The 72,089-nt window shown below is 46.5% G+C and overlaps 2 long non-coding RNA genes across 3 annotated transcripts; both read left to right on the forward strand.

The window, feature by feature from the left end:
- Positions 1–11,200: 11,200 nt before the first annotated feature.
- LOC141021007 (uncharacterized) lies at positions 11,201–27,244 on the forward strand. 2 transcript variants are annotated; one of them, XR_012181005.1, is made up of 3 exons: positions 11,201–11,536; positions 12,624–12,712; positions 26,929–27,244. It is a non-coding gene; the product is annotated as an uncharacterized lncRNA (long non-coding RNA). The 2 variants fall into 2 exon arrangements; XR_012181004.1 differs by lacking the exon at positions 26,929–27,244 and adding an exon at positions 25,923–26,175 and having other exon boundaries at positions 11,202–11,536.
- Positions 27,245–32,576: 5,332 nt separating this feature from the next.
- On the forward strand, positions 32,577–35,549 carry LOC141021008 (uncharacterized). The gene is made up of 2 exons (XR_012181006.1): positions 32,577–32,910; positions 35,297–35,549. It is a non-coding gene; the product is annotated as an uncharacterized lncRNA (long non-coding RNA).
- Positions 35,550–72,089: the final 36,540 nt, after the last annotated feature.

Here is a 72,089-nt window from a genome sequence, read left to right on the forward strand (position 1 = left end):
CAGCGTATATATCCTTCAAGGCATTGGTTCACTCTTTCCGTTTGACCATCCGTCTGGGGATGGTAAGATGAGCTGAGTCGCAGTTGAGTCTTGGACAGTTTGAAAAGCTCCTGCCAGATCGCGCTGGTAAAGATACGGTCACGGTCTGATATGATAGCCAAGGGAAGCCCATGCAACTGGAAGATCTCCTTCATGAACACCGTCACCACTGTGAGGGCAGTGAATGGGTGTTTCAAGGGTAAAAAATGGGCATATTTGGAGAATTTGTCCACAATCACCAAGATAACGTCATACCCTCCAGACTTTGGCAGGCCTTCTATGAAATCCAAGGAGATGACTGCCCAAGGTCGTTTAGGAATGGGTAAGGGTTGTAACAGCCCCGCTGGAGACACCCGCTCCGTTTTTGCTTGTTGGCAAGTGACACATGTCCTGACAAACTGCTTCACCATGTCCTTCAACCCTTTCCACGCAAACAACCTCTTCACACTATTGTACGTAGCATGGAATCCCGAGTGTCCTCCGACCGCGCTGTCGTGCAAGGCTCGTATGATGGAAGTTTGTATATCAGCATCATCACCAATCCATATACGCTTCTGATAGCGCAACACTCCTTACAGAGAGAAATCCTTGTCGGCATCTGGGTCCAATGCTAGGCGCGCTAGACGCTGCTGTATCTCTGCATCCTCTCTATAGCTGGCCAGAACTACCTCCAACCATGCTGGTTTGCACACAGCCACTGCCAAAATCTCCAGGCTGTCCTCGTGTTCACGCCTGGACAGCGCGTCTGCAGCCTTGTCGTGATGCCGGCCTTGTACTGGATTTGAAACTGGAGTCCAACAAGTTTAGTAAATGCTCGTTGTTGAATTGGGGTATTCAACCTCTGGTCCGTCAAGTTCAATAAGTGATACGTCTCCAACGTATCTATAATTTTTTATTGCTCCATGCTATATTATCTTCTGTTTTGGACATTATTGGGCTTTATTATTCACTTTTATATTATTTTTGGGACTAACCTATTAACTGGAGGCCCAGCCCAGAATTGTTGATTTTTGCCTATTTCAGAGTTTCGCAGAAAAAGAATATCAAATGGAGTCCAAACGGAATGAAACCTTCGGGAACGTGATTTTCGGAACGAACATGATCCAGAGGACTTGGACCCTACGTCAAGAAATCAAGCAGGAAGCCACGAGGTAGGGGGCGCGCCTACCCCCCTAGGCACGCCCTCCACCCTCGTGGGCCCCACGTTGCTCCACCGACGTACTCCTTCCTCCTATATATACCTACGTACCCCCAAATGATCAGATACGGAGCCAAAAACCTAATTCCACCGCCGCAACCTTCTGTACCCACGAGATCCCATCTTGGGGCCTGTTCCGGAGCTCCGCCGGAAGGGGCATCGATCACGGAGGGCTTCTACATCAACACCATAGCCTCTCCGATGAAGTGTGAGTAGTTTACCTCAGACCTTCGGGTCCATAGTTATTAGCTAGATGGCTTCTTCTCTCTTTTTGGATCTCAATACAATGTTCTCCCCCTCTCTTGTGGAGATCTATTCAATGTAATCTTCTTTTGCGGTGTGTTTGTTGAGACCGATGAATTGTGGGTTTATGATCAAGTTTATCTATGAACAATATTTGAATCTTCTGAATTCTTTTATGTATGATTGGTTATCTTTGCAAGTCTCTTCGAATTATCAGTTTGGTTTGGCCTACTAGATTGATCTTTCTTGCAATGGGAGAAGTGCTTAGCTTTGGGTTCAATCTTGTGGTGTCCTTTCCCAGTGACAGTAGGGGCAGCAAGGCACGTATAGTATTGTTGCCATCGAGGATAACAAGATGGGTTTTTTATCATATTGCATGAATTTATCCCTCTACATCATGTCATCTTGCTTAAAGCATTACTCTATTCTTATGAACTTAATACTCTAGATGCATGCTGGATAGCGGTCGATGTGTGGAGTAATAGTAGTAGATGCAGGCAGGAGTCGGTCTAGTTGTCTCGGACGTGATGCCTATATACATGATCATACCTAGATATTCTCATAACTATGCTCAATTCTGTCAATTGCTCAACAGTAATTTGTTCACCCACCGTAAAATACTTATGCTCTTGAGAGAAGCCACTAGTGAAACCTATGGCCCCCGGGTCTATTTTCCATCATATTAATCTCCCAACACTTAGCTATTTCTTTTGCCGTTTTTATTTTGCTTTCTTTACTTTGCATCTTTATCACAAAAATACCAAAAATATTATCCTATCATATCTATTAGATCTCACTCTCATAAGTGACCGTGTAGGGATTGACAACCCCTTATCGCGTTGGTTGCGAGGATTTATTTGTTTGTGTAGGTGCGAGGGACTTGTGTGTAGCCTCCTACTGGATTGATACCTTGGTTCTCAAAAACTGAGGGAAATAGTTACGCTACTTTGCTGCATCACCCTTTCCTCTTCAAGGGAAAACCAACGCAGTGCTCAAGAGGTAGCAAGAAGGATTTCTGGCGCCGTTGCCGGGGAGGTCTACACAAAAGTCAACATACCAAGTACCCATCGCAAACCCTTATCTCTCGCATTACATTATTTGCCATTTGCCTCTCGTTTTCCTCTCCCCCACTTCACCCTTGCCATTTTATTTGCCCTCTCTTTTCCGTTCGTCTTTTCGTTTGCCTTGATGTCTTACTTGGCTCGTTTGTACGTTTGGTTGAAATAGTTGAGTATTTATTCCTAAACAGAGAAGCTAATATCTATGGATCCTCATCCGCTTGCCAATATTTTTAAGAGATCCAATTATGTTGAACCAATTCCTAGTGATTTGGATGCACTAGATTATCTTTATAAGGTTTTGCTTGAAATCCGTGAATCTGAAAATTGTGATGAAGTGCTTTATGAAGTGATTCACGATAGATCTTTGAATAAAAAGCATGATTGCAATGATTTCATTGATGTAAATTATGCTAATAATATGCAAAACCCTAAGCTTGGGGATGCTACTTTTGCTATGCCCACTACCTGTTGCAATAACCATGATTGGGGAGATTCTTCTTATGATCTTGAAAATTTATTTAAGCCCCATGATGAATATAAGATTGATAATAGTGTTTGCAATAATATTGAAAGTGGGTTTGGAAGAGTGTCAACTTTAGATCCCACATATTTGGATAATATTCAATCTTATGAAATTTTTGATAAAAGTGGGCTTGGAGAAATCATGACTTTAGTTAATGATAATCCCACTATTTTGGAAGAGTGTCAACTTCGCATGCATGTGGATCATGTTGAGAATATGTTATGTGATAGCTATATTGTTGAAATTTCTTATCACCCTACATGTAATTATTATGAGAGAGGAAAATATGGTTATAGAAATTTTCATGTTACTAAATTACCTCTCGTTATGTTGAGATTGCTATTGTTCCTTTCCGCTTCCTTGCATATGCTAGTTTTTGCTTGCTATGATATTTTGTTTTTCTATAAGATGCCTATGCATAGGAAGTATGTTAGACTTAGATGTGTTTGTCACGTGTTTTATGATGCTCTCTTTGTGCTTCAATTCTTGTCTTTCATGTGAGCATCATTAAAATTATCAATGCCTAGCTAAAAGGCTTTAAAGAAAAGCGCTTGTTGGAAGACAACCCAATATTTTTCCTTGCTGTTATTCAATAAATATTTGTTCTAGCCTCTGGTTAGATGTGTTTTTATGTTTTAATTAGTGTTTGTGCCAAGTTAAACCTATAGGATCTTATTGGATGATAGTTATTTGATCTTGCAGGAAATTCCAGAAACTTTCTGTTCACGAAAATAATTGTTAAAAATCACCAGAACATGATAAAATATTGATTCCAATTGCTGCTAATCAATAAACAAATTTTCTAGGTCTTCCTATTTTGGCTGATTTTTTTGAGTTCCAGAAGTTTGCATTAGTTACAGATTACTACAGACTGTTCTGTTTTTGACAGATTCTGTTTTTCGTGTGTTGTTTGCTTATTTTGATGAATCTATGGCTAGTAAAAGAGTTTATAAACCATAGAGAAGTTGGAATACAGTATTTTTAACACCAATATAAATAAAGAATGAGTTCATTACAGTACCTTGAAGTGGTCTTTTGTTTTCTTTCGCGAACGGAGCTCACGAGATTTTCTGTATTTTGTGTTGTGAAGTTTTCAAGTTTTGGGTGAAAGATTTGATGGATTATGGAACAAGGAGTGGCAAGAGCCTAAGCTTGGGGATGCCCATGTCACCCCCAAGATAATCTAAGGACACCAAAAAACCAAAGCTTGGGGATGCCCCGGAAGGCATCCCCTCTTTCATCTACTTCCATCGGTAACTTTACTTGGAGCTATATTTTTATTCACCACATGATATGTGTTTTGCTTGGAGCGTCTTGTATGATTTGAGTCTTTGCTTTTTAGTTTACCACAATCCTCCTTGCTGTACACACCTTTTGAGAGAGACACACATGATTCGGAAATTATTAGAATACTCTATGTGCTTCACTTATATCTTTTGAGTTATATAGTTTTTGCTCTAGTACTTCACTTATATCTTTTAGAGCACGGTGGTGGATTTGTTTTATAGAAACTATTGATCTCTCATGCTTCACTTAGATTATTTTGAGAGTCTTAAATAGCATGGTAATTTGGTTAAATAATCCTAATATTCTAGGTATTCAAGATTAGTAAAAACTTTCTTATGAGTGTGTTGAATACTAAGAGAAGTTTGATGCTTGATGATTGTTTTGAGATATGGAGGTAGTGATATCAAAGTTGTGCTAGTTGAGTAGTTGTGAATTTGAGAAATACTTCTGTTGAAGTTTGCAAGTCCCGTAGCATGCACGTATGGTAAACGTTATGTAACAAATTTGAAACATGAGGTGTTCTTTGATTGTCCTCCTTATGAGTGGCGGTCGGGGACGAGCGATGGTCTTTTCCTACCAATCTATCCCCCTAGGAGCATGCGCATAGTGCTTAGTTTTTGATGACTTGTAGATTTTTGCAATAAGTATGTGAGTTCTTTATGACTAATGTTGAGTCCATGGATTATATGCACTCTCACCTTTCCACCATTGCTAGCCTCTTCGATACCGGGCATTGCCCTTTCTCACATTGAGAGATGGTGCAAACTTCGCCGGTGCATCCAAACCCCGTGATATGATACGCTCTTTCACACATAAACCTCCTTATATCTTCCTCAAAACAGCCACCATACCTACCTATTATGGCATTTCCATAGCCATTCCGAGATATATTGCCATGCAACTTTCCACCATTCCGTTTATCATGACACGTTCATTATTGTCATATTGCTTTGCATGATCATGTAGTTGACATAGTATTTGTGGCAAAGCCACCATTCATAATTCTTTCATACATGTCTCTCTTGGTTCATTGCATACCCCGATACACCGCCGGAGGCATTCACATAGAGTCATACTTTGTTCTAGTATCGAGTTGTAATCATTGAGTTGTAAATAGATAGAAGTGTGATGATCATCATTTTCTAGAGCATTGTCCCAAGTGAGGAATAAAAAAAAGAGAAAGGCCATAAAAAAAGAGAAGCCCAAAAAAATGAGAGAAAAAGAGAGAAGGGACAATGTTACTATCCTTTTACCACACTTGTGCTTCAAAGTAGCACCATGATCTTCATGATAGAGAGTCTCTTGTTTTGTCACTTTCATATACTAGTGGGAATTTTTCATTATAGAACTTGGCTTGTATATTCCAACAATGGGCCTCCTCAAGTGCCCTAGGTCTTCGTGAGCAAGCAAGTTGGATGCACACCCACTTAGTTTCTTTTGTTGAGCTTTCATATATTTATAGCTCTAGTGCATCCGTTGCATGGCAATCCCTACTCCTTGCATTAACATCAATCGATGGGCATCTCCATAGCTCATTGATTAGCCTCGTTGATGTGAGACTTTCTCCTTTTTTGTCTTCTCCACATAACCCCCATCATCATATTCTATTCCACCCATAGTGCTATGTCCATGGCTCACGCTCATGTATTGCGTGAAGGTTGAAAAAGTTTGAGATTACTAAAATATGAAACAATTGCTTGGCTTTTCATCGGGGTTGTGCATGATGAGAGCATTCTTGTGTGATGAAAATGGAGCATGACTAAACTATATGATTTTGTAGGGATGAACTTTCTTTGGCCATGTTATTTTGAGAGGACATAATTGCTTAGTTAGTATGCTTGAAGTATTATTATTTTTATGTCAATATGAACTTTTGTCTTGAATCTTTCGGATCTGAATATTCATACCACAATTAAGAAGAATTACATTGAAATTATGCCAAGTAGCATTTCCGCATCAAAAATTCTGTTTTTATCATTTACCTACTCGAGGACGAGCAGGAATTAAGCTTGGGGATGCTTGATACGTCTCCAATGTATCTATAATTTTTGATTGCTCCATGCTATATTATCTTCTGTTTTGGACATTATTGGGCTTTATTATTCACTTTTATATTATTTTTGGGACTAACCTATTAACCGGAGGCCCAACCCAGAATTGTTGTTTTTTGCCTATTTCAGAGTTTCGCAGAAAAAGAATATCAAACGGAGTCCAAACGGAATGAAACCTTCGGGAACGTGATTTTCGGAACGAACATGATCCAGAGGACTTGGACCCTACGTCAAGAAATCAAGTAGGAAGCCACGAGGTAGGGGGGCGCGCCTACCCCCTGGGCGCGCCCTCCACCCTCATGGGCCCCACGTTGCTCCACCGACGTACTCCTTCCTCCTATATATACCTACGTACCCCCAAACGATCAGATACGGAGCCAAAAACCTAATTCCACCGCCGCAACCTTCTGTACCCACGAGATCCCATCTTGGGGCCTGTTCCGGAGCTCCGCCGGAAGGGGCATCGATCACGGAGGGCTTCTACATCAACACCATAGCCTCTCCGATGAAGTGTGAGTAGTTTACCTCAGACCTTTGGGTCCATAGTTATTAGCTAGATGGCTTCTTCTCTCTTTTTGGATCTCAATACAATGTCCTCCCCTCTCTTGTGGAGATCTATTCGATGTAATCTTCTTTTGCGGTGTGTTTGTTGAGACCGATGAATTGTGGGTTTATGATCAAGTTTATCTATGAACAATATTTGAATCTTCTGAATTCTTTTATGTATGATTGGTTATCTTTGCAAGTCTCTTCGAATTATCAGTTTGGTTTGGCCTACCAGATTGATCTTTCTTGCAATGGGAGAAGTGCTTAGCTTTGGGTTCAATCTTGCGGTGTCCTTTCCCAGTGATAGTAGGGGCAGCAAGGCACGTATAGTATTGTTGCCATCGAGGATAACAAGATGGTTTTTTTTATCATATTGCATGAATTATCCCTCTACATCATGTCATCTTGCTTAAAGCGTTACTCTGTTCTTATGAACTTAATACTCTAGATGCATGCTGGATAGCGGTTGATGTGTGGAGTAATAGTAGTAGATGCAGGCAGGAGTCGGTCTAGTTGTCTCGGACGTGATGCCTATATACATGATCATACCTAGATATTCTCATAACTATGCTCAATTCTGTCAATTGCTCAACAGTAATTTGTTCACCCACCGTAAAATAGTTACGCTCTTGAGAGAAGCCACTAGTGAAACCTATGGCCCCCGGGTCTATTTTCCATCATATTAATCTTTCAACACTTAGCTATTTCTTTTGCCGTTTTTATTTTGCTTTCTTTACTTTGCGTATTTATCACAAAAATACCAAAAATATTATGCTATCATATCTATCAGATCTCACTCTCGTAAGTGACCGTGTAGGGATTGACAACCCCTTATCGCGTTGGTTGCGAGGATTTATTTGTTTGTGTAGGTGCGAGGGACTTGTGTGTAGCCTCCTACTGGATTGATACCTTGGTTCTCAAAAACTGAGGGAAATACTTACGCTACTTTATTGCATCACCCTTTCCTCTTCAAGGGAAAACCAACGCAGTGCTCAAGAGGTAGCAATAAGCTCTTCTGGTCAGTGCAGATCAGGAACGGTGCATGCTGTAAGTAGGGCCTCCAATGGTCGACTGCAAGAAGTAGAGAAAGGCACTCCTTTTCGTACGCAGATAGTCCCAAGTTCTTGGAGCACAGTGCCTTGCTGAGATATGCCAGTGGGTGATGGTCTTGCATGAGCACGGCGCCCACTCCCGTGGCACTAGCATCTGTCTCAACGACAAACACTTTGTTGAAGTCAGGTAGCGCAAGAACCGGCGCTTCTATCAGGGCCTTTTCGAGCGAGGAGAAGGCTGCCTCCATGGTCGGGGTCCAGATAAACGGAGCATTTTTCTTCAGCAGATTAGCGAGTGGCCTACTGATAATGCCAAAGTTCCAGACGAACTTCCTGTAGTATCCTGCTAAGCCCAAGAACCCCCTCAAGTGACGCACTGTTCTTGGTGTAGGCTAGTCCCGAACAGCTGCCACTTTTGTTTGATCCGTGGCTACTCCTTCTTCACTGATATGATGGCCAAGGTAGTCAATTTGCGGCTGGGCAAATGTGCATTTAGAGAGATTCACCTTGAGCCCATTGTCATTCAACAGCTGTAGCACTCGCCTCAATTGGTCGCAGTGCGCACGGAGAGTTGCAGAATGGACCAAAATGTCATCCATGAACACCAGTACTCTGTCGCACAAGACAGGTGACAGGACCGTGTTCATACCTCCTTGAAAGGTGGTCGTCCCCCCAGTGACACCGTATGGCAGCACTCTGAACTGATAATGCCCCTGATGGGTTTTGAACGCTGTTTTCATCTCATCCTCTTCCTTAAGACAGATTTGATGGTACCCAGCATGGAGGTCAAGCTTAGAGAACCAGCATGATCCTGCCAACTCGTCCAACAATTCATCAATGACCGGGAGGGGATAAGTGGTCTTCATAGTCACCGCGTTGAGGTGTCGGTAATCCATGCACAGACGCCCACGTTTGATATTTCTTCTTCACAAGCAGAATTGGTGAAGAAAACGGGCTCTGGCTCTCCACAATCAATCCCGCCTTCAGCATTTTCTTTACTTGAGCTTCGATTTCCATTTTTGGCTCTAGGGTGTACCGGTAAGGGCGTATGTTGACTGGCTTGACTCTTGGAAGCAATGGAATCGAGTGATCCCATGCTCGATGTGGCGGCAACTTCGTTGGTTCCTCAAACACCGCCTGAAACTGGTCCAACACTTGTTGTATCTCCTCTGGTATGTCGCTGACAGTGACTCCGGATGGCGATATCTTCAGGGCCACAATATGTGTGACTGCATTCGATGCTTCCAGCGAGCACAGTTGGTCTAGCGAGATGTGTTGTAGAGAATGTAACTGGCTCTGCACACCCACCAGTGAGATCTGACTCTCCTTGTGCTTGAACTGTAGTATCTTCTCTGTCCAATCAACCCACATTAAGCCACACTGTTGTAACCAATCCATCCCGACAACCATATCATAGCATCCTAGTGGCAGAACTCGCAGACCAGTCTCGAATTTGTGCCCTTGAGTTTTCCACCCACATTTTGGAACGAACCCTGTGCACTGCAAGGCGCCCCCATCAGCGATCTTGACTGTAATGGGAGTCGGAGGTGTGACCTTGTGTGGAATTCTGGCTGCAACCGCTTCGCTGATGAAGCTGTGGGAGCTCCCAGAGTCCACCAGAATAACCACCGCCTGGTCGCCAATGCTACCGATGAGCCTGACAGTATGGGGTGTTGTCTGTCCCGTAGTCGCTACCTTAGAGATGGACATGAGAACTTCATCATCCGAATCATGCTCTAGGGCTGCCGGCTCCATTGGATTTGCTTGTAGCAAGTCCAATAGCTCCTCTACCACATGAAGTTGCACGGTCGGGCCACATTGGTGGCCTTGCCCCCATCTCTCGCCACATTTGAAGCATATTCCGCGAGCTTGGCGGTAATTGCGCAAGGCCGCCACTCGATCGTCGCCTCGGCCTTGATCTCGATCACGCAGCTCTGGCGCTCATGCCACGTCCAGGCCGCGATGGTCCTCCGCCGCCGCCGGTGGCCCCGACAGCATTTGACGCACTTGAGGTGCAGCCATCGCCAGGAGAGGGCGCGGTGGGGCACCCCACTGCTCTTGCCGATGATAATCCCGACGGGGAAGTGCCTCCAACAGCTCCTCCTGCATAGATGCCAAGGAAAACGCAAAGTACAAGTCGTGGGGTTGATGTAACATAACGCCTGCTCTAATTTCAGGTTTCAGCCCTTCCAAGAATTGGGTAGTGAAATAAACTGGATCAAATCCTGAATTGTGTGCCAGAATGTTGTGCATGAGCTCTTCAAAGCGATGCATGTAATCTAACACAGAACCATTCTGACGAAGCATGTTGAACTACCTAATATGAGCCAGATATTGCTCTCTCCCAAATTTGGTGCAGAGAGCCTCACACAATTCCCCCCAAGTAAACACCCTACTCTGAGCTTCATGTAGTTACAGCCATCGAGCTGCATTACCATTGAAATGCAAAGTGGCCACCCTAACCCACAACTCTGGTTGAACACCGTACACGTCAAAGTATTTTTCGCACTTAGTTTTCCAAAACTACGGATTATCACCATCAAATTGGGGGAAATCAAGTTTGGGCAGGGACCAATTGATGTGCAAGTTCCGGTGTTGTCACAGCCCTAGAATTTGATTGCAGATAGTTGCATAAGCATTCATGTCGTCATGTCTAAATTTTATTTGAACTTGAAATGGGGGATGTTCAAACCCTAGCATAAAAAGGAATCCACTAGGTTCAACTAAAATATTTCCAGTGAGTCCAAATGGCCTTAAAAAATGTTCATCATTTTGGTAAAATGCTGGAAACAGTAACCAGAGGTGATGCACATTTTTTCATGACATTTTGGATTTCTGAATCAATTCACAAAGTATTTGAATTGGGGCTAATAATTCATATAAAATATTTATTGGCTCCAATAATTCTGAAACTTTGTGAGTGGCTTTGAATACTTTTTAAAAGGCCACATAATAATTTTCAGAAGTTTATGAAATGATCTAGTTTTTGAATCAAATCAAAACAAACTACAAAAAATAGAAAAAAACAGAACAGAATAGGAAAAAAAAGGAGAGCTTACCTAGCCCAAACCTACCTGGCGGCCTAGTTGGCTGGCCCAGCCCAGCAGCCTTCCCTCCCTGTCGTCTTCCTCACGCCAGTGGGCAGCGCGCGTGGCCGACGCACGCCGGCACGCGCCAGGCCACCTCCTGCTTGCCGCCTCGCCCCGGACCGACTAGAAACGCCACGCGTACCCTGAATCCCCTTGGCCTCCCCCTCGCTCACTCATCCCCTCCTCGTCTCTCTCTCCTGCAAACGCCCGAGCGCAGTCGTCACCACCGCCGCCGTTTAGCATGGCCATCGAGCTCCCCAGGAGTCATTTCCGTGCCCCCGTGCTCCGCCCCACCCCCAAGCACCTCTCCACCGACCAACGCAAGGTCGGACGACCCGAGGACGACGCCGCGACCTTTCTTCCCCGTCCATGGCCGCCGGATGCTGCCGTCCGATTCGCCGTCTCCGCCGCCTCCCCGAGCCCACTGAGCTGCTCGACGACCTCCCTGTGAGCTCCTGCCCCGTTTCCCCCTCTCCCCACGGTCGCCTGCTTCCCCTAACCATGCTAACCGCCGCAACCGTGAGCTCACCGCCGCCGCGATCGTCACTGCCACAACTAGCAACCTCGCCTGACCCAAACGAGCACGTAGTTGTGCTTAGCATGCTCACAGGAGGCCATAGCACCGCTTGCCTCGCTCTTCCGTACACCGTAGCCTCGACCCCGAGCTCCCCCGAGCTCCGGCAGCCGCACAGCTCAACGCCGGCAGGGATTCCGGCCACCTCGCAGCCTTCCGCGGGCTCCCCTGGATGCGCGCGAGGATGGGCTTTCCTTTGGTGCCTTCAGCGCATCCAGCCGACGCCCGTAGCTCCGTCCCGAGCAACGCCGGCGAGCCACCGCCGCGGGATTTCGTCACCGGCGGCTATACGTTGTTCGCTGACTTGGCGTCATTAGGTTAGGTTAATCACGTGGTTTACACACACCTGTGTCGCTGACAGACCAGCCCCACCCCCCTAATTAACCACAGGATAAACCCCTGTTAAGTTTTAACCTAACCACAGTGGACCCCACACGTCAGTTGACCCGCTGACGTCACCGTTGACTGGCCCCACCCGTCCGTGAAACAAACTGGCACTAGGTCACTGACCAGTGGGCCCCACTGATCAGGTTTGACCCTGGCCGCCTAGTTGACTTGCTAACATCGTGCTGATTTAGTTCTGACGTCATAAATGTTTTTTGGATATTTAATAAATCAGAAATGATTTATGAATGTCAGAAAATACCTAAAACTTCTAAAAGTCATAGTAATTAAACCGTAACTCCAAATGAAATAAATTATGTATGGAAAATGATCAGAAAAATATGAAGAATCTGTTTATGCCATGATCATGCATGTTTGAACAAGTTAACCTCACTGAATAGGACAAATGATGGTTAGGGCAATTTATGAAATAACATTTGGAGTTGGAATTTGATCTTGTTTGAGTTCCACTTCAATTAACTTGGCTAGATATGGCATTAGGTGAATTCGGTACCTTAACATGACATGCCATTCATGTGAATGTGCATTGCATTGATTGTGTTCCTTCTTTGCCAGTCGGTGGTTGTTCCCCCTCAATAGACGCATGTTCCGACGATGAGTTCGATGACACCGATGAAGAGCTATACTATCTTCAGAAATGCCAGGCAAGCAAAACCCCCTTGTTCATTCCGATATAATCCCACTCTCTCGCTCCTGCTCTCTTTTACTGCATTAGGACAACAACGATTCAACTGTTATATGTTGCGATAGTTGAACCCCTTTCCTCTGCATGACCTGTCATTGCCACAGTAAATAGATGAAACCCACTAGCATGAGTAGGAGTTGTTTGAGCCCTGATGTGCCTACTCATTCATGCTTGTTTGTCATGCCTGCTACTGCTTAGAGTTGAGTCAGGTCTGATTCACCAGGGATGAATTGGAAAGTTGTGAACATGTCCTACTGTTGAGAGCTAAGTGTGTGAACATGAGTTGGTAAAGGTAGCGGTGAGAGGCCATGTAGGAATACATGGTGGGTTGTCTCATTGAAACCGTCCTCAGGAACTGAGTTCTGTGTTTGTGATCCATGAACAGTTACTACCACACATTGGGTTCCGGTAACTCGACCCCTCTCGGCTTATTAACCAACTTGATCTCTGTCGAGGAGTTGCAACTAGTTTCTGGTGTTTGTAGGTAGTGTTAGTAGTCTACCAAGTGGCACCCGGTACGGGTGGGCTTGGGACAGACTAGGCACAGTAGCACGGTGTACCAAGTGGCACCCGGATGGTGGGTGTAACGCCCACGATGCGGCTATATCTCCCACGTGTCGAGGCACGACTTAGAGGCATAACCGCATAGTGGTTTTGTCGCAAGAAGGGTCATCTTCACACAATCCCATGTAATGAACAAGAATGGGATAAAGAGTTGGCTTACAATCGCCACTTCACACAATACATAAATATATCTCATACATCATCCAAAATACAATCATATAGACCGACTACGGTCAAAAACCAGATGAAAATAAGACAACCCCAAATGCTAGATCCCCGATCGTCCCAACTGGGCTTCACTACTGATCATCAGGAAAAGACACATAGTAACGACCACGTTCCTCGTCGAACTCCCACTTGAGATCGACGCCATCATCGGCACTGGCATCGTCGGCACCTGCAACTGTTTTGGTAGAATCTGTGAGTCACGAGGACTCAGCAATCTCACACCCGCGAGATCAAAAATATTTAAGCTTATAGGAAAAAAAAGGTGTAGTGAGGTGGAGCTGCAGCGGCAAAAGCATATATGGTGGCTAACTTGCGCAAACGAGAGCGAGAAGAGAAGCAACGGAACGGACGTCATCTAGCAATGACCAAGAAGTGATCCTGAACTCCTACTTACGTCATACATAACTCAGACCGTGTTCACTTCCCGGACTCCGCCGAGAAGAGACCATCATGGCTACTCACGCAGTTGATGTATTTTAACTGGGTCAAGTGTCAAGTTATCTACAACCGGACATTAACAAATTCCCATCTGCCTCATAACTGCGGGCACGGCTTTCGAAAGATAATACCCTGCAGGGGTGTCCCAACTTAGCCCATCATAAGCTCTCACGGTCAACGAAGGATAAACCTTCTCCCGGAAAGACCCGATCAATCTCGGAATCCCGGTTTACAAGACATCTCGACAATGGTAAAACACGACTAGCAAAGCCGCCCGAATGTGCCGACAAATCCCGATAGGAGCTGCACATATCTCGTTCTCAGGGCACACCGGATTGTCCAAGCTTCTGATAGGCCAGACCAGAGTTGCCCCTGGTGGCCACCGGCGACTGACAGTTTGGACCAATACTCAGAGGAGCACTGGCCCGGGGGTTCAAAATAAAGATGACCCTCGGGCTCTAGAAAACCCGGGGGAAAAAGGTATAGGTCGCAAATGGTAAAACCAAGGTTGGGCCTTGCTGGAGGAGTTTTATTCAAGGCGAACTGTCAAGGGGTCCCATAAATCACCCGACCGCGTAAGGAACGCAAACTCAAGGAACATAATCCCGGTATATCAGTAACTAGGGCGGCAAGAGTGGAACAAAACACCAGGCATAAGGCCGAGCCTTCCACCCTTTACCAAATATATATAGATGCATTAATTAAATAAGAGATATTGTGATATCCCAACATATCCATGTTCCAACATGGAACCAACTTCAACTTCACCTGCAACTAGCAACGCTATACGAGGGGCTGAGCAAAAGCGGTAACTTAGCCAAACAACGGTTTGCTAGGAAAGGATGGTTAGGGGCTGGCATGGCAAAATGGGAGACATGATATAGCAAGTGATAGGTAGCGAGCATGGCAATAGAGCGAACAACTAGCATAGCAAAGATAGAAGTGATTTCGAGGGGTGGTCATCTTGCCTGCAAGGTTCTCAGAGTTGTCGAAAGCTTGATCCTCGTAAGCGTACTCAACAGGTTCCTCGTTCACGAACTCGTCTCCCGGCTCTACCCATAACAAGAACACAAGCAAACGGAACCACAATCAACAACGAGAAATGCACAAGCAACATGATGCAAAACATGTATGATATGCAAGATATGGTATACGATGCATATGCGTGCTCCGGAGGGGAAATGATGAACATGGCAGTAACTTGGCAAACCAAGCATGCCACTGGAAAGATGAGATGATCTCGGTTGAAATCGATATAAAGATCACCGGAAACGGATGCACGGTTTGCAAATGGCAAGCAAAACAAGAATGACACGAATCTGTGATTAACAGCATGATAACACATAAAATGCAACAAGCAACAATGCTACAGCACTCCAACATAGCAACAAAGCATATGACAGTAATCTATAGGAGATTCTTGACAAAAGATGAACACTGAGCCACGGCTAGATCACAACATATCAAGCTCAAACAAGCATGGCAAAAGTGCAAAAGATAACAGGATCACAGACTTAGTGAAAAACTGGACATGGCAGAAAACAACATCAGGTAGCAATGTTCAGAGCACGAAATCAACATGCTACAGGAACTTAACATAGCAAAACAAGGCATGGAAGTATTCTACTAAATGCATATGACAAAAGTTCCTTACTGACCATAAGCCAAAAAGGATCAGAAGATATGATGGAAAGAATGTAAACATAGCAAGTTCCGTTATCAGGTTCCAGACTTAGCAGAAAACAGAGCATGGTAGAAATAATAATATGTAGGCCTCTTTGTGAGCTTGATGCACTCACTACAGAGCAATGCATGACAAACCAAGCATACCTACAGCAAGATGGCATGTTTATGAAGCTAACCATGGCAAGAAAAATTGCATAGCATGTATGGATCAACTACAATAAGCTTGGCAAAATTGCATATCATGTTAAGAATCTGCCAGAAATATTTTATAGCAAAAGTAGAGCAAGATTGAGTTATGCTACGGCACCCCATAATTGCAAACAATTGCAGGAATGGATCAATTACAACTATATCTACAAAACATCCTTACTGAACATCTCCAAAATATGCATGGATCTCTCTGTAGCATCAAGTTTACATGGCAACAAAATAACAATAGACGAGGACTTAGAGAAATCACTGTCCCCCTGAAATCAGAAACATTACGGAGCCTAATTTGCATGCTTGTGCTAGTCACCACAGAGATCACAAAAATACATGGCATACACCCTTGGAAAGATGGCATGGCATACTTCAAAACACATGTAGAGCTCATGTCCATAAGATGCACAGATTTAAAGATACAAAAATGACAAATCTCCAAGTTCTGCTAAGAACCAGAGAATAACAGCAACTAGCCCTCTTCCAACGAAGATTTGGGCATCCAGATGACCTCTAATGAACATGGTGCAATTGAACAAAATGAAGAGCATCACGAGACGAATAATTTGACATATTACACACGCGAATCAGAGCTACATGCAAGGAGTTATGGCATCACGAACAAGTGCACATGCTGTAAAATATCAGGGACTTAGGAAATTTGAGGGGGTACGAGAAAGTCAACGGGGCTACCGAGATCTGGATCGGGATCGTGGTGCTCGGGCCGGCCGGAGCTCCGGTGGCGCTGCTCGCCGGCGGAGAGGAAGGAGAGGAAGCGAGGTGGCGGCGCCGGCGGAGGAGAGGGAGGCCGGCCGGGCTCGGGCTCCGGCGGAGGGGGCGCGGCCCGAGGTGGCGGAGGACGGCGGGCGGCGGGCGGCCGTGGCGGCGCCGGCGACCGGGCGCGGCGGCGGCGCGGGCCAGGTGCGGCGGCGCGCACGGGAGGCGGGCGGCGGCGGGCGCGCGGGCCGCGCGGGCCAGCTACGGGCCGGGCGGGCCGCGGCGGCGGAGGAGAGCGACGGCGACACGTGGCGGCGGCGGTGCAGGAATTTTGTCCGGCGCCGGGCGGACGTGTCCGGCGCGCGGACGGACGAAGCTAGGGTTTGAACTGAGATTGGTATTTCGGGATGCCCACATATAAATAGGTAGAGGGAGCTAGGAGGCTCCAAATGAGGTGCGGTTTTCGCCCACACGATCGTGATCGAACGACCTAGAGCATGGAAGAGAGTTTGGTGGGTTTTGGGCTGGTTTTAGAGGGGGGGTTTGCTGGACACTCAAATGGACTTTGCGGATGCCCGGTTAACCGTTGAAGTACCAAACGACCTCCAAATGGAACGAAACTTGACCGGTGGTCTCCGGGTGGTATAATAAGGCCACTTGACAAGCCTCGGTCCATTCCGAGAAAGTTTGACACCCGCACACGAAAGAAAACAAGAGGGGTGCACCGGAGGAGATAGGAGCGCCGGATTGCAAAACGGGCAACGGGGAAAATGCTCGGATGCATGAGACGAACACGTATGCAAATGCAATGCACATGATGACATGATATGAAAATGCATGACATGACAAAATACAAAACGAAAGACAAAACCCGACAACGGAGGGAAAATCATAACACATAGCCGGAAATGGCAAGAGTCGGAGTTACAAATATGGCAAGTTACATCCGGGGTGTTACAACACTCCACCACTACGAGAGGATCTCGTCCCGAGATCTAGGACTGAAAGAACTCCGGATATTCGGAACGGAGATGGTCCTCGCGTTCCCAGGTGGCTTCCCGGTCGGAATGGTGCGACCACTTCACTTTCAGGAATTTGATAGACTTGTTGCGAGTCTTGCGCTCAGTTTCTTCAAGTATAGCCACGGGGTGCTCATGATAAGATAAATCTTCTTGGAGGTCAATCTCTTCGAAGTTGATGGTGCGCTCAGGCGTCTTGAAGCACTTGCGGAGCTGTGACACGTGGAACACATCGTGCACGTTCACGAAGTTGGAAGGAAGCTCAAGTTGATAGGCGAGGTCGCCTCTTTTGCCAATGATCTTGAAAGGACCCACGTATCTAGGGGCAAGCTTCCCTTTGATACCGAAGCGACGAGTGCCTTTCATTGGAGAGACGCGGAGGTAGACATGGTCTCCGATCTCGAAAGCCAAATCACGGTGCTTACTATCATAGTAACTCTTCTGGCGCGATTGCGCGGCTTTGAGATTATCACGGATGACTTTACACATTTTTTCAGCTTCAGTGATTAAGTCATTGCCAAGAAGTTGGCGTTCACCAGTCTCTGACCAATTGAGAGGAGGACGACACTTTCTGCCATAGAGAATCTCGAATGGGGCCTTGCCCGAACTCGCTTGGAAGCTGTTGTTGTAGGAGAATTCAGCATATGAAAGACAATCTTCCCATTTCATGCCAAAGGAAATGACACAAGCCCTGAGCATATCTTCAAGAATTTGATTGACTCGCTTGACTTGGCCACTAGATTGAGGATGGAAAGCTGTGCTGAAGCGAATGTTTGTGCCCATGGCCTTCTGGAAGGAGTCCCAGAACTTAGAGTTGAAGATGCTTCCACGATCAGAAGAAATCAATTGTGGAATGCCGTGCAAAGAGACAATTCTGGAGGTGTATAGCTCTGCCAGCTGAGCTGCTGTGATGGATTCTTTGATTGGAAGGAAATGAGCCACTTTAGAGAGCTTGTCAATGACAACGAAGATAGCATCATTTCCGCGCTTGGACTTTGGAAAACCAGTCACGAAGTCCATTTCGATATGATCAAACTTCCATTCTAGGATAGCAAGAGGTTGAAGGAGACCAGCTGGTCGTTGGTGTTCTGCTTTCACTCTTCGGCAGACATCACATTCATTCACGAATTGAGCGATCTCTCGCTTCATTCGAGTCCACCAATACGACTGCTTGAGGTCATGATACATCTTCGAACTTCCAGGATGAATTGACAGGAGATAATTGTGCGCTTCGTTCATTATGACTTTCCGTAGATCACCTTTAGGAACCACAATCCGGTCCTCGAAGAACAAAGTGTCTCTGTCATCAATGCGATAGCACTTGTATTTGGAAAGACCCTTGTCGATACCACGTTTCACCTTCTTCACCATGGCATCAAGGATTTGTGCCTCACAAATTTGATCTTCCAAAGTAGGAGATACTATGAGGTTGGCAAGAAAGCCTTGAGGAACAATTTGGAGATTCAGCTTGCGGAAAACTTCACAAAGATCCGGTTGGAATGGCTTGAGAATTAAGCTGTTGCAATAAGCCTTCCTGCTTAAAGCATCTGCAATGACATTGGCCTTGCCTGGAGTATATTCAATACTCGGATTGTACTCTTGAATCATTTCAACCCATCGAGTCTGCCTGAGGTTGAGGTTGGGCTGAGTGAAGATATACTTGAGACTCTTGTGATCGGTGAAAATGTCCACTTGTATTCCCAACAAGAGATGTCTCCATGTTATTAATGCATGGACAACTGCCGCCAACTCAAGATCGTGAGTGGGGTAGTTCTTCTCGTTGGGCTTCAACTGCCGAGAGGTATAAGCCACAACTTTCTTCTCTTGCATTAACACAGCACCGAGACCTTGGAGAGAAGCATCACAGAAAACTTCATACGGCTTGGATTCATCAGGATGAGTCAAGACAGGAGCTGTGACTAGTTTCTCTTTGAGAGTCTTGAAAGCGACGTCACACTCAGGAGACCAGACATACTTCACATGCTTCTGGAGGAGGTTGGAAAGAGGCTTTGCAATCTTAGAGAAATTCTCAACGAATCTTCGGCAATAGCTTGCAAGACCAAGAAAACTGCGGAGCTGCTTGACATTCTGAGGCGGTTCCCAATTCACAATTGCGGGCACCTTCTCGGGGTTAACAGCGATGCCCTTGGCAGAGATAATGTGACCAAGGAAAAGAACTTCATCAAGCCAAAACTCACATTTTGAGAACTTCGCATAGAATTGATACTCTCTGAGCTTGTCGAGCACCAATCGCAAATGTTTGGCATGATCCTGCTTATTCTTGGAGAAGACCAAGATATCATCAAGATACACCAGAACGAATTCATTGGTATAGGGGTTGAAGATGAAATTCATCATCCGAGAGAACACCGGAGGAGCATTGACAAGGCCGAAAGACACGACAGTATATTCATAAGAACCAAAGCTTGTTCTGAATGTTGTCTTGGGAATATCTTCTTCACGAATGCGAATCTGATGATAACCCATACGAAGGTCAAGCTTCGAGAATACTTTAGCCCCTTTGAGTTGCTCAAATAGCTCATTGATGTTGGGAAGTGGATACTTGTTCTTGATTGTCTTCTTGTTCAATGGACGGTAGTCGACACAAAGTCGGTCCGTGCCATCCTTCTTCTTGACAAAAAGAACACCACAACCCCATGGAGAAGAACTCGGTCTGATCAAACCCAGACGCTCTTGTTCATCGAGCTGTTTCTTCAATTCCTTCAGCTCGTTGGGTCCAAGCTTGTATGGACGCTTGCAAACGGGTTCAGTGCCAGGCTCTAGTTCGATAACGAACTCAATTGGCCGATGAGGAGGCATACCCGGAAGCTCTTCTGGAAAGACATCTTGATACTCACAAACGACTGGAATTTGAGAGATGGCATTCAATTCGCCCTTCTCATTGAGAGAGAAAAACCGAATGGTTTCATCACGAGCGGCATAAATAATCACATCCTCAGACGAGTGTGTCAATTGAATTTCCCTGGCTGCACAATCAAGTTGAGCTTTGTGCTTAGAAAGCCAGTCCATCCCGAGAATAAGATCAATATCCGAGTCACCAAGAACAATTGGAGAAGACTGAAATTTATAGTCGCCCATCTTGATGGAAACATTCGGAACCATGGAGCTTGCATTCATGCATTTGCCCGGAGAGACAACTGCTAATGGTCTAGGCAATCCTTGGAAATGCAATTCATGCTTGGATGCAAATGGTCTTGATATGAAAGAAAGCGATGCACCAGTATCAAAAAGAACTTTTGTGGGAATATCATTAACAGGAAGATTACCCATTATCACATCAGTAGATTCCTCCGCTTGAGCTGCATTCATCATGTTCACCTTTGCAAACTTTGGATTATGCTTGACCACTGCATTGCTGGAAGATCTGACAGGAGGAGGAGGAAGACGCCTTTGGTTGAAGCACTTGTTAACATAGTGACCTTTCTGCTGACATTTTTTGCAAGTCACCTCTGAGAGTGGACGGTGATAAGGAGCATTGGACTTTGGAGCTTGATTCTGAGACTTGTTCTGATAGCCAGAGTTGGAAGAGTTGGAACAACCATGGCCACCTTTGTTCTTCTGCTGATAAGGCTGACGAAACGGAGGAGGAGGAGGCAACCAGAACTTCTGTTGCTTAGCTGTCACAAGTGAGGAAGAAGAAGACTGAACTGCGTCTCTGACTCTCTTCTTAGAAGCCTCACACTTGAGCTGAGCAGCCTCTTGCTTCAGTGCCATATTATAGAATTGATCAAACTGAGTAGGCTCAACAAGAACGAGGGCTAACTGCAGATCCTCTTTAAGGCCACCTCTGAAGTGATAGATCATGCTCTTCTCATCAGGAACGTCTTGTTTAGCGAAGCGAGCAAGTTTCTGAAACTGAATGTTGTATTGATACACAGACATGTTGCCTTGCTTGAGATTGCGGAACTCCTCACGCTTGCTCTCAACAACACTTTGTGGAATGTGGTGCGCTTTGAAGTCCCGACAGAAGTCAGTCCAAGTGATCACACGACCTCCTCTGGAATCTTTGTATTGTTGAAACCAATCAGCAGCTTGGTCCTTGAGCTGGAAAGAAGCGAACTTGACATAGTCCTCAGGCCTGACATTGCTACATTCAAAATGCTTGTTGATGTCCACGAGCCAATCATCGGCATCCGTGGCCTCGGCACAGTAGCTGAAAGACTTGGGCTGATTTGCGAGAAACTGGTTGAGTGTAGCGAAGTGAAACTGATTGTTGCCTTGACCTTGATTGCCTTGATTGTCTTGCCCTTGAGTACGTTCTTGCAAGAGTTGCAGAATCATCTGAGCATTGGCGTTGGTGGCTGCCATGATAGCTTGCCATGCCTCCGGAGGTGGAGGTGGTGGCGGAGGGTTCGCTTGACTCCCTTCATTGTGATCCGGATTCTGACGAGTTGGCGGAGCCATCCTGAAGAGGGTGACATCCGTTAGCATCTTGATAGACAAATAGATAAGTAGAATCAACGGATAGAAATTGCAACATATAGTCTTCACAATAAACATTCGAACGAAGATGAACGAATGAATTCCGTAGTAAAACATCACACTTCCATAAGTTGAGAAGCCACTTAGAAAAAGATATGGAATGAACATATGAATTCGAAGCAACTCGAATACCACAATACAAAATAAAACAAAGTATTGGCTTGCAGAATAAGCCGGAACAAACATATGATAGAGGTTTCGTCCGAAGTTTTTGTGGTGGGGCCCACACGGGCTCAATCGTACAGCACCATCATGTACAAGGCTGTGCACATGACATACGAAGCGTCCCCGAGTCGGCAAAGCCATGGACTCTTTAAGACACTACGAGACCACTGTAAAATCAACCGTATACAGGCGGACCACTAGACGTCGAACCCCAATCTCATATCATGCGTCTGTCGGAAAGATATCCTAAGGCTACTTGAATTCCCACTTATAAACTCCCGAAACTTTCTGGTTATGCAATCTGGTGTAGGGGATACAGGGGACACAAAATATATCACCCAAACTAGCAATCCCTAGATCCAGCTGTATCCATCCGTCAACACATAACCAAGAAACCTTCGGAAATCGTTTACCTCAACCTTCGAAAAACATCCGTTATACAAGTTATGGCAATACTCCCGAACTCCCGCCCCAGTACTGGGTGGCGTCGAGGTGATCTCACCAACAACTGCATAAAAGAGATTTCGATGTCGGCGAAACTCAGGTATTCCGGAACTGCAACGATAAAATTGTGACGACAACACCTCGGAGCTCAACTCCCCGGGACACTGCCACAACCCCTAAATGTCAGGAGGCACCAAGAACAATGTTCTCGTCACAAAACCATCGGAACGATTCCAAGATACCCGCGTGATCCTAAAATTTTTTTAGTGAAATTTGAGGAGAGAATAGTCAAAACTTCTACGTCAGGAGACCTCACCAGAGCGACGAAGGGACTGAGGAGTAAAAAGAATCCTACTCTCCGATATATATAATCCTAAGACTCAAAACATTTTTTGTTCTAGACTCAACAACGCCAGCGATTCGATCAAGCAGGGGGCTCCTAAGTCGGGGATGGCTCTGACCCTAGCTTCGTCCCTTCGCGCTCGGACCCCACCGCGCCAGTAGCCGCCGCTGCCGTGGCCTTCTGCATCCGCCTCCAGCAGCTCTCCCTGCGACCTCCTCTTCATCACCGTCTCGTGCCAGGGCCCTTCCACCTCACGACCATGTTGTCCGACTGCCGGCTCGTTGCTGCTGTTTCGTCGCCCGCCTCCCTTCGTTGACCACCAAGACCGGAGGCCCTTTTGTGTTGCTTCGTTTTGGATGCGCCAAGATCCTCTCCGAACATGTACGACTACACCTGCTGATGCGTCAAGTACCTTGGAACGTCTACGACTACGCGGACTCGCCAAGTACCACGACGACCGTGTACCACTACCGTCGCCGTGTACCACTACTTCCACTACGACCGTTTCGAGAACGTCTACTTCCTCTACACCGCACCGGAACGCCGAGTTCCTCGCCGTGACCCCGAACATCTACGGAAACTTGTGCGACTATGAACGTGAACGACTACCGTCGACCCTAAGTTACTCGGATTCGTCAAGTACCTCTCCGGAAACGAACGTGTGCCACTACTTCCACTACCGTCGCCGAAGACCCGTGTAACGGAACCGTCAAGTTCAACTACCTTCGTGTACCACTACTTCCCTCGACGATTTTGAACCGCTCCGAAAATGCACGCTTCGAAGGTATAACCGCCGAGAACGACGCCCGTGAACGAATGTGTGTGTGTGTGGTATGAGATGCCCGTGTTTGCACCATGTCCAAATTGGTCCTTGCACGTTCCTCGTTTCCTTGCCACCGTCATGTGGGAACCCGGTAACCGGGATCACCCCACCATCTTTTGCATGTTCCGCACATCCACATCTTCGTTTGCACCGGTCACTCAACGAGTTATCGGAACCGGGACGTTGCCATGGCATCGTTTCCGTTTTCATCGCCGTGGCACCCAATTCTTTCTGCCATGGTGATCAAATGCTCCTAATCATCTTCATGTCAACATTTTCATAAAATTGCATATAACTTACATCTGTCATTCGCATCATGATAACAACATTTAAAATGTCTAAAATTGATGTTCGCATTAAAATTGCTAAATGGCATGAGGATTTTCCGGAATTATTGTTTGTTGTTCCGGCCTCATTTAAATTGCCTAAATAGGTAGTTTCCATATGCTTCACCTCTTGCCATGGTTAATAACATTTAATATTGTTGGGTACATAAATGAGAGAGAACTAAATAATTAAATGTGGTGTTTCGTCAATATGCAACTCGTTGCATATTGAGCTCCACTTAATTTGTAGTGTTGTTTGTTGCACTTTGCCATGCCATGCTCATTAAACCGGACATGCATCATACTTGATTGTGCATCATGCCATGTTTCTGTGATGGTTGTTTACTATGTCGTTTGTTTCTTTCCGGGTTGCTTCTCTCGTTAGCTTCGGTTTCGTTCCGGAGTTGTGAGGACTTGTTCGTCTACATCCGTTTGTCTTCTTCATGGACCCGCTCGTCTTCCTTGCGGGATCTCAGGCAAGATGACCATACCCTCAAAATCACTTCTATCTTTGCTTGCTAGTTGTTCGCTCTATTGCTATGCTGCGCTACCTACCACTTGCTCTTCAAGCCTCCCAAATTGCCATGAACATCTAACCTTTGTCACCTTCCTAGCAAACCGTTGTTTGGCTATGTTACCGCTTTTGCTCAGCCCCTCTTATAGCGTTGTTAGTTGCAGGTGAAGTTGAAGATTGCTCCATGTTGGATTATGTTTATGTTGGGATATCACAATATCTCTTATATTTTTAATGCATCTATATATTTGGTAAAGGGTGGAAGGCTCGGCCTTATGCCTGGTGTTTTGTTCCACTCTTGCCGCCCTAGTTTCCGTCATACCGGTGTTATGTTCCTTGATTTTGCGTTCCTTACGCGGTTGGGTGATTTATGGGACCCCCTTGACAGTTCGCTTTGAATAAAACTCCTCCAGCAAGGCCCAACCTTGGTTTTACCATTTGCCTACCTAAGCCTTTTTCCCTTGGGTTCTGCAGACTCAAGGGTCATCTTTATTTTAAACCCCCGGGCCAGTGCTCCTCTGAGTGTTGGTCCAACCTGTCAGTCGCCGGTGGCCACCAGGGGCAACTCTGGGCTGGCCTACCGGAAGCTTGGACAATCCGGTGTGCCCTGAGAACGAGATATGTGCAGCTCCTATCGGGATTTGTCGGCACATTCGGGCAGCTTTGCTGGTCGTGTTTTACCATTGTCGAGATGTCTTGTAAACCGGGATTCCGAGACTGATCGGGTCTTTCCGGGAGAAGGTTTATCCTTCGTTGACCGTGAGAGCTTATGATGGGCTAAGTTGGGACACCCCTGCAGGGTATTATCTTTCGAAAGCCGTGCCCGCGGTGACGTGGCAGATGGGAATTTGTTAATGTCCGGTTGTAGATAACTTGACACTTGACCCAGTTAAAATACATCAACTGCGTGAGTAGCCGTGATGGTCTCTTCTCGGCGGAGTCCGGGAAGTGAACACGGTTTCTGGGTTATGTTTGACGTAAGTAGGAGTTCAGGATCACTTCTTGATCATTGCTAGTTCACGACCGTTCCGTTGCTTCTCTTCTCGCTCTCCTTTGCGTATGTTAGCCACCATATATGCTTAGTGCTTGCTGCAGCTCCACCTCACTACCCCATCCTTTTCCTTTAAGCTTAAATAGTCTTGATCTCGCGGGTGTGAGATTGCTGAGTCCTCGTGACTCACAGATACTTCCAAAACAGTTGCAGGTGCCGATGATACCAGTGCAGGTGACGCAACCGAGCTCAAGTGGGAGCTCGATGAAGATCTTGTCCGTTGTGTTGTTTCTTTTCTTTTTGATCAGTAGTGGAGCCCAGTTGGGACGATCAGGGATCTAGTAGTTGGGTTGTCTTCTTTCCTTTTGGTTCCATAGTCGGACCTATATGTGTACTCTGAATGATGTATGATTTATTTATGTATTCTGTGAAGTGGCGATTGTAAGCCAACTCTTTATCCCTTTCTTGTTCATTACATGGGATTGTGTGAAGATGACCCTTCTTGCGACAAAACCACAATGCGGTTATGGCTCTAAGTCGTGCCTCGACACGTGGGAGATATAGCCGCATCGTGGGCGTTACAAGTGACTTAGAGGCATAACCGCATAGTGGGCGTTACAGTGGGCTTGGGAACCCTGCTCACATCGTTTGGGGCCGTGAGCGACAGCCCGGCCGGATCTCCTTGCGGATGGAACCCGAATAGGTGATAAACCTGGACTAGAGACTTGTGTGGTTAGTCAGGTCGTGGCCGACTCCCTCGCCAGGCTTCCGCTTGAAGGTTGCCGAGATACACGACGTGTACATGGTGGTAAGTGGCGAGAGCGTGTGTGAAGAAGTACACCCTGCAGGGTTAACATCATCTATTCAAATAGCCGTGTCCGCGGAAAAGGACTTCTGGGTTGCCTGTACAGTTCATAGATAACTTGGATACTCTAAAATGCGCAAGATAAGCGTGAGTGCTATGGATGGCGTTCTCGTAGGGAGACGAGAGCGGATCCATAGTGGTGTATTGATATGGTGAATATGTGGACTCGTGTGCGCCACCTCAAAAGAGTTAGTTGTAGTCGTAGTACAGGATAGCCAGAGTCAAAGCTGGCTTGCTGCAGTTAAACTCCACCACCCCTTTGTTGATACTGATGCATATGTAGTTAGTTCTGATGTAAGTCTTGCTGGGTACATTTGTACTCACGTTTGCTTAATTTATGTTTTGCAGAGAGACTTCAGTCTCACTAGTAGTTCCGCGTGGACTTCGACGTTTAGCTTGTTGTTACCTCAGCTACGATCTTGTACCCTTGGGAGGGTCTTGTAGATAGTCACGCTTCTCAGCCTTTTTCATTTGTAGTTGTCTGTACTCAGACATGTTCATGCTTCCGCTTGATGCTTGTATGCTCTGTATGTTGGGTCATGAGACCCCTGTTTGTAATACTTGGCTCCTCGGAGCCTAATGAATAAATACTTGAGTCGTAGAGTTATGTTGTGATGCCATGTTGTATTTACACATATCGAGCATATTGTGTGTATGATTGAAATGCTTGGTATATGTGGGATCCGACAACCTAGTTGTTTATCCTTGGTAGCCTCTCTTATGGGGAAATGTAGTCTTGTGCTTCCATGAGCCATAGTAGTCCGCTACAGCCCGGTTCACCGGAGTCCTGCTAGCCCAGCAATACTGCTCCGGAACACTTGACTGGCCGGCATGTGATTCACTTCGTTCCTGTGTCTGTCCCTTCGGGGAAATGTCACGCGGTGACCTCCAGAGTCCTGCCTAGCCTGCTACAGCCCGGTTCACCGGAGTCCTATTAGCCCAGTGCTACAGCCCGGATTCGCACGCTGCTGACCGACATGCTCGATGTTGATTCATGTATGCCTGTCCCCGTAAGTTAGTGCCACTTTGGGTTCACGACTAGTCATGTCAGCTCGGGTTCTCTGTCATATGGATGCTAGCGACACTATCATATACGTGAGCCAAAAGGCGCAAACGGTCAGGCCAGGTAAGGCAACACCCATGGGAATACCGTGCGTGAGGCCGCAAAGTGATATGAGGTGTTACATGCTAGATCGGTGTGACTTAGAATCGGAGTCCTGACAGCTTTGGTATCAGAGCCTGACTGCGTGTAGGATTACCAAGCCAAACTGGTCGAAGTTGTGTCTAGAAATGCTTTAGTTTTATAAGGGAATTGATTGGGGAAGGGAACGTAAGGATCTTTTACTCCTTACCTTATGGCCTTCTGATCTGAGTCAACCTCTTCTTTTCTACGGGGATTAAGAACTAGGCTTCTCATCTTTCTATCAGGATCACGTGTTACTAATCCATAGAATCTTAGGATTGTTGGTTCGAGGCCTCAATTCAGTTTCTACTACTTTTAGTATGTTGTCAGTTGAACCAGAACCTTGATATGATGTTGTTGAGTGACTATGCAAATCCTTGTGAATGTCTCAAATCTTTTCTGAGCATTTACAACCGTTATGCTGTCCGAGTCATCCCAGGTTTCTAAATAGTCGGATGCATTTGCAAATCCCTTCTTTCCGTTCCCGATGTTTCTTTGGGCCAGTTTAACCACACTAATCGGTGCGTTGAGGTACTCCGTTGCCTCGGCGTATATGTTGGAGCTGTTATTATGACCCTATGTGTCTTAGAGGATCACCTAGTAATCTAGCAATGCTTTGTATCCCAGTGTGATGATTCTGGCCATTATTCTCGAAAGCATCCCGTGATGCCATGTAGTTAGTAGGCATTCTATTTCTGGGTTCTTGAACCGAGATTCACTCTACTCACCTCCTGTTGATAGTGTTTGCTAGTTCTTTTAGGATATTAGTAACCTTTGTGATAGTCTTCGAGGTCCGTGGTATATCATTCTTCCAATACCATGAACCATTATGGCAGAAGTTCTTTTGAATCAAAGTTCACAATCAGAGTGCTCGTGGTGAGTTCTCCATCATATTTGTGACTCTACCAGTCCTACCTCTCTGCATGGATTATCTGGAAGAAACCTGTTGAACTTGGTTCGACATACTAATCTATGCATCCACAACTCAGAAAGTTATATGTTCCTTTGAGTTGTCCCTCTCTTTAGTTGTATCATGATCTCCGTCTATCATTTGATAGTTAAGAGCATGTCTTGCATTCATGCTCATCGATACCTCATATTCTTGTGGTCTGTCAAGCCATTCTATTCTGGAATGACTAGGAGAAACAAACTCCAGTACCTTGATGTCTACTACACAACCTTCTTCTTGTAGACGTTGTTGGGCCTCCAAGTGCAGAGGTTTGTAGGGCCTTCCTCGTTGCTTCCCTTATGTACACCCCAAGTCTTCTGGATTGCTTCCGTTCCAAAAATAACTTTCCCGAAGGTTTCATTCCGTTTAGACTCCATTTGATATTCCTTTTCTGCGAAACACTGAAACAAGGGAAAAAACAGAAACTGGCAATGGGCTCTGGGTCAATAGGTTAGTCCCAAAAGTAATATAAAAGTGCATAGTAAAGCCCATAAAACATCCAAGATGGATAATATAATAGCATGGAACAATCAAAAATTATAGATACGTTGGAGACGTATCATACCTCATCCATATCCAGGATTGGGTCAAAGTAGTTGTGCTCTGCAGATCAATTGCCAATCCAGCTTTTGCTCTGTTCTACCCTGGAGTATTACCCCCTTTATGTCAGGATTGCCATGAGAATTGCACCATCTCTTGTGAATTCTTGACGCAGTGATACGTCTCGCCATCATTGTTTCATTCCTCGGTTCCGTGTTATTGTCACCGGGATGCCGATAAATGAACTGTGATGCGTGAAATCAATACTCCTAGCAACTCTGCTGCTTGGTAGATAATGGACAATAATTTCATTCTTAGCGTGTTGGTTATTGAATCATCATCCTAAGATTGATCGTGCTACCTAGTCCATATTTCCTGGTGCACTCTTCGATCAAGAGTTAGGATTGTGTCAATCCTTGCTTAATTGATCACGTCATCTTGCCTCGAAAGCAAGATTGTTCTCGAGCTTAGTAGCTTATCGGTGGTTCATGATTTTCCGGATATCTTCCCGGAAGTATCATCAGGTTGTCCCCTGACCGCTATGTTGAGCTCGTGATCAAGTTGGTTCCCTTGTAACCACCCCTTCTCCAAGAATTCTGTGTTGGATACCCTGAGCTAGTTGGCTAAGCTAAACAACAACTTGGAGAGTTGGAAGATAAAAGCTTTGCCTTACTTAGTTCATTCCAAAGGGATATCTTTGTGTGTGTGTGTGTGTGTGTGTGTGTGTGTGTGTTGAAGAAAGATGATATCTTCATTGGTTGGTCCTCGTGATCAATTGTTGGACCTATTGTCCTACCCAAATCTTTGATTTGCGTATGGGCTATCGTCAAATCAAATCAGAACCAACGATGTTCGTAATGTTGTCTTACTCGCGGTTGTCGAGCATACACCATTATATCTTTTGGGTCTGACCAATGCTATTACTTTGTTCACATAGTTATGGAATTCCATCTATATGGAAATCTTGATAAATTGTTGTTGAGCCCATTGACAACATTTTCATCATCTCCATGATTCATGTTGAACATCCAGCTAGTGTTGGAAACTTCTAAAAAGCATTATCTTCATGTCCCGCTCATGAAGCATATGTTGGATGAAAGAAGTGACTTTCTCTGATTCACGTGCATTTGGTGCAAGTTGCCGCCGTGAGTTCGAGAAAGATTGTTTTTGTTTCCTCTGGTACCATCCCAAGTCAGTCATGCATGTGCGAAGTATGCTATGGTTTGACAGGCTCGCTACCTCCATTCCATATGTATCACCTAGTACACAAAGCCACTGATTAATTTGTTCAAGGATAAGAAGTTCAAATGCTATTCCCGAAGGGCCCAGACGGACATGCACAAGACTTCGTTATCTTCAATGATGGTTCCCCACCTGAACTCGGTAGTGTTTTATCTTAAGACTTCTACGTGGTCATGCTTGTCTTGGACAACCTGTTCACATGTGTGTAGCAGAACCAGCTCATGTTTTGGAGCTTACTACCGTAGTTCATTTCCCGAGAATCTCGCAACGTCATCTCGTCAGGTTGTGTTGCAAATTTTCTTTTCCAGACATGCTGTCTGAAATACCCTGTTACCAACTAGATCTGAATCTCAGGCAGATATGATGGTTGGAACTTTTCCAGGATCTATGATGTAGATCCCAACAAGGTTGATGTTCTGGCCGACACACCTAGTTGGAAGATCTACTATTGTAGTATCTTGATTGAGCAATTTGACCATCTTCTCCATGAGGATTTTGTATGATCCATACTAAAAGTTGTCCTTATGGATGTGTTGTGTTTTCGAAGTCCGACCTATACTTGATGACCATGATGATGCTTTAAGCATGATCGTGGTATCCAGTACGTCAAGGAGAACATTAGAAGCGGAGTGCTAAATCTCTCTTGGTCGATCATCCAGATTTTGTTTCCTTGGCCATGTCATGGTGAAATCTGAGAAAGTGTTATCTTCCTTCGCATCTGCATCCCCCATCATTATACATCATGGTGGTATGATGTGTTGCCAGGATCCTCGGCACGGATGTTGGTAAAACCCTGATGAATATGAAAATGGTCAAGTTCTTGAGAGCACACTCAGTCACTAGGTTATATCCTCGGTATCAATTGGGATGTGCCCCCGTTTGCCGACTTGTTCTATAACCATAGTTTCCTTTCCAATTTGAGTATGCCATTTCTTCGAACTCCTTCAAACGATCGTTTGTGAATTTCCTTAGGCTGGTAGAGAGTTCAATGATCTTTGTATCAAAAGTAATTCTTTTTGCCACTTAAGGGAATAATCCTACGAGTCACCTCTTCCAGGGTGCCCTGTTGTGGTATGCAGGGCAATTAACTCCTCGCTACTTTGACACCATGCCCCATCTTACTTAAGCATGGAGTTGTTGCTTACCAAAATTGAACCTTCGTCATCAGCTCCTTACCAGCACCCCTTATATGTGTTTTGTGACTCAACTCAAGCGATGTTTCAATGTCCCACTCCATGAGTTGATCTTGAGTGCTCGAACTTCGAGGTGATCGATTCCGGTAGAATTTCCTTTCCCTTTTGTCATCTTGTTGGATGAAGATCGCGAAGCAAAGACGCCAGGATCAATTTGAAGCAATGAATCAACATCTTCGAGAAGGACATTTGGATCATGAAGATTGTGATAGCTTGTGTCCCCTCTGTCTTCTTACCTCACGTCTTGAATCTTGGGACGAGATTCTTGTTTAGTGGGGGTGAGTTGTCACAACCCTAGAATTTGATTGCAGATAGTTGCATAAGCATTCATGTCGTCATGTCTAAATTTTATCTGAACTTGAAATGGGGGATGTTCAAACCCTAGCATCAAAAGGAATCCACTAGGTTCAACTAAAATATTTCTAGTGAGTCCAAATGGCCTTAAAATGTTCATCATTTTGGTAAAATGCTGGAAACAGTAACCAGAGGTGATGCACATTTTTTCATGACATTTTGGATTTCTGAATCAATTCATAAAGTATTTGAATTGGGGCTAATAATTCATATAAAATATTTATTGGCTCCAATAATTCTGAAAGTTTGTGAGTGGCTTTGAATACTTTTTAAAAGGCCACACAATAATTTTCAGAAGTTTATGAAATGATCTGGTTTTTGAATCAAATCAAAACAAACTACAAAAAATAGAAAAAAACAGAACAGAATAGGAAAAAAAAACAAGAGCTTACCTCGCCCAAACCTACCTGGCGGCCTAGTTGGCTGGCCCAGCCCAGCAGCCTTCCCTCCCTGTCGTCTTCCTCGCGCCAGTGGGCAGCGCGCGTGGCCGACGCACGCCGGCACGCGCCCGGCCACCTCCTGCTTGCCGCCTCGCCCCGGACCAACTAGAAACGCCACGCGCCCCCTGAATCCCCTCGGCCTCCCCCTCGCTCACTCATCCCCTCCCCGTCTCTCTCTCCTGCGAACGCCCGAGCGCAGTCGTCACCACCGCCGCCGTTTAGCATGGCCACCGAGCTCCCCAGGAGTCGTTTCCGTGCCCCCGTGCTCCGCCCCAACCCCAAGCACCTCTCCGCCGACCAACGCAAGGCCGGACGACCCGAGGACGACGCCGCGACCTTTCTTCCCCGTCCATGGCCGCCGGATGCTGCCGTCCGATTCGCCGTTTCCGCCGCCTCCCCGAGCCCACTGAGCTTCTCGACGACCTCCCTGTGAGCTCCTGCCCCGTTTCCCCCTCTCCCCACGGTCGTCTGCTTCCCCTAACCGCGCTAACCGCCGCAACCGTGAGCTCACCGCCGCCGCGATCGTCACTGCCGCAGCTAGCAACCTCGCCTGACCCAACCAAGCACGTAGTTGTGCTTAGTGTGCTCACAGGAGGCCATAGCACCGCTTGCCTCACTCTTCCGTACACCGTAGCCTCGACCCCGAGCTCCCCCGAGCTCCGGCAGCCGCACAGCTCGACGCCGGCAGGGATTCCGGCCACCTCGCAGCCTTCCGCGGGCTCCCCTGGATGCGCGCGAGGATGGGCTTTCCTTTGGTGCCTTCAGCGCATCCAGCCGACGCCCGTAGCTCCGTCCCGAGCAACACCGGCGAGCCACCGCCGTGGGATTTCGTCACCGGCGGCTAAACGCTGTTCACTGACTTGGCGTCATTAGGTTAGGTTAATCTCGTGGTTTACAGACACCTGTGCCGCTGACAGACCAGCCCCACCCCCCCTAATTAACCACGGGATAAACCCCTGTTAAGTTTTAACTTAACCACAGTGGACCCAGACGTCAGTTGACCCGCTCACGTCACCGTTGACTGGCCCCACCCATCCGTGAAACAAACTGGCACCGGGTCACTGACCAGTGGGCCCCATTGATGAGGTTTGACCCTGGCCGCCCAGTTGACTTGCTAACGTCGTGCTGATGCAGTTCTGACGTCATAAATGTTTTCTGGATATTTAATAAATCAGAAATGATTTATGAATTTCAGAAAATACCTAAAACTTCTAAAAATCATAGTAATTAAACCGTAACTCCAAATGAAATAAATTATATATGGAAAATGATTAGAAAAATATGAAGCATCTGTTTATGCCATGATCATGCATGTTTGAACAAGTTAACCTCACTAAATAGGACAAATGATGATTAGGGCAATTTATGAAATAACATTTGGAGTTGGAATTTGATCTTGTTTGAGTTCCACTTCAATTAACTTGGCTAGATATTGCATTAGGTGAATTCAGTACCTTAACATGACATGTCATTCATGTGAATGTGCATTGCATTGATTGTGTTCCTTCTTTGCTAGTCGGTGGTTGTTCCCCCTCAGTAGACGTATGTTCCGACGATGAGTTCGATGACACCGATGAAGAGCTATACTATCTTCAGAAGTGCTAGGCAAGCAAAACCCCCTTGTTCATTTCGATACAATCCCACTCTCTCGCTCCTGCTCTCTTTTACTGCATTAGGACAACAACGATTCAACTGTTATATGTTGCGGTAGTTGAACCCCTTTCCTCTGCATGACCTGTCATTGCCACAGTAAATAGATGAAACCCACTAGCATGAGTAGGAGTTGTTTGAGCCCTGATGTGCCTACTCATTCATGCTTGTTTGTCATGCCTGCTACTTCTTAGAGTTGAGTCAGGTCTGATTCACCGGGGATGAATTGGAAAGTTGTGAACATGTCCTACTGTTGAGAGCTAAGTGTGTGAACACGATTTGGTAAAGGTAGCGGTGAGAGGCCATGTAGGAGTACATGGTGGGTTGTCTCATTACCGTCCTTAGGAACTGAGTTCTGTGTTTGTGATCCATGAACAGTTACTACCACACATTGGGTTCCGGTAACTCGACCCCTCTCGGCTTATTAACCAACTCGATCTCTGTCCAGGAGTTGCAACTAGTTTCTGGTGTTTGTAGGTAGTGTTAGTACTCTACCAAGTGGCACCCGGTACAGGTCGGCTTGGGACAGACTAGGCACAGTGGCACGGTGTACCAAGTGGCACCCGGATGGTGGGCTTGGGAACCCTGCTCACATCGTTTGGGGCCGTGAGCGACACCCCGGCCGGATCTCCTTGCGGATGGAATCCGAATAGGCGATAAACCTGGACTAGAGACTTGTGTGGTTAGTCAGGTCGTGGCCGACTCCCTCGCCAGGCTTCCGCTTGAAGGTTGCCGAGATACACGACGTGTACATGGTGGTAAGTGGCGAGAGCGTGTGTGAAGAAGTACACCCTGCAGGGTTAACATCATCTATTCAAATAGCCGTGTCCGCGGAAAAGGACTTCTGGGTTGCCTGTACAGTTCATAGATAACTTGGATACTCTAAAATGCGCAAGATAAGCGTGAGTGCTATGGATGGCGTTCTCATAGGGAGACGGGAGCGGATCCATAGTGGTGTATTGATATGGTGAATATGTGGACTCGTGTGCGCCACCTCAAAAGAGTTACTTGCAGTCGTAGTACAGGATAGCCACTGAGTCAAAGCTGGCTTGCTGCAGTTAAACTCCACCACCCCTTTGTTGATACTGATGCATATGTAGTTAGTTCTGATGTAAGTCTTGCTGGGTACATTTGTACTCACGTTTGCTTAATTTATGTTTTGCAGAGAGACTTCAGTCTCACTAGTAGTTCCGCGTGGACTTCGACGTTTAGCTTGTTGTTACCTCAGCTACGATCTTGTACCCTTGGGAGGGTCTTGTAGATAGTCAGGCTTCTCAGCCTTTTTCATTTGTAGTTGTATGTACTCGGACATGTTCATGCTTCCGCTTGATGCTTGTATGCTCTGTATGTTGGGTTATGAGACCCCTGTTTGTAATACTTGGCTCCTCGGAGCCTAATGAATAAATACTTGAGTCGTAGAGTTATGTTGTGATGCCATGTTGTATTTACACATATCGAGCATATTGTGTGTATGATTGAAATGCTTGGTATATGTGGGATCCGACAACCTAGTTGTTTATCCTTGGTAGCCTCTCTTATGGGGAAATGTAGTCTTGTGCTTCCAGGAGCCATAGTAGTCCGCTACAGCCCGGTTCACCGGAGTCCTGCTAGCCCAGCACTACTGCTCCGGAACACTTGACTGGCCGGCATGTGATTCACTTCGTTCCTGTGTCTGTCCCTTCGGGGAAATGTCACGCGGTGACATCCGGAGTCCTGCCTAGCCTGCTACAGTCCGGTTCACCGGAGTCCTGTTAGCCCAGTGCTACAGCCCGCATTCGCACGCTGCTGACCGACATGCTCGATGTTGATTCATGTATGCCTGTCCCCGTAAGTTAGTGCCACTTTGGGTTCACGACTAGTCATGTCGGCCCGGGTTCTCTGTCATATGGATGCTAGCAACACTATCATATACGTGAGCCAAAAGGCGCAAACGGTCCCGGGCCAGGTAAGGCGACACCCGTGGGAATACCGTGCGTGAGGCCGCAAAGTGATATGAGGTGTTACATGCTAGATCGGTGTGACTTAGAATCGGGGTCTTGACAGGTGTGTCATGGATTCATAGCACTCTCCCTTATCCAGCAGACTAGCAAATCGAGGGGAAGGGGGAGGAGCTTGGAACAGAAGCGCACCGTTGGCCGGAGGCGGCGCCAGGGTGGTGACCACCCCGCGTGCCATTCCCCCGATGTCGTTGATCCCGCCGTGGCCACTTGCTCGTGGTGCCCCGGGTCGGTCGTCGTGGGCGCCGTCATGTCCGCAGCCGCCAGATCCGCTGCGGATTTCCCCGAATCCGCCAGCGCGGGGTGGAGGGCGATGCGTCCCACTTGGGTCCGGAGTTCGTCGAGTTGGTGTTGCAAATTGGTCACCGCTAGTCGCCAGTCTAGATCGCTTCCAGCCGTGCCTCGTTGGCCGCGCGACCCTCGTTGACGGACTTGATCAGAGCGGCAAGCTGCTCCTCCATGGCCGCCGTCTTCAAGGCCTGCTTGGTGGTGTAGCGGGGGCGGGGGTAGGCTGTCACCAGGTCATCTGACCTCTGATACCACTTGTAACGTGCCTGATCTAGATCTACCAGCAGGAGAAGGAAGAGGGGAAAGGGGGCAGGTGATCAAAAAGGCAATCCAAAAGGAACTCGAGTTTTTGGCGCGATTGCCGAAGGATGCCAGAGGAGGAAGAACACCTTCGCTCCAATATTAGTTTTACAGATAATTCTCGATGCCTTCTCACGCCGGTGGTTGGTTCCTTTATACATCAGGCCACCACACACGCGCCCAACACCACTCACGCTCCTTTCTCCTCTGGTAGGCTCTGACCGCTGGGTCCGGCCAGCGGTATCTCAGGGTCCCGCATGTCAGTCGTGACAGCGCCACCACCTCCTGCCACACCCCACCCCGCCTCACCGTGTGCCCCGCCAGCGCGCCTACCCCTACCCCAACTGCCCCCACACCCGCGGCCTTCCACTTCCAGCGACCCGCGGCCTTCCATCGCCGGCGACAGTCGACGCCGTGGCCATTGACGGCTCCCCCAATCCCGCCGTCTTCTCCACCGGCCAACCCTCGGGGTGAGGCTTAACAAAGAAACAAAAGCCAGACCAACCCTGACCGTGTCGCTCCCAAGCCACCCGACCCCAAATCGCTCGGGTGCCGGCGGCGCTGATAGCACAAGCGGCTACCATGAAGCTGCGCGGCTACCCCCTAGCCCCTTCACCTCCTTCCTCCCACTTGCACGCATAAGAAGGTATCGGATCAGAGTCGGTCCCTCGATCTAAACCAGGAGGAGCGCCCATTGAACAGGATGGTGTGCAGGTCGCGGAGAGTTGCATCGGCAAGCGTCGGCTCATATCTTGAAGTGCCATGGAGCAAAGCTTGTGAGGATGTTGGGGGCGTTGGTGGTGTTGGACTTATCGCAGGCTGAACCACATCTTGCTTTGTTTTTCTTTTATCAATCTGCTCTCTTGTCTCTCGGGGTCACAAATAGGTCGTCCGTGCATCTGTTCTTCTTAATAGATATAGGACGACGATAACTGCCACACGTGTGGGTATTAAGGGGTCTGCCCACACGTTTTGTGTGGTGTCTAAGAGGATCAGCCCACACGCCTCTTTTTTCCGTTGCGGTCCCTCTCATATGCCTACGTGTGGGCAAAATGCATAACGCCCACACGACCTCTCTCAGCCACCTACCTCACGGCCCCGCACGCCCAGCGTGACAGTCACCACGCGTCCCCGCAGTTGTCATGGTCCGGACCCTCTTCAATGTCCGTTTACCTACAGTTGCCATGTTGCTGAACTACAGTTGCCATGGTTTCTCAACAACAGTTGCCATCTCAGGTCAAGTGCCAGATGCCATTTTGGACAACTGCAGCTATTGCCATGTATGGTCTGGTTTACTATAGTTGCCATGATTTGAAGACTTTAGAGGTTGCCACCTACTAACACTAAACAGTTGCCATGTATGGTCTGGTTTACTACAGTTGCCATGGTTTGAAAACCTTAGGAGTTGCCACCTACTAACACTAGACAGTTGCCGTGTCGCACTACAAAGAGACATGGCAAAACAACATGTTCGGGTAAAAAGAGAGTTGCCATCTACTTACAAGCGCACTAGGGCAGTTGCCGTGTACCCTACAAAACATATGGCAACTGGCATGTTTGGGTAAAAAAAGAGAGAGTTGCCATCTGCTTACAAGCACACTAGGGCAGTTGCCGTGTACACTGCAAAATGCATGGCAACTGGCAGCTTGGGTGTGGGAGAGGAGACGGGCGTGTGGGCGAGATGACAAATGCCCACACACCAGCCCTTGTGCGTGAGTGAAAAGTGGCGTGTGGGCGAACTGCTAAACGCCCACACACCGGCCCCTCCGTGTGGTGAAACGAACGTGTGGGCGACCGGGTGAATGCCCACACACCAGCCCAGTCCTACGTGGCACCATAAACATGCCAAGATTCGTGCAACCACAAACGAACGCGGATCCTCATGTGTGGGCATTAGTGTTCCCGTAGATATATAACATTGATTTGATTGGTAAGACGGATGATAGATTGCTGCAATTTATTGAATTTGATCTAATTTATTTTGGGATTGTTAACTTCGTGAGTTTTTTTAATGTTCACCCATTGCAAGGGCTCTCCTGATTACTTCTATGCGAGTTCAATTCGCTTTCTATCGCCCCCTCCGATAGTGTCGTGCTCTCCTGGGATTCTATTATGAACCTTCTCACATACGTACAACCTATGTATACATCCTAGCGATCGTTCGCCGTCCTCTCCGATAGTGCTATGCTTAATTCTGAATCTTCTGACATACATACAATCTATGGATACCTCATGGAGATTGATTGGAGCAAACTATTCTCATCAGGTGAGCTTATAAGTTAACCCATTGTCTAAATGTCATTTGTAAACACGACATTGGTTAAGCTATTCCTAAACCAATTTTTATATCGACAGCTTCAGTAATGTGTCTGATGCCATTTGGCCTATATGGCAGGGTTAACATTATCAATGGCCTGCCGCAAGTCTTCAGTTACGGCCGACGCCTTTCCTTGATTTTCTTTGTTGCCGTTCCGCCACAATCTTCTGTTCAAGGAAGTTCCTTGCCAAGCAGGCATGTCCTGACCATTGTAGGTTAGAGAATTGACTTCTCATAAACGTTTTCTGTACCCCATTTCAGCCGGATAGTTATATTGTGAAACACTTGACAAAGAAGCTCTCAGTCAACTATTAAAGCATGCCAATTTCTGTCCTAAAGCACTGACCGGAGGCCACAAGATAGGCAAGTACAAAGGAGCTAACTGATTGATTCACCATACAATTATACTATTATTTGAAGGCACGATTATCTACTGCTGAAAGTGTTGATGTATTGGTGTTGGCAGGCTTTGGCAGTACTTGAAATGCCATTTTAAGTAGAGGTATTAGAGATACGAAGTTCTAACTCTGTTCTTGTGGTAATCTAAAAGGGACTTGGTGATTTCGAGTACTTCTGAGAGTATAAGTGTTATCCTTTTGTGTTTTTTTTTACGAGAAGGCAGGGCCACTGCTTTTCATTGCGTATAGACGGAAAAAAATGTTACAAAGCAAGATTACAGAGGGGGAAGGGGGAAGAACAAAACATCACATTAGTCTGGCTCTAGAGGTCTCTCTACTATTGCCAAGACACGTCGCCGTCCAGCATCAACCCAGTCCTGGGCCTCTAACTGATTTTTTTCGAACAGCCTTGCAGAGGTACACGACGTGTTCCTAAAAATTCTTTCGTTTCTCTCCTTCCATAGCATCCACCATACGAGGGCCATGACCGATCTCCACGACTTTGCCGTCTCCTTGTTCATACCCTGAGAAGAGCGTTGCCACCAGTCTATCATGTCTTCATTGCCATTGATATTCAGGCTCTGGGGGAGGCCCAGCTTGCTGATTGCTAAGTGCCAAATCTCCTTGGCGTAGGGGCAAACTGAAAGGAGGTGGGAGGCACTTTCAGGAGCTTGCAAGCACAAGGAGCAGGTGGGATTATGTGGCCAGCCTCTCTTAGCCAGGTTAACAGCGGTTAAACACTTTCCTTGAGCCGTGAGCCACACAAAAATTGACATTTTGGCGGCGCGTCCGAGCTCCAGGCAAGTTTGGCGAAGAGCGGCTTGATCTGTGCCGACAGCATGGCAGCAGAAGCAGAAGCAGCCAAGAAAGTACCATTAGCTGTCCATCGCCAGGTCAAGGAGTCAGGCTGGTCCGGGATGAGGTGGGTGTGCTGCACAACATTCCATAGGCTCGAGAACTGGTCGATGGAGGCAGCCGAGAGGTTGGCTTTGAAGTGTCTCATCCATTTGTCACCCATTACAGCAGCCTTGACACTTATAGTTTTCAGAGTGCATTGCTTGAACAAATCTGGGAATTTTGTGCAGAAGCTTTCCCTATTATGCCAAGGGTCGGTCCAGAACTGAGTTAGGCCCCCATCTCCAATGGAGAAATCCTTTTGTTTTTTGTATAATGGTAAGAGCATAGATCTCATCGACCAGGAAATAATCCATCAGGTAAGCAAGACACTGAATAATCACCATTTGTACGAAATAGTACCTACACATATTATTTCCAAGATGAAAAAAAGTTGGTTTGTTTACTGTAAGGAACCACCTTATGGCCTTGTGTATTCGAGGAACTACCAAGGTTCTGTATCTTCATGTTTGATCCAAAATGCATATACACATAATTACGATGGAGATACTATCTGGTATGAAAAACATAATCATCTTGCAATACTAACATGTATTCATTTAACTCATTTATGCACAAAATAGTGATGCATCTTATGTATTCTATTGTATCCGAAGCTTCTATGCAATTAACTACAAAACTTGCCATCAACAGGATTGAGCGATGTGGCATATTAACGCGCGCTCCAGATTTATTTTCTGTGTCTGTACTAGGTAATGGGCTTTCGTTGCCGGTCCTTGGTCCGTCGTCCATATCCAGCACATCACTAATTCATATATTCAATTCAAGTATCCCAACTTATATACTCTTCTGAGTTTCTTGGGATATCAATAACAAGAAGTTACGGATCAGGAAAGAAGGCATGACAAAGAGATAAGAACACCACGGTGAGCGGCTCATCAGTTGATCTGGTGCCGGAGCGCGCCGGGCAAACCCCGGGTGTGAATGATGGGGAGATCTATAGGAGGGTGAGGGTGTCGCGGCAGCATGCAAGCATCATCATGGTTCACTGGAGGCAGCGGCGAGCGCAGCCCTGGGATGGCGGCGTAGCAAGGGGATCGAGACGAAACGAGAGTAGTCGGGTGGGGGATATCGCGCCGATCGGGATTAGGGATGGGCTGGGCGGCTAGGGAGAAGAGAGAAAAGGATGGTCGGTCTGGTAGTAAAAAAGGTGTCTCCACAAAACAAATAAATCCCCTCATAAATTTGAATCTACTTTGGCAAAAATCAAAGTTCCACAAAACAAATAAATCCCCACATCAATTTGAATCTACTTTGGCAAAAATCAAAGTTCCACAAAACAAAGAAAACCTTTCATAAATTTGAATCTACTTTGACAAAAATCAAAGTCCCGCAACTTGAAAAGTATTTTTTTCTATGGGACCTAATTAAAAAGTATTTGGAGACATGGATTTAAAATATTTGGAATCAAAGGAAATTAAATTGCAAGTGTGTTCATGGGTGATTCCCAAATTAATGAAACTAGCGAACCCGATGCGGCGGCAAGCCGCGCCCGTTGAGACCGACGTATTGTATGCATTCCAATATTTTGCATGCATACCATTTACATCAGAAGACAAATAAAGGGAAAAGGCTTTCATTCATAACTACCTTACATATAGCGTACAGGTAAAATGGAAAAGAGATAGTACTACATTTCGAAGAGGATTCTCTTATTCTCACTAAACATGGTTTACTGAGAAGAAATTGATACGACGGGAATCCCTACGGTGGCAATACACACAAGATACCACAACAGTCCAAACATGATCTAACTGGCAGCAATCGACGACATGAGATAGCTGATGTAGGGTAGAACCCTAGATGCCCGATCTTTCACGATTGGAGCGGATCCCGTGAAGAACACGAAGAACACGAGGGGAAAACACGAGGGGAAACACGAGAGGATTCACTCAAACCAACAAGATTCAATTACACATGTGCTAGATCCTCGAAACACAAAGAGATACACGATCCACGATCAACAAAGGACGATACAAGTAGCAAGTTCTTCTCCGTGAGGAGGTCTTGAAGGTCTTCCCGTGAGGGGTCTTGAATCCACTTGGGGGATCTTCTCCGTAGAGGTCGTGAACTCCAAAGGAGAAGGTATCAAGTGGAGAGCAAAGCTCTACCTCAAATGAGCTACTACTTTCCTAACCCTAGAAAAGTGGAGGGGGGGGGGAGTATATATAGTCTAGGGGGAGAAGGGGTACATGGGCCTCGGTCCCTTACACTGGGCACAGACAGGGGAGGTCGGAAGTCTGGGCGTCGGGCCAGATGTCCGGGCCTTCACGAGGTGCCGGATGTCCGGGCGATCGGGGCTGGTCTCGATGCTCTCTGGATAGGCGGGGTCCGGATGTTCGGGCTGGAGGCCGGATGTCCGGCGGCTCGGGACGGGCCGGATGTCCGGGCTGGCAGGGGCAGCTCCTGGAGGTTCTGTGACGGGGCGCCGGAAGTCCGGGGGAGGCGCCAGATTTCCGGGCTTGTCGGGCCGGATGTCCGGAGCCTGGCCGGATGTCCGGGGCCTGGCCGGATGTCCGGGCTATGTAGCTTGTCGGCTGAGCTGCAGCTGTTGTGGATGACTCCAGGGGCCGGATGTCCGGGCCCTAGGGTTGTCTTTCTTCCCTTTCGTCGTTCCTCTTCATTCGTGAACTTGTGGATTGGCCGTCTTCATGTGCATCTTCGAGAGGGTCCTCTTGGTACCTGATCATGCACAACGTTCCGGACTTAGGTAGTAACCATGTCTCGAGTGGGTCATATGGAATATCACTAAGGAAGGAAGTCACCTCGATCTCGAGAGCTCTAGCTCGTGCCATTGGTCCTCTTGGCACTTGATGAGACGATGGTAGGTCCATGGGAATGACCATAGGATGCTCCGCATCATCTCCCCCCCACCTTGGGTAAGATCCGACCTCGGATCGAAATCTTCATCACCATCACTACAAAAAAAGACACATCCGTGACATTTTGGGCCGAGCGGTGGGTCTCCGCTGTCAGGTGGAGGAATAATTATTTTGCGCGTAATAAGGAGGCACTTCCTTGCTACGGCCGTGGACCCAGCTGTCAGCCTCTCCATGTACAGTACTCTTCCGATGGAAGTTGTTCCTTGACCACGTTGACCACGCCGCGCCGAGAGCACCGGGGCGGTGGACGACGGCGAGGCCTAGGAAGGGGACGACGCGGAGCCGGGGAAGACGCGGCAGTGGAAGCTCGCACGAAGAGGAGTACGAGGGTTCACTGGTTCGGCTGCGGTGTGAGGCCGCCGTCGCCGCAGAATAACAGGGGGTGTGGGTGAGTAGAGGGATGGCCTGGCCAGCGGTGGGAGTAGTAGGGGGCGGTGAGGCCTCCGCGGCATCACAGCCGGCCACGGGAGGCAGGAGCACGCGGCACGACCGGCGCTGGTTTGGGCGGCTGGAGCAAGAAGACGAGAGGTTGAAGAAGCAATACGGCCGTTGGATGGACATCGTACAGTCACTGGAGCTAGAATCGTTCATATTGACTAAGTTGACAAAGCCCTCCGTCCCCGTCAACTTAGTAGGCCCACAAGTCAGCCTCCCACCAAGGTGGGTCCCAGCTAGCAGGGGGAGTATTCAATTTTTTCTGCGTAATAAGGAGGCACTTCCGGTGGGTCCGAGCTGACAGCGGAGGGAACGTTTTTTCGCGAAATACGGTGACCCGTCCGGTGGGTCCCAGCAGTCAGGGGGGAAACATTTTTTCGTAAAATACGGTGGCCCGTCCGGTGGGTCCCTGCTGTTAGGTGGAGGAATCATTATTTTCCGCGTAATAAGGAGGCACTTCCTTGTTGCGGCTGTGGACCCAGTTGTCAGCCTCTCCACGTACAGTACACTTCCGATGGAAGTCGTTCCTTGACCACGTTGACCACGCCTCGTTCCGTTGCATGCATGCGTCCATGGACATGGTGCGTCCCCACTGTCAGCCTCTCACGTACAGTCATCTTCCGATGACTCTCGGTTGTTGACCACGTTGACCACACCGTGCCGAGCGCACCAAAGGCCGGTGGACGACGGCGAGGCCCTAGACTGGAACGACCCGGAGATGGGGAATATGGGGCAGTGGAGTCGCAGATGGAGAGGAGTGGGAAACTTGACTGGTTCGGGTGCGCGGCAGCACAGCCGCGGTGCCGCCCACGGGAGACAGGAGCAAGAACAGAGGTTGAAGAAGGAGCACGGCTGTTGGATTAACATCCAACGGTCCAGCTGCTAGAATCATTTGTTGATTAACTTGACAAAGCCCTGCATACACGTCCGCTTAGTAGGCCCACAAGTCAGCCACCAAATCTGACGGGTCCCAGCTGTCAACGGGAGGAATAATTTTTTTCGCATAACAAGGAGGTAGTTCCTTCCGTCCGAAGATACAGCCGGTGGGTCCCAGTTGTCAGGTGGAGGAAACATTTTTTCAGCTTAATAAGGAGGAACTTTCCCTGCGTGCGACCATGGACCTCGTGGGTCCCAGCCGTCAGGCTCTCCACGTACAGTCCTCTTCCGATGACTCTCGTTTGTTGACCACACCGCACCGAGCGCAGCGAGGCGGTGGACGACGACGAGGCCCCAGACGGGAACGACTCGGAGATGGGAAGACGCGGCAGTGGAGTCGCAGATTGAGTGGAGGAGAAGGGTTATAACTGGTTCTGGTGCGGCATGGGGCTGCAGTCGGTGGAGAATAACAGGAGGTGTGGAGGGGTGGAGGGATAGCCTGGCCGGTGGTGGGGTAGCGCTTTGCAGCGATGCATGCTAAGCAGAGCCGCTAGCCGCCGGAGGCCGGACCAGGCGATCTCGACGACGCTGGAGGAAGAAGACGAGAGATTGAAGGTGCATGCCGACCAAGTTAACAACGCCCTACGTAGGCTTCGACCTATTGGCCCACATGTTAGCCTGCAAAAATGTGACATATATTTAACCCATGTTTTCTAGAATGTACAGTCCATTTGCTGGGCTGGGTGAACAAATAATTTCGCGTCAATGCGGCCCATTTATATTATCTAAGAAATCCCAGCCCATTTGCACTTCCTTCAAATACACGAATTAGCTCGGCTCGTTATATATATAATGTTATGTTAGAAGGAGCAATTAATATCAAAAATAAACCGGAGAGGCACATTTTTATATACATAATTAACAAATTAGCGAGTTATTGCTCAAAATAAAAATGAGCGCGTTATTATTAAATTGGTCCTTAAAATCTTCGCAAGCTTTTGTACGCAATCACCAGGATTTTCCTTGCCTGTGAGTCAAAAACAACCAGGATTTTCCTTGCCAACTTCTGTTAAACATTTACTTTTATAAGTTAATAACACGTGGTTTGTTTTTATAATGTATATATAAGTCTCTATAAAATATACGATAATAGTAATAATATAAATATATATAATGTGGTTAAAAAAATACATTGGGCTGCCGATCTTTAAGAAAAAGCCCATAGGCCGGTATGGACCTCAAAAAATAAGTTGAAACCACTATCACCGTATGTCGTGGGCTACGCATGTTAAAATACAAAACCTAGGCCTACCTGAGACTTGTTCGCCCTCTAGAAAAAAATGGTACCAGATCCCCGAGCGAACTGGATTATAGGGGGGGCCGGTGGCACGACTGAAGAAGCACATCAGGAGCGATTTTTTTTCTTTAGTGGATGGCTCTCAATGGCGTTTTTTTTGCTTGCCTCTGCACCATACAACTTGTATTTTTAGCCTCCCAGTCCGTGGTGGACCAGCAGCCCATTTGCTGGGCGGGCCAACCTACAGAAACCAGCACTCGATTTTTCATCAAGCCCCAAAAACAACGCAGTACTATGTTTGTTTTGAGGCCGAAAACATTACGGCAGGGGTTGAGCGGGGGAGGGGGCAAGACAGAGCAAAAAGATTAAAAAGAGCTGATGCGCCGTTGCTACCCTAACAAAGCAGGTGCAATTCTTCTCGGGAAGAAGGTGTGCCGTTGACACCCACACGTCACATACCCCACAGTAGGCATACTAACAAGTTCACACACAAGCACAACAGAAAAGGTAAACATTCCTATCAAACTCAGGTTCACAGGACACGTTCATGTTCATAGCCAACATTCACTATCAACAATTCAAAAGATTCATATATACACAAGTTCAGCATGTCTATGGATCCAAATGATTGATAGATCACACAACAATATTCATAGATAATTCACAAAAAGATTCAGATATACACATGTTCAGTATGTTTATGCATCCAAATGATTGAGATCATAGCCAGTATGATCCATGGATGAACTTTAATTACCTAGGGTACAGACTGGTAAATGGTGTTCAGTCGGAGGTACTTCTTGCTAAAACTAATGCTTGTACGAGTAACCTTTCGAGTACATAAGAGGCAGCACAGACAATCTGAACTTTGCTTGTAGGTTTATCCTCAAAATGATTGATAGATCACACAACAATATTCATAGATAATTCACAAAAAGATTCAGATATACACATGTTCAGTATGTTTATGCATCCAAATGATTGAGATCACAGCCAATATGATCCATGGACGAACTTTAATTACCTAGGGTACAGACTGGTAAATGGTGTTCAGTCGGAGGTACTTCTTGCTAAAATTAATGCTTGTACGAGTAACCTTTCGAGTACATAAGAGGCAGCACAGACAATCTGAACTTTGCTTGTAGGTTTATCCTCAAATAGTGGCCTCGTGCCGAGGGAGGTTTGAGCAACTTGGCCACTACTTCCATCCAACTAGTTTACTCGCTCATCTTGGTCCTGTAGCTCGCCAAAATTCTACATTGCAGACTGGTAAATGGTGTTCAGTCGGAGGTACTTCTTGCTAAAATTAATGCTTGTATGAGTAAACTTTCGAGTACATAAGAGGCAGCACAGACAATCTGAACTTTGCTTGTAGGTTTATCCTCAAATAGTGGCCTCGTGCCGAGGGAGGTTTGAGCAACTTGGCAACTACTTTCATCCAACTAGTTTACTGGCTCATCTTGGTCCTGTAGCTCGCCAAAATTCTACATTGCAGACGAGAAAGAGGTGGTTGAGAAAATGAACCACCCAAATTTTTTGTGCAGTTCAACTGAAATGGAGCATCCATGGCGTGCAGACTGATTAAGTGCCAAATGAATATACACGTCAACCAACTTGTCTGGAATCTTTAGACTCCATGCCATACAGTTCGCCACCATATCTGCCGATAACCAAAAGGCACAAGTTGGGACCAAAGACTGGACTGTGTTTTTCTAGGCTATGCGCCAAGCAATATTTTTAGCATTCACTCTCCTAATACTTGGAGTTTGACAACTGGTTGACGCCGGTTGATACTCGAATGAATATAGGCACTTCTTGTCAACATCGATGCTTGTCTGAGTGAACTTTGGAGTACATAGCAGCAGCATAAGTATCTGTCCATCTGATCTTTTTTTGCAGTTCTACTGAAATCACCCAATGCAATGATTTGCCTGCGAGTTCAAGCTCCAAGTTACTCCTTTATAAAATAGGCAAACAGTAGCACAATACCAAATTACCAATACATGACAAGCACAATAATCAGGATAAAGACCAGTACCAACCTGTGTGAGGTAGCATATCAATTACTTTTTCCTTTGACTGGAAGCCGAGATAAGCGAAGTGACTGACAGCAAAGGAAGAAAGTAGGCCCAGATTAGCGACTGATAGGAAAGGACGGAAGCTGTCGAGGCAATGAAGCACCCAATGTTTTTGTGCAGTTCCACCAAAATCGAGCATCCCTGTTGGCACATATATTGAGAGAGTGAGATTACTGCAATAGTGGGACTAGTTGATGAAACATACACTAACAAATAGAAGCACCCTCATTATCTTAATGGGTAAAGTTAGCAACATAGTAGTCTTGCTTAAAGAGAGGTATTAGTTTATTTAATCAGTGCCAATTAGCTCAACACTCAAAGCATTGCCATGTATCATAGGTTGCAAAACTTTAACGTGCAAAGATGAAGGAGTTTCTCATGACAGTAGCACGATACAAATAGAGATGACAGCAAACTAATATGGATGAAGGCCTTAGGCCCATACCAACCTGAGGAAAAAAGCTTATTCATGTAGTCCCATAAGAGATGATAAAGCACTCACTGGAATCACTCAATAGTATATATTTTTGTGCACTTCAAATGTATGGTTGAAATCACTCTTGTTTACCAGTGCTGAGATTATATCGAAAGATTATCAAGAACTTCCAGTAGAATTAAAGCACAGGCTGGGATACACTTCATTGTATTGTCTTGTGTAGTTCCACTAAAATGTATGACTGGCACAACATGATCCCTGTTTGCACAAGTAGGAACAAGGTGAAACCTTCATTAGCTTAGTGAGAAAGGGTAGAAAGACATTAGCATATTACTCTAACAGTAGCATCAAATTCATGATGGACAATACGCAAAACATTGCCTCATTGAACCAATGGCAATAAAGGCCTGTTTGGTTGGAGACTTGATTTGCCATGCCTAAGCTAGCCACACGCCCACACCTGTGGCTCGCCACAGAAACTATGGCGCTCAAAACAAACACCGAACCTTAGGCAAAAATTTCTACTGCGGATGCTCCTATGGCTGTGGCGAGCCAAACATTACTACTGAACCAAACACATGCCAAGGGAGCTGTGGCACGCCACACTATGGCGTGGCAAGCTAAGGTGGCAACCAAACAACCCCTAAATTGACATGCAAAACAATAGCACTATTATGTCATGACACTAATAATATTCCATCCCTGCTCCACCACATGATTCACCTCCATAGACAAACATACACACGTACATGATTCAACATAGGGTGCTACTAAAGATTTGTTTAACTCCGACAGGAAAATTAGGCAGCAATAAATTAGTGGTACTTAAGTACTCCTAATTAATTAAGTGAGACAGCAGAAGTGGAAGGGCTCCCTAGAGGATCGTCTCACATGTAAGGTAGTCGTTGCCGGAGCCCTTGAATGGCCTCGACTGAGGCCTCTGGCTTCAGCAAGATCGCCTTGGCACTGTTTATTCTTCTTCTTCTTCCTCTTCATGCTCTGTTTCTCATTCTCCTCACCAGTTGGTGAAACCAAGTACACGATTGGCCTTCTATTTCAGAATTGGTTTTGTCAATGAGGGAGTACAAGTGTACTATAAAAAATAGCATTATTTTCTCATGGCAGTCGCAAAATAGAGATGAACACATGCATTAAATATCATTCTTACCTAAAGGAAGGTTATGGTGCCAATATGGATGATGAGGATTGGAACATAGATCTCCCTTTGTGCAGTTCCACCGAAATGAACCAACTGTTCCATTCTGACATTCCAGTTAAATAGCACAAAAGTCACAACAGCAACCAGGTGAAATGGATATCCCTGTTTACACAAAAAGCTACAGAGGAAACAGTTAGAGTCTCAAACAATTATAGGCAAAAACATTTGGCTAAACTTGTCATGGCTTATAACAGTGGCATGGCTTCATTTTTACCAGGGGCATTAGATTAAGAACAACTAAATATTTGGTATAAGGGCATGGGATAGTGGATGCACCAGCAGTCCAGCACCATGTACCTAAATAGGGGCATAAAGTGGTGATTCATAGTTTGTTGCCCCGAGAAACAAACATCCAAGAAACATATCTGGGTTGGTCCCATTTTTGTTCACTATAGCCACCTACTCCTATGTGTGGATAGCAAATCTAGTCCTGGTCATACCACTGTGTTCAGCGTTACCCCTATATTTCCCTTTTCGACCAAGAGACCGGTTGGATGACCAGTCTGTACTACTTTCACCCCCTTTCCTTCCTGTTTGTACCAAGTCCGATGTACTACATACTAAATTCCCCCACCCCCACTTTATTTCTTGTTTGAACCAAGTACAAGATTCGACTCCATGAAGTAGCTTTACCTCTAACAATAGAAAAAAAAAGGTGACGTTGGACCATCCGATCGAGAGGGGCTGGGAGGTAGAAAATGATGCACATGCAGCGACGTAGCGAGCTGGGGAAGTAGAGCTAAGGCGGTTTCGAAGGAAGATATACCTGAAGGTCGTCGGGATGTGGATAGGTGGGCGGCGGGAGGCCGGATCCGCCCACATTAGGGCAACGACGAAGGGATCGGAGGACCTCCCGCGCCGGCGCTCGGCCAGAGATAACGGTGCGGCCGGCAGTGGGTCTCCTCCCTCGCTGTCGACGACGGCCTAAATGCTGCCCATCCTCCCCTTCACCGGCGGACGGGGATACGTCCGGATCTGTAACCAGCGGTGAAGATAGAAAGACATCGTTTTTTGAAGGGAGAAAGACAGTGTTACCACCCCTATCTTGTTTAGATCTGGAGAGGATGAGAGTGTGTGAATAGAGCAACCCTAGCAAGCAAGCGCAGAGGCTCCGGCCTATATATACGTAGTGGGTTAGTTTTCCTTTTTCACTCCATCAAAACAATCGTTTAAAATTGTGTACTAGTATGTGCCAGGTCGCCTTTTTTTAGTTGTTGCTTGTTTTTTGAGATAGCTACCCGCTTGTTCCAAGTGGTGTTACGGTGTGCCAGGTTTGTATCGTTCAAGTCTGGTACAAGTCCCTCCATTAAATGAACAACCACCCCCTCGTAAAAATTGTGAACAAGCCCACGGCTAAAATTATCGGAAACGTGGGTTGCCCCAACATGCATTATTATTTATATTTTCTACTCCCTCCGTTCCTAAATATAAGTCTTTTTTATTAGCCACACCTAAGACAAGAGTTTTTTTATTAGCAGTGAACCCCACATGTCATAGACACAAAAAGTGTGGCAAGATTCCCTTAGGCAAGCAAAAGTGTGTCCAACAATTTGAGAAACTCAAGTTAGGCAAGTGTGGCAAGTGTGGGAAAAATAATGTGGCAACATAATACAAACATAGTCACAATCCAAACAACCCCATATTTTTTTGTGACATGCATGAAAATTTGGTTAGTTAAATTTATAGTCAAAATTTGGCAAGGTGCATCAAATCAACACATGCAAGTATCAATAGGGCTGTCACGGCATGCATGCATGCGTTGTACTCCCTCCGTTTCCAAATATAAGTCTTTTAGAGATTGCAACAAGTGACTACATACGAAGCAAAATATGTCTACATACATCCGTATGTAGTAGTCCATTTGAAATGTGTAAAAAGACTTATATCGAGTGCAGTGCTTTGATGTCTCGCGTCAACTCGTACAAGACCGAGAAGTTTGATTACTACAATGCCCTATCCCTCGCGGACTGAGCTCCGGTGCTTTAACTGGACCTGCCTTTGGCTGCATGACAGGTGGGCCAACCACCTGTTGGGCCCACCTGTCATAGACGCAAAGGCAGGAGCAGTAAGTCAATGAAGCTACGTCCCTCCCTCACGCATGAGCGTGGTGGCTGGCAGGACTAGTAGGAGCTTTCGCTACATGCTTCTTGACGGCGGCGAAGGCGAACTTGCAGATGGAGTTGACCATCATGTCGTCCATGCGAGAGGCGAAGCCGACGTCGGCGAGGGCTACGACGCCGACGGTCGCCAGCACCGTCTGGAAACGCTGCGCGGTGCGGGCCGGGCCGCATGCCGGCGCCTTGGATGATTTGGCATAGCTGACTGCCGCTCGTGACCATCGCCTCCATAGGTGCTTCTGGCTTCTGGTCACTTGGTCTTGGATTGGAGTGAGCAGTGTTGCGCAGAGACTAAGGAGTAGATAGATTGGAGTGGTGGGGTGCCTTTATATGAGAATCCAAACTTTGTTGCATTGACATCGTGCTGGCTCTATTCTGCTTCTCCAATTAATTCCCTCTGCATGTAGAGTAATTTGAGGATGCATCATTGACCGTTCAATGTCTCGGGAACCGCTACCCTCTCCCTCCTTGGCATTCAAGCACGTTCCCGTCGACGACGAGGTGCCTATGGTGACTTCGTAAATTTCAAGATGATAGTACTAGTATACTCAATATTGTGCACCGCGACCAAGGCCGAGAGGAAAATGAGAGAACTACGTATTTATTTACGGTGTAGATTCACTCATTTTGCTCCATATGTACTCCGTCTCGGTGTAGTCTAGTCACTTGTTGAAATCTCTAGAAAGGCAAATACTCCTTTCTGGTTTACAGGGCTATACTAGCAAGTACTCCCTCCGTCCGAAAATACTTGTCATCAAAATGGATAAAAAAGATGTATCTAGAACTAATATACATCTAGATACATCCCCTTTTATTCATTTTGATGACAAGTATTTCCGGACGGAGGGAGTACTACAATAGTGGGCTCACATAGCAATTTTGTCTCATGCAAGAGTCTGGCTATATGCGTGCTCCAAGGTTCGCATTTGCCACGTTCGGGTTGCACTTGGCTCTTCGCCTCTTCGAGAAGACGAACAATGATGTTACTACTACTGCTTCTACAGTATCGAATCCACTGCTGCATGTCCATCCACCGCAAGCGGGAGAGATAGCTTGTTGTTAGTACTATAAGCAAAAGCCTATCCTCGTCTGCGAGCCACCGCGCGCATGGGCGAGGGAGAAGGCGTGTAGTAGTAAAATCAAGCTTCTCGTTGTACGAGTTGACGCGACACATCATAGCACTGGCCCCACATGGTTGCCTCTAAACTTGGCTGAAAGACCCGCAGTGTACAATACTCCATTTGCTGCAACCTCTAACATTTACCCCACCACAAATTAAAATATATATTCCTATCTTGACCAGGTGAGTGTGCAAACTAGAATCACCAGGATGACAGGTGGGGCCAGAAGATTATTTTAATCAAAAAATATAGCATGGAGCCGACCCCAACGATTTTAAGCTTACATGCACGGTACACGCTATGTAGACTACTCTACACATGAAACTGCCACACGAGCGTCCGGGCTGCGCTTGGCTCTTCACCTCTTCGGGAGTACTACTACACTGGAGGAGTACTACAGTATGCTTCTGGCCATCTGACACCGATTGAACTGCTACATGTCCACTGCGTACGGGAGGGAGAGCGTGTAGCGAACGAAAGCTTCTCCTAGTCCTGCCAGCCACCACGCTCATGGGCGAGGGAGGGACGCAGCTTCATTGACTTACTGCTCCTGCCTTTGCGTCCATGACAGGTGGGCCCAACAGGTCGGTGGCCCACCTGTCATGCAGCCAAAGGCAGGTGCGGTTAAGGCGAGAGGGCGTTGTAGTAATCAAACTTGTCGGTCTTGTACGAGTTGACGCGACACATCAAAGCACCGCACTCGATATATTTCAATAATTTGCGTTAATCGGTGCATTAATTACAACGCATGCATGCATGCCGTGGCTCTCCTTTTGATACTTGCATGTGTTGACTTAATGCACCTTGAAGTAGTATGAATATGTGAGAGTAAAGCTTTGTAATGCCCCGGCCCTAATAAAGCGAGAGATGGTTGTGCACGAGGAGGGCGAGATCATGCAGAGGAACATGACCCGACGATGGAGCTCTCTATGGTTTCGATGGACCTCACCTTGCTCCAGTGCCCCTTGAAGCCTCCAGTGTATGAGGTTTGAATACACCTTGTCCGTTCGGCTGATCGAGCAAGGTGCAGGTTTCTTGATTGATGTGTTGTTTGATTGATTTGTGTAGGGCAAGGGAGGGCACCTGGCTTGCGCGGACTGCCGCGTCGAGCGCCCCGGGGACCAGTGGCAGTGCCAGAAGTGCGAGCGCGGTGGTGGCTTCGACGTGTGGAACATGGCGGTGGACGCCGTCCTCTCCTCGGTGAGGGTGGAGTGCCCGCACGAAGGCTGTGGGCTCTACGTCACTTACCACAAGCTCGCCGATCACCAGAGCGTGTGTCCGCTCGCGCCCTTCAAATGCCCCGTGCCTGTCTGCGGCTACGAAGGCCCGCCGTCGGTGCTCTCCCAACACATCAGCACCGTGCATCCCATGCCCGTGCACAGGATCCAGTACGGCAAGGCGCTCCAGCTGCAAGTGCCATTGTCGGAGCCACGGCTCTTGCTGTTCGCGGAGGAGGACGGCCGCGCATTTTTCTTGGTCGGCGGCGTGCTCGACATCGGCGCGCCTATCACCGTGTCGGTCGTCTGCATCAGAGCGGGGGCGTCCCCACTGCCGCACTACGTGGCCAAGCTGTGGGCGAACGGCCCGCCGGGGGAGCCCAAAGGCAGGACCGACGCCGTCAAGGTGGAAATGGAGGTGACAAGCAGCAGGGATCCCGGCGACGTCACCGTGCAGGAGCTGACCTTCTTCACAGTTCCGTCCAAGCTGCTGGCCGGGGCTAAGCTGGTGTCCCTCCACATTCAGATTGACAAGCTCACGTCCTAAATGATTCTACAGTGCCTTTTGTTTATCTTAGTAATATGCTAATATAGGGGTTAGCTCGGTCTACTTTAGCTTAACAGATGGTGGGTTTTGGTGGCGATGCAGCAATTACCTCGACATCAGATCAGCAGTGAAAGTAATTTCGAACAGTCGAATGGATATTTTGTGTTTGTTAGATATAAAGGTCCTTTGGGTAAGAAGTAACAGCTTCTATGTTTTTTTTCGAAACGGAACATCGATACTATACTAGTATAATTTTTGTTGACATGCACTAATATTTTCGAAACGGATGTCGGGCTGTAGCTAGAAGGGCGGTTGGGATGCGGCATCGGCCCATACCGCGGTGACCCCCGATTGGGACGCACCGACTGTGGATTTTCTCCCTCGCCGATGTCGACCGCGTCTACGCAGAACATTGTTCCCTTCCCCCAGCCGCGGGATCAGGCCGGATATGTGACCAGCGGTGTGACCACCGTCGTTCTATGCTTGTGAAGAGAGCAACCCAAGCAAGCAGGCTTGTAGCTTAGGCTCCTGCTAGTGTATATATAGTGGTTTTCTTTTTCTCTCCATATCAACCATTTTATATTGCGTACGTGTCATTGAAGAGTGAAATGATGGTTGCTTCTTCTGACTAACTTACTGTGTGATTTGACTGCTCCTTTAGTGGCCCCTACACGTACTCTCCCTACGTGTATGCAACAGTCACACGTACACATGGACGAAAAACGCGCGCGACGCCCTAATGCGTGCATGTCCGAGCACTCGACGGAACACACACGGTCATGCTCAAGTGCTCAACCTACACGTGCATGCACACACATACTCAGCCAGGGTGAGCTAGTGACCGTATAAACACCGGAAAATGTATATATTGAGCGCAATGAGCGTATTATGAAGTCCATTGACCGTATTTTTACAAATATACAGTGACAGATAGTGTATTTATCTCGTTTGAAATTAAGCCATATTAACCGGAGAGGAGGCAGTATGGACTAGCATTACTTTGCTGTGTCCCGTCAACTTGCTGAACGAGGATAAGCTTGCAGGACGGGAGAAGCTTGCGCGCGGTGGATTGCAGGACAAGGAGAAACTTTTGACTAATGCAAGCTCTCCTTCGCTCAGGCAGTGGACGTGCAACAGTTAATTCGGTGTCAGATTGCCAGAAGCATACACTATACTAGTACTATTATTGTTGCACTTCCCGAAGAGGCGAACAGCCAAGCGCAAAGTTTACTAGTACTAGTACTACTACTATAGTCTATAGAGGTATGTACTACTATACTAGTACTAGGAACCGGATGGAGGAGCGTCTGCACTCTTATTATATTTTTAAAATGTGATAAAGCAATCTTCAACACATTTGGTTCTCTTCGAGGGTTCTCGCATGTGATAATGGAAGTTGAATGCATGGAACACTCGCCACAATTCTCGCTTAATTCTGGCTCATATCCTGTTACAAATAGGAGCGCTCGGTAATATTTCCTCTTTTTTTGTTATTCAGCATGTAAACAGGTCAGCAAACCTTGCGGCGCATCTTTGTGCGAACCGTGCTTGCTGCACTTTGAATGTGGCCGAGAGCTGGCTTGATGAAACACCTCGCTTCCTACTTCTTTTTTTGCGGGGTACCTCGCTTCCTAGTGACCAGTGTCTTGGCTGATCGTCCTAAGAATGCTTATATATGAATAAAGCTCTCTCATTTACCCGCAAAAAAGATTAAGTCATATTAATCGGAAAGGAGGGAGCATGGACTAGCACTACTTGTTGGTGTGTCACGTCAACTCGCAAAATGAGGAGAAGCTTGCAAGACAAGGTGAAGCTCGCTTACGCCTTTTGACTAATGCAACGTACCCTCGCCCAGGCGGTGGACATGCATCAGTTCATTCGGTGTCAGATTGCCAGAGGCATACACTGTAGTACCAAACATGCGGAGTACCATCATTGTTCGACTTCACGAAGAGGCGAAGAGCCAAGCGCAAGGTTTAGTAGTACGAGTAGTACTACTACTAGAACCGCATGGTGGAGCCTCTGTACTCTTATTTTTTTAATCTCTGATAAAGTACACATTTATTCCGGAGAAGGGCGGAAAACGGCAGCCCAACATGTAATGATGATATCGATCAACCATGCTTGAATATATCTTGGCCTCCGTGCGAGCCCGTCTGTGTGTTCTCGTTCCTCGTCTCTCTCAAGGAACGGCGGGTTGGCCATTTTGCCGTCAATTGAGATCGGTTTGCTCACACTCCGGTCCCACATGTCAGTGATATGCCAAGAGGAGGTGCGTTGACCAACTGGCCATACGCGTACTTGGTTTTGCACCTTCATACTACTCCTCCCTCCGTCACAGTTTACAGGGCGCACTTCATTATGATGCATTTCTCTCTGCATTTCCACCAGAGAGACTTTAGACGCGTTTGGTTTAATGAACAATTAATTAGGGCGTGTAACCGCAATTTTCTCTCGATGTAGTACTACGGAGTGGAGTAAGTGCATGCATGTGTGTACCCGGGGTGGAAGCACTGCATGCATGTGTGTACGCATTATTTCCTCTAGTAGTAGTAGACGCCGTGCTATAACTACCAATGCTATTTTTCAGGTCGATCGCTAGTCGCCTTGGTCCCAGAGATTTTCTCTTTTTCTGAAGCGCGCTCTATAAACAGTGACGGATGGAGTAGTATGAGCGGATTCAAAGAAGAGCGTATTGATGGTTGCTTCTTCCGAGCAACTTATAGTGGGAAAGGCGGGGCTTATGATTTGACTGCTCATTACTCACTATTAATGCGGCGCAACGACCGGTCTCGGTCTCCCATGCAGCTGTGCACTACCCCTCGGTTCTTAAATATACTCCGGAGTATTTGTCTTTCTAGAGATTTCAACGAGTGACTACTCAAATATTTGTCTTTTTAGAGATTCAAATGAACTACTACATACAGATGTATATAGACATATTTTAGAGTGTAGATTCACTCATTTTGCTCCGTATGTAGTCACTTGTTGAAATATCTAGAAAGACAAATATCTAGGAACGGAGGGAGTACACATACGAAGCAAAATGAGTGAATCTACACTCTAAAATATGCCCATTTGAAATTTGTAAAAAGACACATATTGTTGATGACAGTTGCGACGACAAAAAAGAAGCATATTCCTTGTCCTAAGGGAAGATAACAACACGGTTGTGTTTGTCTAAAACGGTGTGAGGACGAGATTGCAATATGGAAAGTACGCCGGACGAGCTACGTTTTGTGCAAAGAACTATGGAAGATCCACATGCAGCGACGTGGGAAGACGAGCAGTGGAGCAAGGCCGGAGGGGATACCTGGAGGTCGTCGGGATGTAACTAGGTGAGCGGCGGCGGGCGGAATCTGCCCATACTGCGGCAGCGAACAGGTGGCGTAGGCCCTACCGCGCTGGAGCTTGGTCAGAGAGAACGGCGTGTATCGTAGATCGGGACGTGCTGCCTCGGCGCCGTCGAACGGAGAAACGATGCACGTCCTCCCTTCCCGCCGGCGGACGGGATGCGGCCGGATCAGTGACCAACGGTGAGAGAGAGAGAGAGGCCACCGCAGCCTTGTGTGAGATACTCCGAAGAGAGACAAACCAGGCAGGGAGGCTCCATTGTATATAGTGGAGCAGACTAGCTTTTTCTCCATAAAAATCGTTTTATATTCTGTGTACGTGCCATTGAGCAATATAACTTTATTAAAAAATAACGCGCCAACACATCAAGTCGAACTTTGTTTCGCGCACGCGTGGTACACGACCTCCGTAGGTAAACAACTGCTACACGCGTTCAAATTAGCACGTGGGCTGCCATTTCCTACAGAAATGAGCTCCACCGTGTACCTGCGCGGGTGTGGCTGGGCACGAATCGTGAGTACGTGCACGGTGCACCTATTCTCTTCTTGTATACGTACACCACCTATGTGGGGTTGTGTGAGAGAGATACAAACGTAGAGAGATATAGTGTGTGGGTTCGTGAGAGTTTTGGGGGGGGGGTCAATCAAAAAATGTAACATATGCAATGTGTGTGAAATAGAGTCCTGGATATATCATATATATAGAGGGGGCGATCCACGAGAAGAGAGTGGAGGTATCATCGACTTGAGGTGTCCATAGAATCGAAGAGAGAGATGATGTGCGTGTGTGCGCGCGCGGTCGATAAAGAGTGCCATCGAATTTGCATGTGCCCACGTCAAAGATATAAAGTGGCTGGCCTACTAGAACGAGAGAGGGGACAGGTGCAGTTTGTCTCTGTGGCATGGATACCTACCTACAATGCTTGACTATCGGTGTGTGGTGGGGGGGGAGGGAGGCCTAATTAACTATAGAGGTACAATGGCTGGTATATGTGTGGAGGAGGAGAGAGGCGTACCTCATGTATTAAGGGAGATCGATCTACCTCATGTATTAAGGGAGATCGATCGACATCCATGCATATGTGTAGGAGAGGAATAAGGTTGGGAGAGAGACAGAGCTAGAGTGTTGGAGGGGGTGGTAGTGGAGTTGCTTCTAACAAATGGTGGGATAGGCTTGCTAGACAACCGGAGGGCACACCTGCAATATCAATAAGAGAGGGGATGGCTGCCTGTCTGTGCACATGCGTGTGAGAGACGGGTCAGGAGGCATGCACGAATGATGAGGGGGACGATATGGCTGTGGTAAGCACACATAACTACATAGGAAGATCAATCGTCCTTTGCCAGAGAAAGGAGAGACATAACTTGTGAGGTACGTCGATCGATGGGGGGGGGATAGTTAAAGTCGACCTAGATATATGTTGGGAGATCGATCGGTATACATGCATGTGTGTGTTAGAAGCAAATGAGGCACGGGGAGAAGGATAGAGAGAGAGGGATGCATCTAGGAGGTGGTGCGAGAGTCATACTATATCGAGGGGGAAGGAGTGTGCGAGTACGAGATCGATGAAAAGAGTGGTGGGAGTGAGGCATGGACGGTGATAAGAGAAGAGGGGAAGCTTGTGTTTGTGCTAGCACACCTGGCTAGAGAGGCATATCGATCGATGTGTGCCGTAAATAAGGAGTTAGGGGGGCCTACACACACCGTGGGTGAACGACCTAAAGTGAAAAGATGAATTTGCGCGATGGAGCTAGAGAATGCTGAGGGAGGGTGAGAGGGATGCGGGCGTGTGCATGCACGAGAGAAAGTTAGCGCTAGCTAGCTACAAAGATAAGAGGATTGTGTGGGTGTAAAAGACGAATAGAGATCATACTTCATTATAAAAGCGAATTCGGATATTTGAAGAATTTATCATAGTGTTTTAAACCGACGCATGTGTGAATATATATAACGGTGATACACATGGTGTGGTTATGAACATGTTATACTACATATAATATATTTTATCTCTACTCTTATAAAAACGGAGTTGTTGATGATGATGTGCCTGCCATCCTGCAATATAGGCCGTCCGATTTATATCTGTCGGATAGGAAGGAAACTATGGCAATTTTGAAAAAATATACCCACACCCCTCTCCATATTTGCAAATTAGGCCTCCCCTTGATCATGTTGATGTTCTGTGGAACGCATGGGCATCTTGCTATTACTACGTATAATATATAGAACATTGATCATAATTTGGGCTAATGTGTGGCTTTTGCAGCTCAGGTCTAAATACTTGTCATAATGTAGGGGGCGGGGCACTATACTATGTGTGATAAACACGGTGTACACGATGGAACATGGTTTAGATTATGAATATATAGTTAGTACATCAAAAGTACTATTATTTGGAATCAACATCAAGTGTATTCAAAAAATAGAATTCGAGTTCATGTAGTACACATAGTTCATATCTATCTCTATAGTAATCATGTGGTGTGTTATTAAGGTAATACACGAATGATGGTTGAAGTTGGCAACAATCATGATTGTAGATTCTTATTGAAATAGAGAAACGAATTCAAATTCAGTTCGAATTGCAGCGGTAGTATAGACATTTGGAATGCACTAAAATGTTGGTTTGAGTAGGTTACATGCATTATACAGCAAGCGAAAAAATTTAATTGGACATAACATGGATTCATACTCCCTCCTTCCATCTATATAGGGCGTAATGCGTTTTTTAAGACCGCCTTTGACCATTGACAAGATTAATAGTACATGACATGCACAATGTGAAAATTATATCATTGGAAGAACCTTTCACACATGAATTTAACGGTGTGCTTTGTGTAAGTTGCATGTCATATACTATTGCTCTAATATTTGGTCAAAGTTAGCATCGAAAAATGCATTAGGCCCTATATAGATGGAAGGAGGGAGTAGCTTTGAATAGCATTTTTATAGTAAAACGGGGCAAGACTCTCTCTTTGTGTGGTGTGAATAGTTTTATTTTTTTTGTTTTCTTTTTGGTTGAGGGAAGTGCGAATTGATTTGGTACGTACAAGTACAATATTACACGTTAGGCTTGTCCCTAAAATTCAACCCGCGCCTTGTTATATCCTGAAAATTCAGATATCATGCTCCCAAAACTGGCGCCTTCACAACCCGCGCCTTGCTATCCTGAAATTACAACGCGTGCGAAAACTCCCTCCAGCTGCCAAATCCCGACGCGCAAAATCCCCCTTCTAACCCTGAGCCGAAAGGGCCGCTAGTTCAAATCGGCGGGGGGTACTTTTGTAACACACCCTACATTTTGGACAAGCGCGTCCCTAAGTCATGGTTCACTCCCTCACATCGCCTCCTTTTTGCCATTCGAAATCCCAGGCCACCATAACCTCTCTGCTCCAGCCGCGAAACCCCACCCTCCTCCGTCCGCCACCTCACTGCTGCCCAGCTGGAGCCTCTTCCCCGACGACGTCGTCCACCGCAACAGCTCGACGTCCCTCGTCCACCTCCCCGGATGAGGACCCGTCGTCCATCTCGTCGCCCCGACGGTTCAGCCGCCCCATCCTCCACCTCCAAGGAGCTGCTCCGACGATCGCCTCGTCTATCGCGGCTGCTCCATCCCCACAGCGCCGCCTTAACCTACTCCACCGGAACCGCAGCATCCTCACCGACTCCTCGGACGAAGCCGAGGCCTACTCAGCACCACCAAAGAGGTTGTACACTCATCGCATCACACCTTCTCCTTAGCTCGACCTCCCGGCACCGATGGTGCTCCATCCCGCACCCCCATGGAGCGGCTACCTTGAAGCCGGCGCCGCGGGCGACATCTCCACGGCAGCTGTCCCCCAGTGCAAGGCCCCTTCGGCGGCGGCGTCCATACCAGCCGGATCTGCTGCTGCTGATCCGGCTCTCGCTCGCTCGCTCGCGCTGCTGCTGCTGCTGCTGCTCTGGCTCTCGCTCGATCGCCCAGCTACTGCTGCTCCAGCTCTCGCTCGCGCTGCTGCTGCTGCTCTCCCCCTCGCTCGTGCTGCTGCTCTGCTCCGATTTAGCTACACTTTAGTCGACTGAATAGACTTTTGGGTCAGTCGATTTTCAGGGGGTGGGGGGGGGGCTCGCCGGAGTTAAGGAAGAACCACCCGCAGCGGGGACGGGGGCTCGCCGGAGAGGTACCCCACTATCTATCTTAGGTTTCAGGGTGGGGCGGGGGGCTTATAGGGCTAGCCGGGGCGGCGTCGGACCGGCGGTGGGGAGTTGTTTCGGGGCGGTGAGGCGGCGCTGGGGCCGGTGGTGACTGGCGGCTCAGGGGGTGCAGGTTGAAGATGAACTGCAGGCCCTCCCTAAACTACATGTCAAGTGCCTCTCTGCTACCATTGCATTCAGTTTCGACAGTAACATTCAGATTCCACAGTAAATTTCAGTTTCAACAATTAAGTTCAGAGTCAACAGTTTTTACCTCATCTGTTGTAGTTAGGTGGTTTTTGGTGATATAAATTTTACATCTATTTTACATCATTTATTGGAGATGCTATTAGAATCCCACTTGAGATTGACGATGTCTGTCTTGTGCTGCTTCAGCCTTGACGTATTACGGCTCACCGGGCTGCTCCAACGATAGAGCGATCCATCACAACAGAGTAGTGCCCTGGACACCGTCTACAGATTCCTCAGATCTTCCTCCACACCTCCGACAGCCACCTCTGCCTCAACTGTTTCAGCGACCAACCAAATGATGCTGAGGTCTACACGGCTACGGCAAAGAGGTTGTACACTTGTTGCATCACTTATTACTATACATTCATGTCGATCCATTAGGGTTGTTTTGGTTCAACGGAAAAACATAGCAATAGGGAATTTTCCAATGGCACTCTACTATTCAATTATTCATGCATTTTGTTGAAAGGAATGAAGCAAAACATCCACCTGGACCTACTTTTCAAAATCCTATGCATGAAAACAAGACCAAGTGCATTAGTGGCAGAATAACATTCTAACTGTACACGCTTTCATATGGTTTCACTTTATTTTGGCCATGTTTCTTTGCATTCCTCTGCTCTTCCAATTCATGTAAACCAAACACTCAAGTTGACAGAAATCCTGTGTTTACAAATGCTCTGTTTACCATGTGCATTCCTATCCTATTCCGGTGTTTTTCCTATCCCTGCGTTTTTAGAATCATGCAAGCCAATTGAGCCCTTACAGAATTACATCAGTTATAGGTAGGTGTCGAAGGGAACTTTGTGTGGTTTGTACTGCTCCTGCCGCGACGTCGTCCACATCAACTGAGCTGCTCCATCGACAGAAACATCCACCAAACCAGACATCACGACTCCTGACCGTCTTTCGCCGCCTCAGATCTCCTTCCCTGCCGCCGGCACCCACCGCAACGGCATCACCATCATCGACTCAGCAGATGAACCTGAGGAGTACACGGGTCCACAAGAGAGGTTGCACTCTTTTGTTTCTGCTCATGTTATGCATTGCTTAAAATTACCTGCTACTTTATCGTCCTGTTCACCTCTTGGACTCCAAGTCAGGTCCAAATTAATGTTCAAACTTGAGTTCTAAATTAGTTGTGGGGCACATATCGAGGAAGTAATGAATAGTATCTCTGTCTAATATTTGGTTCACCTAGGGTATGCCTATGTTGTTCATCTTAGGTGGGAAACAAATAGTAAAGCAATCATCATCTGTCTTTTTATTAAATTAAAGCAATCATCATCCTGCTATCATTATTTTTGGATCCATCCACTGGTTGTTACCATCACTCTAAATTTCTGCATGCTCTCCTTGCATAATCTCACCATATTTTTTTCATATGCATGTCAGATATTGTACATAGTCATGCTGAACATGTAGAGAAAAAGAGAAGAGTTTTGCGCGGCAATACAATGTCATGCAGACATCGCTCCATGGTGGGTTCAATGGCAAACCCTCCCCACCCCTCTCCAGATTGTAATCCAGAGGAAGATATCTGTTCTGAGGCGGATTCAGACGCTGCTGACCACTCCTATTTACCCCCCAAGGTGTTTGCTCTACCTTGGCATGATGATGTTAGTCATATCATGCATATGTTGCCTTGGAGTGCCTACTTTTGACATCATATATGTCATCTTCTTAGTTTAGACATGTTTTGTAATGCCACCTGTTTAGTTTCTATATCATATATTGGAATTATGCAGTCTCATGTCTTTTAGCCAGCCATAATATACGTGAGATGTGCAATGCCATCCTGTTTAACCAGGCATCATACATTTGAATGATATCTTGCCCATCCTTTTCTTCATTACATTTCCATTTGTCGACAATGTTTGTACATTAAACTACTCTTCCTGTGAATCAGCCATCTGGGTGGGAGATTGAAAAATCTGGAGTGAAAACAAGGCCTTCAGAGCAGACAGTGCTACCTGTCGAAGCAGATCTCTTGTTGGGTCCCGATAGCTCCTCATAGATGGATTCAGAGACAGATGACCAGTCCTATTCCCCCACCGAGGTGTATGCTCTAACTTGGCACGATTATACTGCTCATATCATGCATATGGTGTCTTGCATTGCATAGTTTAGACATCATATACACAATATTCAACACCATGTTCTTAGTTCAGACATCATATCTAATGCCCTCTGTTTAGCATATAAATCACATATGTGAATTAAATGATGCGATCCTGATTACTTAGATAACATGTAGGTGAATTATGTCATGCGATCCTGTTTAGTTATTCATCATATCTTTGAATTATGTTATGCTATGCTATCCAGTTTAGATAGACATCATATATGTGAAATTATGTCATGCTATCCGTTTTAATTAAACAATATACATGCCAACTATTTCATGCCCTCTTTTTTCCACACTATCTATTGCATCTGTTTCTCATACAATGTCTGTACATTCAACTATGTTTCCTGTTTATCAGCCATTTGAATTGGAGCGGGTGATGCCAGCATCTAGCGGACTAAAAACACGGTCTTCAAATAAAACAGTGCTACCTCTTGGTGGAGATAGCACCCCGGTTGTACATGCACGAGAACCAGCCCTTCCACACAACTCAAACTCTCACAGATTGTACCCCTACTGCGATGGACAGAGAACCAGCTTCACCCAATCTAACCCCAACCCCAGCAGATAGTAACCCAGTTCCTGTTGACACAGCACCATCTCCACCACAGAGCTCCCAAACAAGAGCAGTTAGTAAGGCAGCTCCAGTGCCCAAAGGGCCAGTACTACCACGGCGAACCCCAACTTCACTAGTTAGTACACCTATTCCTGTGGAGGAAGCACAACCAGCTAGTCGTAGTTTAGCATATATCACATTTGATGTTGTTAAATCGTATGTGCGTATCTTCCCATCTTGGAAATATTATACTGAAGATGAAGGAAAATGCCAGTTGCAGGTGTTTGTCCAGGAGTTATGTGTAAGTAATGTTATTCATGGCAATTACTTTGCTTTGTCCCATACATCCTACCTCCATGATGGTTATAATACAACAAATTTTCCCATTTTTCTCTATAGAGAAGGACCGATTTGGAAACTCAGGATGAGGTAACCTGTGCTAATACCTCTGCTATCTTCAAGAATGCTTGGTGGCAGTATCGGAATTACCTGAAGAAAACGTACTCCACCCGCAAAGAAACTCATCAAATTCCCTTACGTTCTCCTGAGACACATTTACTGGACGATGACTGGGAACGCCTTGTTCTGTATTGGTCCCAAACCAAGAATGTGGTAAGGTCTATGAGGTCATTTTCTATTTTTAAGTACTATATTCTTGCGTCTTACTGTACTCTGTTCATGTAGAACAAGTGCCAAAACCTGAAGAACAACTGTTCTAATTTAAGATTCCATTGCTATCATAGTTCAAAAAAGCGCTAGGCGTTAATTGTGCGTTTTGCCACCGCCTAGCGCTTTACTGACCAAAGCGCATGCTTATGCGCAGTGATGCACAGATTAAGCGTAGTTATGCGCAATGCGTTTTGCTAACGCCTAGAGCCTAGGTGCGCTTAAGCGCTCGCTTAGGCGCGCCTTTTTTAACTATGATTGCTATCGTGCATACTGCTTTGCTCTTGTATCATTGTATTTACTCATACAAAATTATTTTTAAATTGAAGGATCCAATCGAAACTCCAATGGCACAACAGGTATGTTCACGCATGTTTCTTTAACAGGCTTGCTCTTATCAATAGCTCTGTTGATTTCAATTTCAATTGTGTATACAGTTGACTTCTCATATCATGCACATTACTAGCATCACAACAGAGCCAATAGTGTTGTTGTACATGTAGACCCGTGGTACCCATCTGAAATCTTGTTGTGCCTTGTAGTTTCCCACACTTTGTATTCTTTCACTACTGCTTTGTCTTGAACTGATATGATTTGAACCGTGTCTCTATTTTGATTTGGCAAGACAATGTAGTGACCATAGGACATAGATATATGTTTGTTTGATGCTTTTATGATGTACTAGTACTTGGCAATAGAAGACTTGGTAGTTTAATCCTGTCCACCTTACTAATGAACTGGTTCACCGAAATGAGTTTCATATACTAGTACATGCTAAACCTGTTATGTGTCTGCTTGTTTGTTCTTTTAGAATGCTGACAGAATATTGGGGAAGAGTGCCTTATTAAGCAATGGTAAAGGAAGTAATGCATATAAGGTTCAGGATAGTGACACATCCTTGTTGGTCTCCAACAAAGCTGATAAACACAGCTAAGGAAGACTATCTCGAAGACAGTGAGACAACCCCAAAGTCCTGTCTTGGTTTAGTGTTCGAGTTACTGGCCACTACCACTTGCACAAGCTATTCAAACTTACTATCTGAATCAGTTCGGTTTCTTGAGTCTCAACTACAAGCTGAAAGACATCGATCAGCTGTGCTGCGACAAGAAGCGGAAGGACTGCGGAAGTCCCTGGAGCATTCAGATGCATACTTTCTGGTGCAACAACAAGCGTTGGAGGATTTTAGCGCCAAAGAGGACAAAGCTAATAAGCTTGCTAAGCTTATTGCCAGCATGGTGGATACCACGTTTCTTGAGCTCTTCTGAAGTTGTTTCAGTTATGCTCTTGTTTTGCTGCTGCGTTTATTTGCACTGGTGGCCAATTTTGACGGCCAGTGTATGTAATATGCTGCTTTGTTCCCTATATTTGCACTGGTGGCGAACTTTGATGCCCAGTGGATGTAATATGTGTAATAGCGGTAATAGGATAGCATTAATTGCTTGCTTATTTATTTCCTTATTGTCTTGTTTAGTTGTTTGCTTGTAGTCACTGCAGTTCTTTTTCTGTGTTTTTCTAGTGGCCACAATAACCTATTTTTGGAAACTAGGCCAAAATAATCATGTCAACACACGGACTGTTGTAACCATGAGCCTCCTGCGGGCCGTATGATCCATGGGCCTTCTACGGGCCGTAGGATCCATTGGCCTTCTATACGGGCCGTAGGATCCATGGGCCTTCTACGGGCCGTACGATCCATGGGCCTTTTACGGGCCATAGGATCCATGGGCCTTCTACGGGGCGTATCATCATTTCGCCAATCATGGGCCGTACTATTCGTGGACAATAATGGGCCGTTAATAGGCCGTATTTGATAACTCTATGAAAACAGCCCAACGGGTTTTTTTCGACATGAAAACGGCCCAACGTATTAACGGGCCAGAAACAGGCCGACTGTAACCACGGGCTGAATTTGGCCCACAAGCAGAAAATGACAGTAACGGGCCATAAGTAACTGAATGCTGGAAATGAGCCCAAGAATAAATGGGCCCTGAGAAGGCCGAAAGATAACATGGGCTGGAAACGGCCCAACGGAATAATGGGCCATTAATGGGTATAAAGTGATACACTGTTCATTACGGGCCAGTTTTACCACGGGCCGTTAAGGGTCCGAGGGTTACTAAGGGCCTCATATGGGCCGAAAGACGTCATGGGCCATACATGGGCCAAAAGTTAAAACGGGCTGGAATTATATTGGACGGCCCAGATGATGCTACTGGGCCTAATTCGGATAGGCCGTAAACGGGCCCTGGGATAGCGGGCTGTAAATGGGCTATATGCGAACAGGCCGTTAACAGGCTTGCCGTGGGCCGGCCTGCCACCTTTTGACCAAGTCAAACGGGCCGGCCTTTTCACAGGAATGGGCCTCTGTTGGGCCGTGCCACGTGTCGACGTATCATAGGCGCTTTGGGTCCAATGAGTGGATGACATCTGTCCCAACGGTGAGCCGACACGTGTTTCCTCCAGCCAATGATGATTTTACATGTGGAAAATCCCCATTGGTCGGGGCTGTTAATAGGTTATCGGATCCAAAACCGGACCCGATAGCTTAACGGCGTTCCGTTACGGTGCATGCCACGTGTCGGTCACCCTTGACGAAAGCACTTCTGTGACACGCGATTTATCGTCATGGAAGTGGACACTTCCGTGATGATAATTTTGGTAATGTCATGGAACACTTCTACGACAACACAGGTATGACTATCTTGATTGTGTCATAAATTTGTCATGGATGTACATGCATGACAGAAAACGTGACCTACTGTGACAAACACGTATCATCACGGAAGTGTATTTTTTTGTAGTGCATGGTAGGGCGAGAGATCCTTGACGTTGAAGATATTGCTCACATTGTACTTGTTGCATTGGATGTCGATCTTGTAGGCATTGTTGTTGTAGCGCTCGATCACCTTGAAGGGTCCGTCGGCTCGAGGTAGAAGCTTGGACTTGCGTTCATTGGGGAAGCGATCCTTGCGAAGGTGTAGCCAATCAAGATCCCCAATGTTGAATATCATGGGTTGTTTGTTGAAGTTGATATTGGTCGTGAGGCGTTGTACTTGGCGCTCGATGGTGTTCCATGTTGATGCGCTCTTGTAGTGGTAGAGGTAGAATGTCCAATGGGGACAACATATTGAAACCATAGACGACCTCGAAGGGGGACTTGCAATGGTAGTAGAGTGTCTTGCTCGATTGTAGGCGTACTCGGAGATGGGTAAGCATTCCTCCCACTCCTTGATGTTCTTCTTGATCAACATGCGGAGGAGAGTATTGAGCGTCCGATTCATGACCTCCGTTTGGCCGTCGGTTTGTGGATGGTATGCCGAAGAGAACAAGAGCTTGATTCCGAGCTTGGCGCATAGCGTCTTCCAAAAGTAGCTTAGGAACTTGACGTCGCGGTCCGAAACAATAGTCTTTGGCACTCCGTGTAGACGCAATATTTCCCTACAAAAGAGATTTGCAACATGTGAAGCATCATTTATCTTGTTGCATGGGATGAAATGAGCCATCTTAGAGAATCGGTCCACAACAACAAACATGGAATCCTTTCCATTTTGAGTTCTAGGCAAACCAAGCACAAAGTCCATACTAATATCTTCCCATGGTTGATACGGAATAGGAAGTGGCATATAGAGACCATGAGATTGAGCTTTAGACTTAGCTTTGCGACATGCAGAGCATCGGTTGGTGAAGCGGGAGACGTCGCAGAACATCTTGGGCCAAAAGTAGTTCTTGGAGAGCGTGGCGAATGTCTTGTCGCGTCCAAAGTGACCCATTAGTCCTCCTCCATGAGCCTCTTGCAAAAGTAACAAACGAAGAGAAGACTCGGGGATACATAATTTGTTAGCTCTCATAAGATAGTCATCTTTGATGTAATAGCGTTCCCAAGATGTATGCGTCAAACATTTGGCATAAGGAATAGCAAAAGTAGGATCATGCGCATACAAGTATTTTATGTGCTCAAAGCCAATGACATTCAATTCAAGTTTAGTAACAAGCATGCATTTGAGGGAAAGCGCATCTGCCACAACATTTTCTTTGCCTTTGATGTATTTAATGACATAAGGAAAGGACTCAATGAATTCACTCCACTTAGCATGACACTTGTTCAACTTAGTTTGACCCTTAAGATACTTAAGTGTTTCATGGTCGGTATGAATGACAATATCATGAGGGCGAAGATAATGTTCCCACTCATGCAAGACTCGCACTAAAGCATATAACTCTTTGTCATAGATGAGATAGTTAAGTTGCGCTCAGGAAAGTTTCTCACTAAAGTAAGCTATGGGTGCTTCTCTTGCATTAACACACCTCCTATACCGTTGCCGCTAGCATCGCAATGAACTTCAAAAGTTTTGTCAAAATTTGGCAAAGCGAGAACGGGAGCATGTGTAAGCAAATTCTTAAGCTCATTGAAAGCGGTATCTTGGGATGGTCCCCAAACAAAAGGTGCATTCTTCTTACTCAAGGCATACAAAGGAGATGCAATGGTGCTAAAGTCCTTAACGAATCTATGATAGAAACCGGCTAAGCCAAGGAAACTTCGCACTTGTTGCAAGTTGGTTGGTTGTGGCCAAGTTTTAATAGCATTGATCTTAGATTCATCTACATGCACACCCTTAGAAGATACTACAAAACCCAAGAAAACGAGCTTATCAACACCAAAAAGGCATTTGTCCATATTAGCATAAAGGCGCTCTTTTCTAAGAGTTTGCAAAACGGTTCTAAGACGGGTGACATGATCTTTGAGATATTTGCTAAAAACAAGGATATCGTCGAAATAGACCACAACAAATACGCCAATGTAGGGGTGATACGTCCATTTTGCATCATGTTTACCTACTATCATTTATAATGTTTTTATGCATAATAATGCTTTTTGGAGTAATTCTAATGCCTTTTCTCTCATAATATGCAAGGTTCACACAAAGAGGGAGAATTCTGGCAGCTGGAAATCTAGACCTGAAAAAGCTACGCCAGGCCACCCATTCTACACAACTCCAAATGAGCTGAAACTTCACGAGGAATTTTTATGGAATAAATAAGAAATACTAGAGCAAATAACTACTGGAGGGGGGTCACCTGGTGAGCACAAGACACCAGGGCGCGCCCTGGTGGGTTGTGCTTAGCCCAGCCCACCTTCGGTGCCCCTCTTCTGGTATATAAGTCATTTTGACCTAGAAAAAATAAGGAGAGGACTTTCAGGACGAAGCACCGCCGTCTCGAGCCGAAACTTGGGTAGGAGCACTTTTGCCCTCTGACGGAGCGATTCCGCCGGGGGAACATCCCTCCCGAAGTGGGAAATCACCGTCATCATCATCACCAACAACTCTTCCATCTTGGGGAGGGCAATCTTCATCAACATCTTCAACAACACCATCTCCTCTCAAACCCTAGTTCATCTCTTGTGTTCAATCTTTGTACCGGAACCTCAGATTGGTACTTGTGGGTGACTAGTAGTGTTGATCACATCTTGTAGATGATTACTATATGGTTTATTTGGTGGAAGATTATATGTTCAGATCCATTATGCTATTTAATACCCCTCTGATCTTGAGCATGATTATCATTTGTGAGTAGTTACTTTTGTTCTTGAGGTCACGGGAGAAATCTTGTTGCAAGTAATCATGTGAACTTGATATGTGTTCGATATTTTGATAGTATGTATGTTGTGATTCCCTTAGTGGTGTCATGTGAACGTCGACTACATGACACTTCACCATATTTGGGCCTAAGGGAATGCATTGTGGAGTATTTATTAGATGATGGGTTGCAAGAGTGACAGAAGCTTAAACCCTAGTTTATGCGCTATTCCGTAAGGGACCGATTGGATCCAAAAGTTTAATGCTATGGTTAGAATTTATTCGTAATACTTTTCTCGTAGTTGCGAATGCTTGTGAAGGGGTTAATCATAAGTAGGAGGTTTGTTCAAGTAAGAACAGCACCTAAGCACCGGTCCACCCACATATCAAATTATCAATGTAGTGAACACGAATCAAACCAACATGATGAAAGTGACTAGATGAAATTCCCGTGTACCCTCAAGAACGCTTTGCTTATCATAAGAGACCGTTTTGGCCTGTCCTTTGCCTCAAAAGGATTGGGCTACCTTGCTGCACTTTTGTTACTACTATCGTTACCTGCTCATTACAAATTATCTTGCTATCAAACTACTCACTACTTATAATTTCAGTGCTTGCACACATTACCTTGCTGAAAACCACTTGTCATTTCCTTCTGCTCCTTGTTGGGTTCGATACTCTTACTTATCAAATGGACTACGATCGACCCCCTATACTTGTGGGTCATCAAGGCTCTTTTCTGGCGCCGTTGCCGCGGAGTGAAGCGCTCTTGGTAAGTGGAAATTGGTAAGGAAAAATTATTACTACGTGCTG

This window comes from Aegilops tauschii, chromosome 3, assembly GCF_002575655.3.
Source record: "Aegilops tauschii subsp. strangulata cultivar AL8/78 chromosome 3, Aet v6.0, whole genome shotgun sequence".
NCBI lineage: Eukaryota > Viridiplantae > Streptophyta > Magnoliopsida > Poales > Poaceae > Aegilops > Aegilops tauschii.